The 72,089-nt window shown below is 43.8% G+C and overlaps 1 protein-coding gene across 2 annotated transcripts; it reads right to left on the bottom strand.

The window, feature by feature from the left end:
- Positions 1–15,648: 15,648 nt before the first annotated feature.
- On the bottom strand, positions 15,649–57,842 carry TNFSF11 (TNF superfamily member 11). Of its 2 annotated transcripts, none has more exons than XM_006076501.3 (5): positions 57,110–57,842; positions 49,800–49,967; positions 24,664–24,709; positions 24,486–24,584; positions 15,649–17,186 (listed from the first exon to the last, which is right to left on the bottom strand). In XM_006076501.3, the coding sequence occupies exons 1-5, from the start codon at positions 57,323–57,325 to the stop codon at positions 16,765–16,767; spliced, it is 951 nt and encodes a 316-aa protein (XP_006076563.2). In that variant the 5' UTR covers positions 57,326–57,842; the 3' UTR covers positions 15,649–16,764. The 2 variants fall into 2 exon arrangements, with proteins under 2 accessions (XP_006076563.2, XP_044782777.1); XM_044926842.1 differs by lacking the exon at positions 57,110–57,842 and adding an exon at positions 50,521–50,687.
- Between the last annotated feature and the right edge of the window lie 14,247 nt (positions 57,843–72,089).

Consider the following 72,089-nt stretch of genomic DNA (forward strand, 5'->3'; position numbering starts at 1 on the left):
GCCTGGATTTGAAATCAGGCTCTGCTGCTTACTGTGTGCCCTTAGCCAAGTTTCTGACTCTCTTGCCTCAGTTTCCAAATCTTTAAAGTGACGATAATAATAGCAATTATTTTGCAAGGATGTTAGGCTTGATGGTACCTGATAGTCACTTGGTAAATGTTATTTATCTTTATGTAATAGTATATAAATTATTGTTACCATGCAATCTCTCACTTTCTTGCAGCGTGGCATAGGGTGGGGTGTGGGATGAGATATGTGCTCATGTGCCCTTACTACTTACTGTTTGAACATCACTATTTTGGATGCTGAAATCTGACCCTGCAGCCAGAACCATCTGACTGTTCTCCCCACACACTTCCTTTCCCACCCTCCGGTCCCCATAATCTCTATTTAGCTTCCAAAGTGACACCACGTAGGAAATTCAACCACCTTGAGCCATGCTATCAGAAAGCCCCTCAAGCCTACAGTGTCAATGGTCAGCCATGAGTGAAGACATCTCTAAATGATTCCAGCTAAACGGTTGCTTTACACAGTGAAGTTTGGGGTGGGTTGCGCGTGTGTGTAGCAATAATAATCAGAGCGGTGACGCAAATACTGAAGGTACTGAACATATGAAACACAGATTAATCAGTTCAAAAATAGATGACAAGGGAGAGAAGCTCAGCAGAAAACTTTTTATGAAAAAAATCAAATTGAAATTCTAGAACTCAAAAGCACCATAACTGAAATTTACTCCTCAAAAGAGGTTAGCAGCAATAAGACACAGCACCAGCTGGGATGACACAGCTGGAAAACAGATCCGTAGAAAATACCCAGACTGGAGCACGGAGATCAACAATGATGGAAAATGCAGAAGGGAGTGTGGGATGCACATGGAAATAGTAAACGGGCTAATGTGCGTGTAGCTGGAGTCCGATGAATAGAGAGAGAGAGAATACTGTGAAAAGGCGATTTGGGAAGGAGAGCCGAGAGAAACAAAAAAAGAGCCTGACCCTCAGACTTCTGCATTCGGGCTCAGTGAGATGTGAAAATAGGGGCATTTTTCTGGACTTTGTGCTGTGACATCCAGGGTTCAGAAATGACACAGAACCAAAGAGAAGGGGAAGTTTATGACGTAAGAAAAGCGGATGGAATCTGAAGTATTCAGAAAAGAAGACTGAGCTAACTAAATTGAAACAGGCCACCAAAGCCCATGTCTAATTCTTTTTTTTTTTTTTTTAATGGCACTTGGCACATGCCTAGCACAGAAAAGATTCTCAGTGTAACATTTGCAAGTGAGAAGCATCTGTTCTACAGAGAGAAGGCTGTGGCATGGGCTGTTTAGGCTGGCTATTAAAGAGCTGCCTGGGGCAGGTAGACACCCTCCAGATGCTACCGTTCAGATCTTTGCATTACCCACAGTCTTCATTATACTCTTGGCTAGAGATAAGACTCGAGAGGGAGATGAGGAGTACTGGCATTTAGGACTAGACAAGGAAATGGCAACCCACTCCAGTATTCTTGCCTGGAGAATCCCGGGGACCGAGGAGCCTGGTGGGCTGCTGTCTATGAGGTCGCACAGAGTCGGACACTACTGAAGCGACTTAGCAGCAGCAGCAGTTGACCAGCTTCCTTCATTCCTGCTTCCTTCCACCTTCCTTCCCTCCCTCCTTCCTTCCTTCCCTCTCTCATTAAATAATCCTTGGACAGCCCCTAGCTGCTGGTCACCAGGCTGGGTACCATGGCCACAAAGGTGGATAAAAAACAGTCCTTGCTCTAGCAAGGAGAACAAACAGGAATACAGTTTAACTTCTGAGCACTAATGCAACGTGCCCCAGGGGCCCATAGGAGGGACCAACTGGCCGCTGGTCATGAGAATAAAGAAAGCTTCATGCAGAAGGTGATGTTGGAGCTGCACGTCTGAGGATGAGGGGCAGATACGAGACGGTGAAGGGGAAGTTCCCCCAGGGTAGCAGGCACAGTTATAAAAGCGTGAATGTGGGTTTTTTTTTTTTTTTTTTCGGCCACGCAGCATGGCTTATGGGATTTTAGTTCCCCAGCCAGGACGCAGAGTCCTAACCACTGAACCTTCAGGGAATTCCCCACGGGTGTGATGGGAGCATAGCCTGTACAGGCCAGGGGACACAGAGTTCAGGAGAAAGGCTTGCAGGAGAAGAGGTTGACGCCGGGAGCTGTTTTGCACTTCATCCGCTGTCACTGAGAAATGATGTATGGCTCCACTGAGGGACACGACTGTGACCGTGTTTTAGAAAATTATCCTGTCGCGTGAGGATGTAATGGGGGTTGGAAGCCGGCAGAGGTGGGGGCTGGGGAGGGAAGAACAGATGGGGATTTGGCCACATCAACTCGCCAACACGAACCCGACTGGTAGTCAGCTGAAGCGTGTTTCTCCTCCATCATCTCGACGACCGATTTTTGCAGTCCTTTGGGCCAGTCGCGCAGTTGATCCAAAGCAATTGCTAAGTCATCTCAGCATTGAAATGACTACTGGGTTCGCATTCTGAGCAGCCAAACAGGTTTGGAAGAACAAGCCTCTGGCAAGCCAGCAAGGGTGCCTATTCAAAGAACAGGAAGTTTTTGTACCAGAGCCTCAAATGTATTGGCTAGAGTGGAAAATTGAAGGAGAATTTCAGATTTCAGAAAAATGTGTGCAGGCTGCAAATCCAGCCCCAAAGCATTACTTTTAAGCCAAGTAAGCAGGGAGGGAAAGGTTCAGGTGAAGGTCACACAGCTGTGGGTGGATGAGTGCTCCACAGGGCTTTGCTGCAGAGAAATCTTCCAGTTTGCCTTTTGTGCACAACAGTGGCATAAAAAACCCTTATAAATATGGTTTTCCAGAAACGAGGCATAGAGCTCCCTCTGCTCTCATCTGGCTTCTGACTAGAAGCCCACTTGTAGGACCTGCAAAACTTACTCCCTTCACACTGGGGGCCCCTCATGGGCACTGGCCAAACCTGGGCCAGTCCTGCTTATTATTTTTTCCTCTGAACATTGTTGTATCTGGATTGGATGCCCAGAACGGCTGTGACTATCTTCTGATACCTAGAGGGTGACGCCAACACAGGAAGGAGAGCGGATCAGAGGGAACAGTAAGAAGCAAATCCGGAGCCTTGACGTACTGTGCCTGTAGCCTGATCATCTGTTGGATTTCTTACAATGCAAAAAAAAAGCAAATTTCCTAGTCCCCTCAATGTTTAAGTCACATTGAGGGGGTCTTTGAGTTGGGGGTCTTTTGTTACTTGCAGATATAAGCATCCTGAGTTATACCTCCCAAATAACAGCAACACAACACAAAATACTTTTTTTCTAACCAACTTTTGCTTTCTGAAATGCTTCTCTTTATAAGCTATTCTTTTTATTGGGGAATTTTCTTTCTACTGTAATACACCTATCTCCAGGAATCCTAAGACTTTTTATTTTTCTAAAAATTGTTTTAAATTTTGTTCAGTATTTTATTGAGTCCTTATGAAATGCTAGACACTATAAGCTTATGAGGATTTTAGATGGGGATGGTTTTTAAAAACATTTTTTTTTAAAAATGAAGAAGAATTATCTCGGCTGCCATCTCCATGGATCCCCTCATTTTTACCAGAAGGCTGATCGGCTCCCCCAGGCTGAGAGAAGGAAGTAGAGAAGGGCTTGGTGAGAGGGGAGAAGAAGATGGATTTGGTCCTGAGACTCTAATTCATTGCTACCTCAAGGACATTTTTATTTGCCTGCAGGATAAAGAAAGTAATCCATTGCCACTGTGGTGAAAATACACTCTCTTTCTGCCTTGCCTCCTTTCTCTTCCACTTTAAAAAGGGAAAGTTGGGAAGAGATGAGCTCAACCTCTGAGATATGAAACCAGAACTCAACAAGAGAAAAACCACTTCAAGTATCAAACTGAGGTAGAACTCCTTTGAAGATTTGAGTCAACATAGAGACCAACACAGGAACCAATCACACGAACCCCTAAAATCTCCCCTGGAAATGATTCCTAGTCGGGAGATGGTGCTAAAGAGGGTGAGAATGAGCTGGACTTCAGACAGCTGCTAGATGCCCATCAGGTCCAGTTGTGTAACTGGTCTAACTGCCTTCAAGAATTATGACACATTTCACACCATAGTCCAATTTATTCCCTCTGACAGGTTTGTGCATTCATTTGCCTTGAACTCTCAAACACACAAGGGAGGTGAAGTGGTGATCACTATTTTAACCCTGTGAATACGTAGTGGAGCTACAGAAAGGTTAAGTGGCTGATCCAAAGTTTGAGACAGTTACTGCAGAGGCAAGACTGTCTCTCTGATCTCGAAACATCGCATTTGTTCTCCTTTCCGTTCGGTCCTACCTACCCTGCCATGGGATTTGAAGTAAAGGCAGCACGCCTGGACGAGCTCCTAATGTGGACATAGCCCCGTTGGTTTCATTCCCCTTCCCACCACTCACCCAGCCCTGGGGAGCCCCAGCAAGAAGTTGGGGCCAAAATTCAGAGAGCTTTTAAGAACCACACGCACAAGTTGGGCTGTGGCTGCTCATGATTGACCGAGGACCCAAGTGATGTCATAAATCATTTACTCAACAATCCTGTGTCAAATTCTTTTCACCCTTCCCCCATTCTCTGCTCCACATGTTTGGGAATACAAGGGAGGCATAGAGAACGACTCTCCTGCAGTGAAGCAGCTCACAGCCCCTTTGCAGGCAAGACCAAAACTTAGGAGACAATCAAGAGGTCATAAGAGGACTTCCCTGGTGGTCCACTGGTTAAAAATCTGCCTGTCAATGCAGAGGACACAGGTTCAGTCCTTCATCTGGGAAGATTCCACGTGCCTGGATCAGCTACTGAGCCCACGTGTACTAGAGCCACGCTGCACAACTGCAGAGTAGCCTCCACTCTCTGCAACCAGAGAAAGCCTGCCCCAAACAACAGAGACCCTGGGCAGCCAGTACATTTGCATTTTAAAGGTGATGGGAGACAAGAGATACCTGACGCTTAGATTTGGTTAAAACACAGAAAGAGCAGTGCTAAATAATTCTTGGTTGAATGAATGAATTATTAGACTGAATACTCATGTTAGTTGACTTGGACAGAAAATATCAGTCAAGGTTAAAGGAGAGAAGAATCACTAGGATAGACTCACACACACACACACACAAGCACAACAAACAATGGAAATTCAATTCACAAGGAAAAGATGACTGGTGGGTTCATGGGGGTGGTGGGCTCACACAATGATCTGAAGGGTGGTGAAAATGTGGCCAGGGAAAAGGGGAGGGGACATTTCAGGTAGAAGGACTGACATCAGTGTCTGTGACTGCAGGAATGCTGAAGAGAGCCTGGTACATTGTTATACTCAAATCCCAATCACACACATATATCATTTATTATTTATGAGCCTCTAAAATGGGATCATAGAAGTCACTACATAGAATTGCAGTGAGGATTAAAATAGATTATATAAAAATAGCCCTAGCCCTAATGCAAAGAAATAGAGGAAAACAATAGAACTGGAAAGACTAGAGATCCCTTCAAGGAAATTAGAGATACCAAGGGAACATTTCATGCAAAGATGGGCTCAATAAAGGACAAAAATGGTAGGGACCTAATAGAAGCAGAAGATATTAAGAAGAGGTGGCAAGAATACACAGAAGAACTGTACAAAAAAGATCTTCATGACCCAGATAATCACGATGGTGTGATCACTCATCTAGAGCCAGATATTCTGGAATGTGAAGTCAAGTGGGCCTTAGAAAGCATCACTACGAACAAAGCTAGTGGAGGTGATAGAATTCCAGTTGAGCTATTTCAAATCCTGAAAGATGATGCTGTGAAAGTGCTGCACTCAATGTGCCACCAAATTTGGAAAACTCAGCAGTGGCCACAGAACTGGAAAAGGTCAGTTTTCATTCCAATCCCAAAGAAAGGCAATGCCAAAGAATGCTAAAATTACCGCACAATTGCGCTCATCTCACACGCTAGTAAAGTAATGCTTAAAATTCTCCAAGCCAGGGTTCAGCAATACGTGAACGGTGAACTTCCAGATGTTCAAGCTGGTTTTAGGAAAGGCAGAGGAACCAGAGATCAAATTGCCAACATCCGCTGGATCATGGAAAAAGCAAGAGAGTTCCAGAAAAACATCTATTTCCGCTTTATTGACTATGCCAAAGCCTTTGACTGTGTGGATCACAATAAACTGTGGAAAATTCTTCAAGAGATGGGAATACCAGACCACCTGACCTGCCTCTTGAGAAACCTATATGCAGGTCAGGAAGCAATAGTTAGAACTGGACATGGAACAACAGACTGGTTCCAAATAGGAAAAGGAGTATGTCAAGGCTGTATATTGTCACCCTGCTTATTTAACATATATGCAGAGTACATCATGAGAAACGCTGGGCTGGAGGAAGCACAAACTGGAATCAAGATTGCCAGGAGAAATATCAATAACCTCAGATATGCAGATGACACCACCCTTATGGCAGAAAGTGAAGAAGAACTAAAGAGCCTCTTGATGAAAGTGAAAGACAAGAGTGAACAAGTTGGCTTAAAGCTCAACATTCAGAAAACTAAGATCATGGCATGCGGTCCCATCACTTCATGGCAAAAAGATGGGGAAACAGTGGAAATAGTGGCTGACTTTATTTTGGGGGCTCCAAAATCACTGCAGATGGTGATTGCAGCCATGAAATTAAAAGACGCTTACTCCTTGGAAAGTTATGACCAACCTAGACAGCATATTAAGAAGCAGAGACATTACTTTGCCAACAAAGGTCAGTGTAGTCAAGGCTATGGTTTTTCCAGTGGTCATGTATGAATGTGAGAGTTGGGCTATAAAGAAAGCTGAGCACCAAAGAATTGATGCTTTTGAACTGTGGTGTTGGAGAAGACTCTTGAGAGTCCCTTGGACTGCAAGGAGATCCAACCAGTCCATCCTAAAGGAGATCAGTCCTGGGTGTTCATTGGAAGGACTCATGTTGAAGCTGAGACTCCAATATTTTGGCCACCTGATGCAAAGAGCTGACTCATTGGAAAAGACTCTGATGCTGGTTAGGATTGAGGGCAGGAGGAGAAGGGGACAACAGAGGATGAGATGGTTGGATGGCATCACCGACTCGATGGACATGAATTTGGGTGGATTCCAGGGGTTGGTGATGGACAGGGAGGCCTGGCACGACTGAGGGACTAAACTGAACTGAATGTTCAATATATAGGAGGCTTTCAAAAACCTAAAAAGAGAGTTGCTCAATCATGTCTCTTTGTGACCCCATGGACTATAGCCTGTTAGGCTCCTTTGTCCATGGAATTCTCCAGGCAAAATACTAGAAAGAGTAGTCATACCATTTTCCAGGAGAACTTTTCGACCCAGGGATTGAATCCCAGGTCTCCTGCACTGCAGGTGGATTCTTTACCATCTGAGCTACCAAGGAAGCCCGTTAAGCACAGATAAGAAAGATTTCCCACCTGTATGCCTGTTTTCCTCCCTTTAGCCAGCTTTTACTGATAGAATAAGCAGAAAATTTGCAATGGTTTTGGGTCAGAGGGTTTCGCTGGTGGCTCAGATGGTAAAGAATCTGCCTGCAATATAGGAGATCTGGGTTTGATCCAGGGGTTGGGAAGATCTCCTGGAGAAGGGAATGCAACCCACCCCAGTATTCTTGCCTGGAGAATTCCATGGACACAGGAGACAAAAGGCTGCAGTCCATGGGGTTGCAAAGAGTCAGACACAACTAAAGATGTTCGCTCAATCATTCACTGTGCTTGGGTCAGAAGCTTAACCCTCTTCTCAGGCCAGTAGATGTTCTATAGACGCTACAGCTCGCAGGGTTGGACTTCTATGGCCAATTTTTCAGATTTAAATAAAAATTCCTAGATTTTAAAACATTGAAGTTTCTGGTGTTTGTTTGTTTGGCCATGCCATGCCATGCAGCATGCGGGATCACATTTCTGTGGCCAGGAATCAAATTTGTGCCCCCCCTGCATTGGGAACACAGAGAAGGCAATGGCACCCCACTCCAGTACTCTTGCCTAGAAAATCCCATGGACAGAGGATCCTGGTGGGCTGAAGTTCATGGTGTCGCTAAGAGTTAGACACGACTGAGCGACTTCACTTTCACTTTTCACTTTCATGACTTGGAGAAGGAAATGGCAATCCACTCCAGTGTTCTTGCCTGGAGAATCCCAGGGATGGGGGAGCCTGGTGGCCTGCTGTCTATGGGGTCGCACAGAGTCAGACACGACTGAAGCGACTTAGCAGCAGCATTGGGAACACAGAGTCTTAACCCCTGGACTGGTGGGAAAGTTCCTGAAGTTTCTGTTATAACAAAAGCTTTTATCACCAATTCTAATTATATAACGAACAAAAGTGTTCAGCTGACTTGTTGAGCTCCTCTTAACAATCTAGTTTAAAAAAACAAAAACAAAACCCACACACTTTATTAAATAGCCATGCCACAAGGATGTCATCTTTCCGTCTTTCCCCAAGGAGCTTGCCTGCTAAGGGAACATTACAATTAACTTGTCCCTGTCTGTCAAGCATAGTCTCTTGTTGACGGCAGAAAACAAGATGAGCGAGTTGTCAAGTCATCTTTAAAAAATTAACTCAAGCCTCTTGGGTTTAACACATTTAGGAAAAGACTCTTCCTTAAACTGTCCTGCTCCCTCATCTTGTCTTCTAAAATCAGGACAATGGTAAAAAGACGAGTGTCAGGGGGGAATGAATGTTGGATGCTCAGCCTGGCTCCTGCAGGGCATGTTGGCCCCTAATTTCAAACACAGCCTGAGTGGAAGGCTGTAAACAGAGACAACACACTATGAAGTCCCTTCTTCTCATTCTAAACCAGTTCCCCAAGTTTCTAGGGCATTCTATTTCAAAATCATACCCCAGGGACCTAGAGATGATCATATGAAGTGAACTAAATCAGGCAGAAACAGGTAAGTATCATATCATATCACTTATATGTAAAATCTTAAAAAGTGATACAAATGAACTTATTTACAAAAAGAAATACACTCACCGACATAGCAAACAAACTTACAGTTTCCAAAGGAGATAGCAGGGTGAGGGCGGTATAAATTAAGAGTTTGGGATTAACATATATACACTGTTATATATAAAATAGGTCAACAATAAGGGCCTACTGTATAGAACAATATACCTACTGTATCTACTCAATATCTTGTAATGACCTATAACAGAAAAGAAGCTGAAAAGGAATGAAGGTACTTTGCTGTATACTTGAAACTAATGCAACATTGCAAATTAACTATTCTTCAATTAAAAAAACAAAAAAGCACACAGGGCAGCATCATAGGGCTCTAGACTCATTTAGTGCCAAAAGCTTCAGTGCTGTTTCTCTATTGAAAAGGTCAGCTTTAATGCTCTTTATTATTGACTTCAGTCGTAGTGTAAGAACAGCCAGGGAAGTTTTGAAAAGAAGAAAACATCCATAACCCCATCTTCATAACACAGCAACAGTCTCATATTTGTCTGTCCCCTCAGGGATCTGCCTCCACGCAAGTCACGGATCTGGGAAATTTGGATCACTCCTATAGTTACAGTTTCCCCAGTCCCAGCCTCTTCCCAGTCCCGCCCTGGACGCCATTGCCCTTGAAAGGAGGATACCAGAGCGTCTGGTCCAGTTAATGGTTGGGATTTGGGATTTGAAATATTTAGTAGGTTGAATATGTGCATGCTCTGTGCTCATCAGACTCTTTGTCACCCCCTGGACTGTAGCCCGCCAAGCTCCTCTGTCCATGGGATTTCCCAGACGAGAATACTGGAGTGGGCTGCCATTTCCTCCTCCAGGGGGTCTTCCTGACCCAGGGATCAAGCTCACGTCTCCTGCTTCTCCTGCATTGGCAGGCAGATTCTTTACCACTGCGCCCCCTGCAAAGCCCTGGGATTTGGATAAACCCCTCTAGATGTCCCTTGCCTATTTCATGATGTACTTCCTCATTTGGACATTTTTGGTAAGACACATTTATTTAGTATTTGTGCTTCCTCTAGAGTTGTGTGTGAACTTTTCTTTTACTTATTAGGGTCAGGATGCTTTCCTTCTAAATCTGAATACTCTTTCTTCAACCTGATCAGATGTCCTCAGGACAGGTTTCCCCACCCAGAGAAGGTTCAAGGACCCTGCCTCAAAGTACCAGCACTTCCACCCTGAGGTTCCGGCTGTGGCCCGCATTTCCCTCCTCTCCTCCTTCTGCAGGCTGCTCTGTTCTGTATCTCACAGTGTTCGGGCAAACGCTGTCCTTCCACTGGTTCCCACCGGAAATGCAATAAAACGGAACTCATGAGGATGCTGGAAACTTACCAAAGATTCACAGGTAACTTACCAAAGGGTGACCATAGGGTATGGTTCTGAGCTCTCACCCCTTCTGCCCTTCCTGCCATCAGCCACGTGACCACCCTGCTGCCCTGGAGATTAACACCATCTCTCCGCTGCTGTCTCCCATGATGCAGAGCATAGTGCTCTGCTCAAGACAGGCTGTGCCTGGGCAGCTAGAGAGAAAGAAGACTGTGTCCTGACCTGCAACTCAAGATATAGTAAGTGGGATGAGAGGATAAAAGTGGTGGCTACTACTTGAGCTCCTCCATTGCTCCTAGAGTAGGAAATGGCAGTCCACTCCAGTATTCTTATCTGGAAAATTCCATGGCTAGAGGAGCCTGGTGGTTGACAGTGGGGTCACAAAGAGTCAGACACGACTAAGCGACTGAGCACACAGCATACATTGCTAATCCTGACAACTCTTCAACACAGGGAGATTCCTGCTTTACAAGGAAGGAAACTGAAATTCAACTTGTGGCTAGCCTTTCCAGAGCTAGCTACTAGGCAACAGAGCTCAGATTCCAAACTTGAGTCTGGCTGATGCCCACATCTGCGATTCTTCTTCCAAAATATCTTCATGTCTTGTGAGGTGCTTTCATTCCAACCTGGGATTGTTGAGATCGGCCTTTTGAGGAAATGAAGCTTCTTCAGAATCCATAGGAAAAGGAAGAAAATGGATTTTGCCCAACAGAATGACATTTCATGATTTTAAGACTCTGAGAAGGGAGACTGAAATATCTATTATTTTATATCAGGAGGACTTATTGTCTCTGAAATCGGTCATGATCCCCAATATCTTAGCTCTGGGTGCTACCAGTGGAGTAAGTAACTTCTAGCTTGTTCCTTTGCCAGCAGCAAGGGAGACCTCTTTGAAGTTTCAAAAGAGAAGATTCTACAGGATTTGTCTATAGATATGGAAAGCCAGCAGCACATGGATAATGATGTGAATGGTCCACATCTGATCATATCAAAGTGCTTGTCACTGCAAATAGCCAGAGCGCTGGTCAAGGTGCAGTAAGAACAGGAAAAAAAATCGGTCAGCAAAGGTGAAGGAAGGTGAGGGTAGATGATTAGGAAATAGAATTTTTAAATTATAAGACTTGGAGAGCAGCAGTATCATAAAAGCATTATTCATCAAAAGGATAGATTTCTGTTTTATAGTTAACACCTAACACTCACTGTGTACAAATTTTTTATTATACAAAGTGACACACGGTTAAATCATAATAATGTGAATCAATAACTAATTAGCATTTATAAATGCAACTACTAGGGAACATATTTCAATTTCATTGCAAGGAAGCTAGAGGATCTATCAACAAAGCCAAATAGGAAATCAGAACATTCTTGGAGAGCCCCCAGTGACTCCACAGGCAAATATGGAACTGCAGGTTGAGTCAAAGTTGAGTCCCTAAAATGTGTATGTATAACCCCAGGCCACTATCTCCAGCCGGGCTTCTCAGGTGGCTCAGTGGTAAAGAATCTGCCTGCCAATGCAGGATACTCAGGTTCGATCCCTGGGTCAGGAAAGATCCCCTGGAGGAGGAAATGGCAACCCTCTCCAGTATTCTTGCCTGGGAAATCCCACGGACAGAGGAGCCTGGTGGGCTACAGCCCATAGGGTGCAAAGAGTCAGACATGACTGAGCACCCAAGCACCATCTCTAGTCACATCAATAATTAAACACACAGAGAAGATGGAGCATGAGGTGCTTAGGTTCCCCCCGAGTCACTGGGGAAATGGATCTTCCCTGCAAAGTTCTCTAGCATGGCCTGATGGAGATGAATGAGACAAAAGGAAGCAGGAGGAAAGAAAATTGGCTAGACAAGAATGGCTGCACATACAGTGTTTTGGGGAAGACACAAGAATGCATGGACCTGGGATAGCTGTGAAAACTGACTCAAGAAGACAGCTGACTTCAAATTTGGCATGCTTCCCTTGCTTCACATTTGGCAGGTGTTGGGAAGAAAATTGAAATGGAGTAGTTAAAATGAGCAAATGGTTCCATAGCATCCAGTATGTGTTGCTTTCCTGACATACTGTGTCACTCCTCAACATTCACTGCGCTGTGCTGAGTGCCCACATGATCCATCGCAAACAAGCGCAGCAGCCTTCAGTTCCCCAAGGGCCTTGGGAGAATTAAATGGCCCTCTGAGGCCATTTAATTTAAGAGTTAATGTTAAAACTCAACATTCAGAAAACGAAGATCATGGCATCTGGTCCCACCACTTCATGGGAAATAGATGGGGAAACAGTGGAAACAGTGTCAGACTTTATTTTTCTGGGCTCCAAAATCACTGCAGATGGTGACTGTAGCCATGAAATTAAAAGACGCTTACTCCTTGGAAGGAAAGTTATGACCAACCTAGAGAGCATATTCAAAAGCAGAGACATTACTTTGCCAACAAAAGTCCATCTAGTCAAGGCTATGGTTTTTCCAGTGGTCATGTATGGATGTGAGAGTTGGACTGTGAAGAAAGCTGAACGCTGAAGAATTGATGCTTTTGAACTGTGGTGTTGGAGAAGACTCTTGAGAGTCCCTTGGACTGCAAGGAGATCCAACCAGTCCATTCTGAAGGAGATCAGCCCTGGGATTTCTTTGGAAGGAATGATGCTAAAGCTGTAACTCCAGTACTTTGGCCCCCTCATGCGAAGAGTTGACTCATTGGAAAAGACTCTGATGCTGGGAGGGATTGGGGGCAGGAGGAGAAGGGGATGCAAGAGAATGAGATGGCTGGATGGCATCACTGACTCGATGGACATAAGTCTGAGTGAACTCCGGGAGGCCTGGCATGCTGCGTGCGATTCATGGGGTCGCAAAGAGTCAGACACGACTGAGCAACTGAACTGAACTGAGGCCAGAGCCAGGGATCAGGGGGAAAGAAGAAAGGAAAGGATTAACACGCTTAGAGTGGAAGAGGAAAAGGGGGTGCAATGAGAAGAAAAGGCAGGAGGAGTAAAAAGCAGCATGTGAGCGGGAAAACTAGGGCTTCCCTGGTGGCTCAGATGGTAAAGAATCTGCCTGCAATGTGGGAGACCCAGGTTCCATCCCTGGGTTGGGAAGATCCCCTGGAGAAGGGAATGGCAACCCACTCCAATATTCTTGCCTGGAGTATTCCATGAACAGAGGAGCCTGGTGGGCTACAGTCATTGGGGTCAGAAAGAGTCAGATTTCACTTCACATTCAGATCCTGGAAAGCCTTGAGCATCACTAGAGAAGAGAACAAGCCTTTTCCGGACCTCCTAGCATATCCACTTGCTTCCAGCGTATCAGTTGCCGCCTTCAAGGCATAAGCCAACATTTCATTGTCACAGATTTATTCTAGTGAAGCTCTAAAAATCTCTGACCTATCGCGTTGTCAACATACATGAAATTCACATTACGGTTTGGCTCAATTTCCAAGGTCTTCTCCAGAGGATCTCTCGATCTCTCTCGGCATTGCACATCATCTGCCACGTTAGTTCTCCAGTCTGGCGGGTGCCACCATCTGTCTTCTTACTAGATTCACCTTTGAGAGACTGCAAGTTACTTGCCTCTAAGTTAAAAGTGGGGATGGATATTCTATATCCACTTTTGGAGTCATGCAGTCCCCCTCCCATCCAGTTTGATTTCCTTTCTAGAACTTCTGTGATCCCTAAGATTGGGTCCAATGGGTTCCTTGCTATTCCTACAGCATTCTGTAGATGTCCAAGCCCTGAACTCACCACACTCTTACTAGGATGGCTCTCCAGTGAAATGAAGATTTCTTCAGGGCAAGAAGAATATCCAAGATCATGCATGCATGCTAAGTCACTTCAGTCATGTCCAACTGTGCAACCCTGTAGCCCACCAGGCTTCTCTGTCCATGTGATTCTCCAGGGAAGCATACTGGAGTGGATTGCCATGCCCTTCTCCAGGGGATCTTCCCAATCCAGGGATAGAACCTGTGTCTCCTACATCTCCTGCATTGGCAGGCAGGTTCTTTACCACTAGCTCCCCCTGGGAAGCCCATGGTACCCAGTGCTTGATAAAATTCCTAGCACATAGTTGGTGCTGCCAACGATTGAATGAATGTTATTTGTCTTTGGAAAAGAGAGAATCATATTCTATAAGCCAGAGAGCTAATAAAGCTCTCTACATGACAAGATTGTGTGTCAGTGGAGAAAACAGAAATTCTCCAACTGCCCCTCAAAGTTAATATTTTATTAAATGAAGAATAATTAGGACCAGCAATTGGGATATGTAACACTGAAGTGGCATTTTGTACCAATCTTGTTGTTGTTCTGTTGTGTCCAACTCTTTGCAACCCCATGGACTGTAGCACGCCAGGCTTCCCTGTCCTTCACCATCTCCTAGAGCTTGCTCAAACTCATGTCCATTGAGTTGGTGATGCCATGCAACCATCTCATTCTCTGTCGTCCCCTTCTCCTCCTGTCTTCAATCTTTCCCAGCATCAGGGTGTTTTCTAGTGAGTCAACTCTTTGCATCAGGTGGCCAAGCTCCAGCAGGTGGTGGAGCTTCAGCTTCAGCATCAGTCCTTCCAATGAATATTCAGGAATTGATTTCCTTTAGGACTGACCGATCTCTTTGCAGGCCAAGGGACTGTACCAATCTACCTCAGGCTTACTGACAGTTGGAAAACAATAGGTGTATTTTGGTCAATGGTTAAGTCCCACTATCAATGTCCCACCATCAAAAAAAAAAAACAAACTACAATTTTTTTCTTTGTAACCTCTGCTATTAATATTTCTTTTCTCCTTTTATCCTGTTACAACCATCAAGACACATTTATCTACAAATGGCAAGTGCCTTGAATTATAGCTTCCCTTGTCTTCCCAAGCGTTCATTTTCTTCTGTCTAATGGAGAGTAATCAACATGGGATTGATGGCTCCCTCACATAAATTTCCACGAGGACAAGCATCTGTTCTGTTAGTTAACACCCTGTCCTATTCACAGTGTTAACAAGCACCGTGAGTGCTTCTTCTACACATCACTGTTAGTGTATCAGGGGTTCCTCCAGGTCAAATGACTGTGCCATGGGGCCTTATGAACTTGTGCAAAGCACTATTTTTTTCTCACAATGTCAGCACAACAATTTTTTTTTTTCTTTTCTGAGTGGTAAAGTCTCTATGTTCTGGCTACCGTCTTGCATACAAATCCCTTGTAAATTATTTTTCAAATTCTGAGGTTCATTAATTTAACTGAATCTGTTCCTAATTTTAATTAAATCTGCATTTCCCCCTACTGGGAGAAATAACTTTTGGAAAGATAGAAGCCACATTACCATATTGGAGAGAAAGGATCACAGAGCAAGACAGACATAAAAGAGAAGCACAAACTCACAAGGCAGGTTTTCCTATAAATTTATTTTCATACCAAAAAAATAACATTCAAAGGCAATGTTTTTATTGTATAGTATAAAATAACTTCCACTAAATTAAAAATGGAATTTCTTTGCCGTAAGCCACTGATAACTTTTTCATTAAAAAAATTTACAATTTGCAGCACTTGTAGGAAAAAAACACCTGTTTAATAATTATATAAATACTCTTGACAGCCCAGTAGCCCATTATGTGTCTTTTTTGGCAATGTCAGCTTTCTAAAGTCAATTAGCTTCTAAATTTGAAAGGCACCTGGTGGCCAACATTCTGCTTATTATTCAAGGCATCCACTTTAATTTTTTTTGCACAGACTTGACAAGTCTGAAAAATCTATTAAGTTAAAAAGAATGGAGAAATATAATACAGTTGATATTAGCAAAACAACATTTCTTCCCCTTAGCCGCAAGTTTTCCCCCAGGGGATTTACAAAGTGCACCAGTTAAATATGTCTGTACATTTAAAACATTAAATATGTCAACAGCAAGACAGTTTTAAATATTTTGAATCAAATACTATAGCACAAATATAATTTACAATACTTTGCACAGGAAACATTACATCTGAAATATAACTTTAGATATTATATAAAAATACATATATTCTTCTCTCCTCATTAGAAAAAGTATTTATTTGCAGGTTCCAGCAAGATGTAACAATTCAAAAGAATTTAACCCTTCAGATGGTCATCAGTTTGCAATTAAAAGACACCCTCTCCACGTCAACTGCATGGTGGTATATAACCAACAGATTATAGAGCCAGAGAATTAACCCCTCCCATTGCCCAAAGGCAGTTTTTCTCAAAGACAGCCATAACTCCTCCAATCTGCTTTAATTCTAGGAACTCATTACAAAATTTATGAACCATTATGTAAAAAAACCCTTAGATTTTTATAGACCTTGAGTCCAGCATCTCCCATTGGCTGTAAATATATTTGTTCCCTACAGAGTCAAAGGCATGGGTAGGGTCTTCTTGTACCCTTTGGGTCATAGCTCTGAGTAGTTTCACATACCTATATACATCTTTCTTGACTTGTTTTGGGAGTTTTCTATACATCCTAGGAAACACGGGAAAACTCTCCCCGACATGGGGCTCAATCTATATCTCGAACTTTAAAAGCCCCAAAGTACGTTGCATCTTGATCTGGATCCAGTAGTGAAGGGTTAGAGACCTCAATGCTTATTTTCTCGCCAGACCGTAGCTTAAAAAATCCTCCCACGTTTATGGAGTAAAAATGGAATTCAGAATTCCCCAACCAGTACTTGGTGCTGCCTCCTTTCATCAGAGTGTGAGAACTGGGGATTTTGATGCTGGTTTTGGTGACATATACCATCAGCTGAAGATAATTCGCACTGAGGTTTCCCGAAGTCTCATGATGTCGAAAGCAGATGTTGGCGTACAGGTAGTAGAAGCCGTCTTGGTTAACTATCAGTTTCCCATTGCTGAAGGTCATGTTGGAGATCTTGGCCCAACCTCGGTCATGGTACCAGCAGGACAGAGTCACTTTGTGGGAACCTGAGGAAAGGAGAGGCAAGTGATTTGAAACTTACTCCTGCAACGAGAAACGCATCTTCACAATTCTGTGAGGTTGCAGAAAGACGTACTGAGACAGTCATTGTTCCAATGGGAGAACGACCTCTCAAGATTTATTTTCTAAAAGGAAAGTACATTAATATGTCCCTGTACTGTCTGCTGGGCACCTGAGAGGGGACAAAGACACAATCTCATTTTTTCAAGGAGCCTACAGCACACAAAGGATAAGCATGATATATGTTCAGACAGGAAGCAAGGCACGGGCCCTGATAAGAAAGGTGTGGATGCTGCAAAGGGAATTCAAAGGAAAGAGATTACTTGCTTCCAGAAGGATCAAGAAAGATTTTGTGCTCAGTTGCTTCAGTCGAGTCCAACTCTTTGCAACCCAGGACTGTAGCCCTCCAGGCTCCTCTGTCCATAGGACTTTCCTGGCAAGAATACTGGAGTGGGTTGCCCTTTCCTTCTTTGGGGGATCTTCCCAACCCACAGATCAAACCTGAGCCTTCTACATTGCAGACAGATTCTTTACCATTGAGCCACCAGCTACTGAGCCTAATAACCTAAAGAAGTGATAGGATTCAGCCTACAGAGCATAAAGGTCGAAGGAAGAGAATCAGCCAAAGGCAGCTGAATCAAGAAAGCAAAAAACAAGTATAGGAAGAGAATATCCAGATTTCACATAGCCCCACCTTCTCTTTTAATCCACAGAGAGAGGTATATAGAAGGAGCTGAAAATCTGGGTCACAGCAACTTTGACTAAAAAGTCAAACTCTTAAACTATATTCTCATCACCATTGATTCTCTCCTCCTCCAACAGCCCAAATGCCTCCCAAGTTCACATGAATGAAAAGCTTCCCCTAGAGAAGTTCACAGAGAAAACATCCTTGGCATTGCCCTCCCCAGGTTCACAACTTCATGCAGTCTTTTGTGAAGACCAAAGAATGGTTAAAATGTCTTCTGAGAAACCAGAATTCTCCTTTAGCCCCTTCTCACACTTGAAATGTGACAACCGATCTTCATGCCCCTGTTTTTGGAGTAGAGGAAGTTTCTAGAAGTCTCCTAAATGTGTCCAATGCTTTGAATATTTCAGGTCTTTTAGTGTATTTTACTAGGTCTTTAGAAATTGTTGTTGTTGCTGTTTAGTTGCTAAGTCGTGTTCAACTGTTTTATGAACCCACGGACTGTAGCCCACCCAGTTCCTGTCCACGAGATTTCCCAGGCAAGAATACTAGAGTAGGTTGACATTTTCTTCTCCACGGATCTTCCCAACTCAGGGATCAAACCCATGTCTTCTGCATTGGCAGATTGATTTTTTTCCCACAGAGCCACCAGGGAAGCCCTTCTTTAAAAATTGTGACATGATAAATCCATGATAAACCCCATTAATCAAATATTTATATTTATGTGGATACCCATTATCCAATTGGAAAAGGTCTCATCTAGTGGAGAAAAAAGCTGTTATACTGTGGAAAATCCAAAGTTTTCCACCAGAGGATTTCGTAAATACTTATGCTAAATCAAGGTTGTCATCTGCTAGAATTCCAACAAGGCAAAATAGAGCCGAGGAGTCTTAGAATGGGGTTAGGAGTAGTTTCTGCAGCCAGGGAGAAGTTCTTTGCTGCCTGTCAGCCAAGAGAAATCAGTCCATGGAACTTACACTTAAAGTAAATTCCATGGATCCATCAGAGCTGACAACGCTTTGGTTAGAGTGGGTCCTTGGGTGAACCCTGTAGAATCAGAAACCCACACTAGCTACCTTTCAAGACTGGCCTGAATCCTCAGGAAATCGAGGTATTCACATCATCTTTTTCTAGAACACCTCCAGAGGGCCACTGGGCAGCTGGAATATGGTCTGGGGACCTCAACACCAGGCTCTTCCTCCACCAGGAAGAAAAAAAAGTGCAGGAGGATCCAAGCTGCAGTAGGGCCACTCATCCTTAGGCCTCAAAGGCAAAGAAGTCAATGCTTCCCATCCCTCTGTTCAGAAATAGGACAGATTTCCTGAACTGCACATCTTTTCCACAGGAGGGCGATAGAGTGAGTCTGAGAAGCCATCCCAAGCACCGTGGCCTCCAGAACCAGCAGGACACTCACACTTTTTCATCCAAGGTCCTACTTCAGATCATCCCGGATGAAAGCACCCCAAATATAAGTATCATTCCATGGTCCCAACTGAGTCAGAAATGAGACTCTCAGACTCTACTCATCACATCCTCATAAACACTGCTGCTGCTGCTGCTGCATCACTTTAGTCGTGTTCGACTCTGTGCGACCCCATAGATAGCAGCCCACCAGGCTCCCCCGTCCCTGGGATTCTCCAGGCAAGAACACTGGAGTGGGTTGCCATTTCCTTCTCCAATGCATGAAAGTGAAAAGTGAAAGTGAAGTCGCTCAGTCGTGTCCAACTCTGGCGACCCCACGGTCTGCAACCTACAGGCTCCTCCGTCCATGGGATTTTCTAGGCAAAAGTACTGGCGTGGGGTGCCATTGCCTTCTCCGATTCATAAACACTAGCAAAGTTATTTCTCCGGGCTTGTAAACAGCTACCTAGTCCATTGACAAGCTAATAAACTTAAGGTGTTTCCTATCCCAGATCAACAGATGGTTACCTCCTTCTTCCCCTACTTGTGTATTCAATCTTTCATCCAATCAATTATTGGCCTTATACTTCATCTTCCTTCCATGGTGGTCCTTAACAGAGAGCAAAGGAATGTCTAAGGTGAGGTCTATCCTCTCAATGGGATGGATCAGCTAGCCTTAGACCAAGTGCTGGGAGATCGGTCTGGGAAGGCAGGGAAGAATGGAGAAACCTTGACCGCCTGCCACTCTCATTGTTACCTCAAGTGGAAGGAGTATCCTAATTTCCTGCTCTACAGACTTACTCTTATCCATTCCCTGATCGATTCAGTCAGTCAGTAAATATTTGACTGGTGCTTCCTATGGACATTCATTCTACCCATAATTAAGAATTATATCAAGCAGAGTACCCACAAGGCACTTATGACTTAGAAGGGAAGAAAATAAGAAATGGGCACGCAAAATGAGAAATGTAACATTTTCATCTCTGCATGTCACATAACACACGGTTGAACTTCAGTTAAAGCAACTTTAAGTGGAAGCTGCAGAAATTAATGGTGATCAGGTGAGTTCAGCCCAGTGACAGAGAACAGGGAGCACTTGGATCAAATGTGGATGGGCTAAGAAAAGGCAGAGTATTGTGAGCGAGAGAAACTGTTCAAGCAAAGAATGAAATGCACACAGTATGCAGAGGAGAGAGGAGAAAAGCCATCAGTGTGAACTGGAGGGCTCATGAGTAGATGCCAGGGGGAGAAAAGACAAGAAGAGCACCCCCTTCAGGTTGGAGGACCTCACACGCAAGCCCGAGCTTCTCTCACTAGAGGACCTTCAGCCCTTCCAGCCTCCCCAGCCCCTAGTCACTGCTATTAGCTATTAGAGAAGCCCCTCCAGATATTTAGCCTGAGCTCCCCTTAAGAAAGCCATGAATCCTGACCTCACGAAATACTCCCCAATGAAAAATCAAGAAGCTTTGAAATGTATCAGTATAGGCAGATTCTGATTCCTTTCATATATGTAAATAAGTACAAATAAGTAGGAAATGGCTCCTCTATCCACAGAATTCTCCAGGCCTCCTGCATTACAGGCAGATTCTTTACCATCTGAGCCAGCAGGGAAGCCCATGGCTCAGATAGTAAAGAATCCACCTGCAGTGCAGGAAACCAGGACTTGATCTCTGGGTTGGGAAGATCTGCTGGAAGAGGAAATGGCAACCCACTACAGAATTCTTGCTGGAGAATCCCCATGGACAGAGGACCCTGGCGGGCTATAGTCCGTGGGGTTGCAAAGAGTAGGACATGACTGAACAACTAAGTATGAAAAAGAAACCCCAAATGAACATGCAAACATAAAGCCATCTTTCTCCAAAGTATCCAATCCTGGTCCAAATAGGAGATAAATGAACTCAAGGAGTCACTGAACTCAAATAAGTCAAGGAGCCAGAAGATCAAATTCTATTTTCTTAAACAGAAGCATACACTAGTTCATTTCACTCCATCTCAAGCTCAATAACCATCAGAAAATGTCCAGGAGTTTTGCCTTGTTTTTGGCAATGATTTGATGCTAGGTGCCTGGAGGGAGAGCTTTATAACTAAAACATGCTTGTCATTGCCAAATAGACTTTGGCACACAGTCTAATGCAATGTTTATCATATGCCTTTAAAATGAGCCAAAAAGATAAATGCAGAATGCATTCACAGCACACACAGATGATAGATCAGTATTAATTTGATTGCCTCTGCTAACATGCAAAATAGTTTTCCACTCAGAAAATTAGAACAGTTCCATAAGGCACATACACAGAGAGAGAGAGAGAGAGACAGAGTAAATTTGTTTATGAAGCAAGCATCTGGGACAGGAGAGATAGTTGAGGAAAATCTTATGAAAATCACAGAGTTGGCTGCTCACTTTCTATGTCTGCAGTCAGGCAAAATTCCTTTGTGGTCCATACTATTAAATATAACAGTGGTTTCAAAACTGTTTATTAAAACTTGGATTTTTAAAAAATTTAGCACTTCCCATATGGTCTTGATTCCTGGTTTTCATCCAGGCAGCCCAGGTTCAATTCCTGGTACGGGAGTGGTAACCTTTTGGGCTTCCCAGGTGGCTCAGTGGGTAAAGAATCTGCCTGCAATGCAGGAGACTCAGGTTTAATCCCTGGGTTGGGAAGATGCCCTGGAGAAGGGAATGGCAACCCACTCCAGCATTCTTGCCTGGAGAATCCCATGGACAGAGGAGCCTGGCAGGCTAAAATCCATTGGGTCACAAAGAGTCGGACACAATTGAAGTAACTGAGCACAGCACAAGAAAAATTTGCCTTGAATAATTTTTTTGGAAAAAAAGAATATGTATAATTATTTAATTAAACTTTAAATAACAAATTGCATTCACTGAGTGCTTACTCTATGCTCATTTCCACAGAAGCATGTTAGTATGTGAGCTGGTTAAATCTTCACAGCTGCTGCAGGAAGTAGATACTATTACCATCCCCATGAAGAAGCTAACACACAAAGGATTTCGATAATACATACACGGTCACCCAATCAGGAAGGAGTGCAGTGGGGCCTCAAACCCAAGCAGTCAGACCTGAGACACCTGCTATACAACTGCATTCATCTACTTCTTACAGGAAGGGAGGAACATAAGGGCACTGAATGTATTTCCCTCGGACAAAGCCAACTGGCCACAAAGTACTTAAGTGATAATCTACAGAGTAAAAAGCACAGACTTGGGAACCAGCTAGCGTGGAATTCAGTTTCTAAGCCTGCCATGTTGTAGCCTGGATCAGGTAGCTTAACACTCCATGCATCTTGGTTTCCCTATTTGCAAAATCTGAACAATAATTGCTATTTTGCAGGGTTGTAGAATTAGAGATTCACTTTCATGAATTGAAGAAGGAAATGGCAACCCACTCCAGTGTTCCTGCCTGGAGAATCCCAGGGACGGGGGTCGCACAGAGTCGGACACAAGTGAAGTGACTTAGAAGCAGCAGCAGCAGAAGTAAAGATAATGAACACAAAGCAAAATGCTTGACACGTAGTGTGTATTCAATAAATACTATAACGAGAGTAATGTTCCATGTTAACTCTACTGTTGACTTAAAAAAATTTCACAATTGTGAGAGTTGCAAGTTAAGTTTTATGCGAGTTAAGCTTTATTTGGGGCAAAATGAGGACTGCAGCCTGGGAGACAGCGCCTCAGCCAGCTCTGAAAAACTGCTCCAAAGAGGTAGGGGGAAGGTCAATATTTATGATTTTGGAGAAGGGGGAGTTCAGTGCAATCAAGCACGTATCTTTGCAAAAGTTTTCTGTTAGTCACGAGGAGCTGAGGTCACCATGAAGGGATTTAGTGCTTTCGTAGATATGAAAAGATACACGTATCTAGCTCATAAAATCAGATCTTGAAAATATCTATCTATCTAAAGACCGGTTCTGCCAGTTTTCCCAGAGCACAAAGTGCCTCATTCCTGATCTCCACCCTGAACTCCCTTAAGGGGGTGTTGAAGGCCGATAGCTATAGCAGCAGGTGATCTAACCCTTGTAGAGGCAGATGGCGAGTGCCTCTATGGAGTCAACACTGCCGTAAGGTTCTTTATGGCACCCCGCTCCAGTACTCTTGCCTGGAAAATCCCATGGATGGAGGAGTCTGGTAGGCTGCAGTCCATGGGGTCACTAAGAGTTGGACATGACCGAGCGACTTCACTTTCTCTTTTCACTTTCATGCATTGGAGAAGGAAATGGCAACCCACTCCAGTGTTCTTGCCTGGAGAATCCCAGGATGGGGGAGCCTGGTGGGCTGCCGTCTATGGGGTCGCACAGAGTCGGACACGACTGAAGCGACTTAGCAGCAGCAGCAGCAGCCTGATGTGAAGTAACCATTGGGGATTGTATGATGGACTACATTGAGTACATGTAGATGCAGAGCTCTGAGTCTCCTCTTTCCAAAAGAAAATCAGGTCTCCAGTCCACTGAGCTAAATATCTAGCCTGAAAAAAAGTGATAACCCCCTGAAAAAGGAGTGTCATTTTCTAGAGGGCCCCTGCCTCTGAAATTTCACTCTGCTAAGCTTCTACCTGGCACTCCACAGGAGACGGCTGAGTATGACTGTGTGTGTGCTCAGTCACTTCAGTCGTGTTCGACTCTCTGCGACCCTGTGGACTGCAGCCTCCCAGGCTCCTCTGTCATGGGATTCTCCAGGCAAGAACACTGGGGTGGGTTGCCATGCTCTGCTCTAGGGGATCGTCCCGGCCCAGGGATCAAACTCACATCTCCTACTTCTCCTGCATTACAGGTGGATTCTTCACCCACTGAACCACCTGGGAAGCCCAGAGTATATGACTACCTGGAGGAATTCATGCACCTCACAGGCCAGCCATGGGGATTTGTCAACTTTGGCCTGGATAAACAGGGATGAGTATACCAAGAGACCATTCTTCTCAGCTATGCCACCTCACCTGGCAGTTGTTTAACATAAAGTCACTCTGATGGTCTGAAAATGAATATAGTGATGATGTCCATTCCTGCATGATTGAGAATCACTGTTTCCATGGTGTGGATGACGAACTAAAGAGCAGATGACTTTTCTTCTGGTCTAGAAGTTACGGGCTCTCAAAATTTTGGTAACAGGCTAAGAATAGGTCTGAGCATTCAGTTGGGCTGACAAATGACGCTTGAAATATTGTTCAGGCTGGATGCAAATGGAACTTACCTGATGGGATGTCAGTGGCGTTAATCGTGAGATGGGCAAAGGGCTGAATCTCAGGCTTGTTCCTTCTGGCCAGATCTAACCATGAACCTTCCACCATGGCTGGAGATAAGAGAAGCCACGTTAGCTCAAGGAGGAGTCACCCTAGGGGTTTTCAATATTTGTACAGGTCCACGCTTACCTTTTTCTGCTCTAATGTGCTGTGATTTAACAATATGTTGCATTTCCTGCAATAAAAAGAAAAAAAATCTTATTTACACACTCACTCTTTTGATAAGGCAGTTAAGAATTCAGGACTGTTAGACATACAATAAATTAATCCTCTTTCCCTCAAAATATGCCAAAAATACATAGGCAGTAAAATTTCTTGATGTTCTAAGTAGCCATCAGGGGAAGTTCATCTCCAAAGAATTATCTGATGTGCTTAAAAAGTAGATTACACACATACTATTCAACAAAATACTTTGGACAGTAAGAGGAAATAAAAGACAGTGTAAATTATAAAACATGGAATCACCAAACATAATTAAACATTTGTAGCAGGTACACAAACGAAGATGAAGTTAACCAGGAAAATAACAATTACCACAGAATGTATGACCCTCTTAAATCTTTAGGGAGGCTCTTTTTATGTCTATTTCATTAGTGAATTCCTGTTATAACGTTGAAGCTCAGCCCATAAGAAAGAGAAAGATGCCTGGCTCCCAGTGGTTAATTTTTTATTTTAAAAAGTCACAGTGTATTTAAAGTACTACATGGATGTCCAAGAGCTTTTAGATTACCAGTAATTAACTTAAAATATTGCCACAAATAGAGGTGTAGAAGCTCAAGGCAGAAACAAAAAGAGCTCAAGTACATAAAAAGCATTGTCGTTGTTCAGTCGCTAAGTCGTGTCTGACTCTTGGCAATGTCATGGACTGTAGCCCGTGGGCTCCTCTGTCCACGGGATTTCTCAGACAAGAATACAGAGTGGGTCGCCATTCCCTTCTCCAGGGGATCTTCCCGACCCAGGGAACAAACTTACGTCTCCTGCACTGGCAGGCAGATTCTATACCTCTGGCTACTGGGGAAACCCCACACAAAGAGTATAGGTAATTGCATATCTCTATTTGAGCCCTGACAGTGAAGGGTCCAATAGGTAACTACAGGCCCACCTAAATCAAGACCTTAGCTCCTATTAAATAGTAAAGTGATGTGGATGAAACTTCAGGCTTTGACTTCAGGTCAAGTCCCTTCCCAGTCCCCTGCATGTACTAACATACATATTAACAGCAGCCCGATCACAGGGGGCCTCTATCATAGGTGGTTGTGAAGATTCAACGAGCTCATACATGTAGGCACTTAGCAAAGGGTCTGGTGAAGCCATACATGTAAATACTACTAGAGGGACTTGCCTGGTGGTTGGGTGGTTAAGAGTCTGCCTTGCAATGCAAGGGACATGGGTTTGATCCCTAGTCGGGGAAATAAGATCCCACATGCGGAGAGGCAACTAAGCCCTCAGCCCTAAGTTGTGCCACATCTATGCTGCCTGTTGCCACAAGGAAAGATCCCGCATGACACGATGACTAAGACCCGATGCAGACAAACAAATAAATAGATATTTTTAAAATAAATAATTAGTAATATTAACACTAGAAACACTCTGGAGAGAATCCGAATTTCTGTGTTATTGGGGTGATAATCCATGCTAACTACCCCACCCTCCACAATGTTTAAAAGATGGGCCAGATAGCTCAAGTTCTTTGAGTATCTGGAGACAAGGGCTTTGAGACAGATGATGGGTGGGTAGATAGAGGCAGAAACACAGTTTCAACTGCTAACAGTTAGAAGTGATAAAATTACACTGATTCTCCTGTCTGCCTCCAGGATCCCCAAGAAAGAAGAGAATCTAAGCTACTTTTTTTTTTTTCTTTTTTTTTTTTAAACTGGAGGATAATTGCTTTACAATAGTGTGTTGGCCTCTGCCACACATTAAGATGAATCAGCCACAGGCATACACAGGTCCCTCCCTCCTGAACACCCCTCCTACCTCCCTCCCTACCGCGCCCCTCTAGGTCATCGCAGAGCGTGTATCTGGTGGAACTCCCTGTGTCACCCAGCACGTCCCCACTTGCGATCTATTTTACATATGGTCATGTATCTGTTTCCGTGCTATTCTCTCAATCCGTCCCACTCCCTTCTTCCCCTGAGAGAAAGACAAATATCATGCATGCATGTGGAATCTAGAAAGACGGTACTGATAAACCTATTTGCAGGGCAGCAATGGAAATGCAGACATGGGGAATCTTATTTTTAAAGGCCCTTGGAGGACACAGCAGCACTGTCTTCAATTACCTGTTCTAACGGCCTAAAGAAGTTACACGCAGTGTGACTAACTTTCTTTTTTTTTGCACATTGGGATCTTTTAAAAAAAATTTTATTGGCGTATAGCTGCTTGACGCTGCTGTGTTAATTTCTCCTGTATTGCAAAATGAACACATATCCATACATCCCTTCCTTGTGGACGTCCTTCCCCTTCAGGTCACCGCAGAGCATTCAGTAGAGTCCCCTGTGCTGTACAGTGGGTTCTCACTGGTTATTTTATTCACAGTATTGATAGTGTATACACATCAGTCCCAGTCTCCCACTTCCTCCCATCCTCCCCTTCCCCCTTTGGAATCTATAGATCTGTTCTCTGACTTTTAGTGGAAACTTTTCAGCCTCATCCAGGACTACCTGCTGCCCTTATTGCTCAGGGCACTGCCCTGCACGGTTCTGGGGCAAATGGTGGCTGGTCCTTTGGGGTTGTACAGTGGTCCTCACCAGGCCCTTTCCCTCTCCCCACTCCATCCAAGATTTATTTCTCTCCCCTGCTGACTGCCCATCCCTTGACTCTCTTCTCATGATCTCTGGGTTCCCAATGGGATCCTGATTTCTGGAATTTCCTAGCCTTCCCTGCAATCTCAACAAAGATTTATATATGTACAACCTACCTATTTTACAGTGTGTGTGTATTTATGCATTTATATATATACAATGATACATTGTATACATCTCTTACAAATGTGTATATTGCATACATATTGTATCTTTATTCGTTATATATATTTATGCATATAAAGTGAAGATACATATTGGGTGGGCCAAAAAGTTTCTTCAGATTTTTCTGTACCATCTTATGGATGGACCTTTTGGCCAACCCAATATATGAAATGTTTACTATACAGTGTATATAGCTTTATATCTTTATGATTACATATATCTTTATATATTGTGCATCTCCTTGTCTGTTGATATAGGTGTCTATAACTTATCTTCATCTGATTAGTACCTCTGAGAAGACAGAAACAGGAGTCGGAACCTGGATGACAGGAGTTCAGAGACTTCAAGCTGCCTCTCATTCTCCCTCTAGCACTGATGGACCTCATCATCAGAAGGAAGAGGGGGAACGGGGTTCAAGACAGCGGACTAGAAGGACGTGCACTCATCTCCTGCCGGAGCCCCAGACTCACGTTGAGAACGAGGTGGGGGAGGGAAGAAGGGAGCAGCGCCCAGTGTGACACAGGCCTGCGAACGCCTGCTGGGCGCTTTCCTATTGAGAAGAGCACATTTGTTCTTGAGAAAGACAAGGAGAGAACCCTTGTGTTAGCTCCGGGCTTCTCAGCCTTGACCGTGAAGCCTGACTTCCCAGGGGTGGAGTCTGAGAATGCGCATTTCTCGCAGGATGAGCTGGCGTGGCTGACCTGGGGCCTCCATGTGAGAAGAGGAACCCCACTCCCATCCCCAACGATTTCAGAGATGCACACCTCTGAGAGTTTCTCAAAGCTTGAGACCAGGCCAGAGAAGCAGCAGACAAAAGTCACTGATTAAGTGGGCTGGGAAAGTTTGTTCTCTCCCACGTGGGAATGAACTTCTGTCCATTAAGTCGGCAGCTGCTAGGCCAGTACTACCATAGAATCTCTTTATTACAAGAAAACGCAATGACCAGAGCCATTCAGAAGCGCTTGCAATGTCTGCTTTAAAAAAAAAAAAAGTGTCATGACCTAGGATGAATTAAAACTCAAGCAAAAGACCCATGAGGTAATGCTGTTTTCATGTTATACAATTTTGGGTATCTAAGAATTGCAGTTTCTTCTCAAAAGCCATATAGGTTTCTCAAAAACCATCCACGTGAAAAGCAAAGTACAAAAAATGTAGACTCAATGTCTGCTCTTATATTCTTACTCCACCTCCAATCTTTTGAATTCTAAGATCATTCTTATTTATGTGTACACATATTAACCATGAACATAACAGAGACTACAGTTTGGGGGTGCCCTGGCCCAACTCCAGCCAGTCTAACTCAGTTAGTCTGATACTGACTTGCTGGTTTTTTGTTTTTTTTTTTTACAATAATCTCCCCAGGTGATTCTAATATGTAGCAGGCATAGAGAAACATTACTATTTGAGCATTTCCATGAATGGTGGTTTAATGAGAGCTCTATTTAGTCATTGATTATATTCTCACAATTTATCTGGGAAATCCCACAGACAGAGGAGCCTGGTAGGCTATAGTCCATGGAGTCACAAAGAGTCGGACATGACTGAGCACACAACATGCTCCTCTTTAGAAGACTATACTCTAGGTGGCTGGCAGGAAAGTACCAGTGGCCTGTGATGGAGTTCTGGACATGCTGCCCCCAAATATAGTGATTTAGCAAATGGAATATGTTAACCATATGATTTTGAGAAATGGCGGACACAGGAAGAACTTCTTGGCCTCCCTCTTCTCCCTGAAGCAGGTCATAGACCCTCAGGTGAGAGGTACCTTCCCCATCTGGAAGAAAGGAGCCTCTTCATCTCTTAAGATGGGACGACACCAGAGGAAACTGAAGGAGAATGGACACGTGTATGTATGGTTGAGTCACTTTGTTGTCGATCTGAAACCATCACAACATTGTCAATCGGCTATGCGTGCGTGCCTGCTAAGTTGCTTCGGTCAGGTCTGACTTTCTGCAACCCCTTTCTGTAGCCCACCAGGCTCCTTTGTCCAGGGGATTCTACAGGAAAGAACACTGGAGTGGGCTGCCATGCCCTCCTCACTAATCAACAACTATATGCCAATATAAAATAAAAAGTTCAAAAAAAAAGGTTATGCAATTTTCATATAAAGGAACAAAGACTATGTGGGTAACAAATATTGAAAAAATCATATTACAGAGCTGTGTCTGAGGTTGATTAATAAAAACATTATCCTATTTTTTTTCCTATTTGGGGGAAAAAGTGATTGCTACAAGATCTAGCTTAAATATGAAAAAAAAAAAAAAAATGAAGGAACAGGCCTTGCTGAGTTTCCCCCAGTGTACCACCCTTCACTGAGACCCTGTCCTGTCCCGTTTTTTTCCTACACCTTTCCACTCTTCATCAAACTGAGTATAAAACCCACTCAGCTTAACTATTCCCGTGGGTCTTCATTTCCTTATGAAGGCTCCTGTGTCACATAAAACTTACATTAAATAAACTGGGATGGCTTCTCTTATTAACTTGTCTTTTGTCAGTCTAATTTATAGGACCCCCACTGGTGAACCTAAGTGGGGAGAGGAGGAAAAAGTCTTTTTTTTCCCCCTCTCGCCCACCTGGACCAGGGGATCTGACAAAAAGGAACCTCAACATCAGGAAATACGGTCTCAGAATTCCTGGGATGGAAGGAGGGAGTCTTCAGAGAACAGCAGGCTCAGAACCTGCCCGAGGAGTTCAGAGCTTGCCTGTCGGGTGGAGGAGCCTCCAGACTCAGCCAGGCGGGCCCAGGCGTGGGGGCCTCACATCTCCAAAAGTGACTCCATCAAGGTCCCGCCACAGAGCAGGGCCACCCTGGTCCCTTTTCTCAAAGCTCAGATACTTGACTATGTACATACCATGCAGTTCTCTCTTGAATGGCCTCCTAATATTCTTAATTTTCAAGATTATAGGAGACTCTTCTGAAGGAGTACAATTCTATTTATCTCCCAAGCTTTGCATTTACATTTATTTTCATCCACAGCTGTCCTCTCCTTTTGTCACATTAATTAGAGTGTTTTAAAATTCGCAGAGTTCTTTAGTCCTAAATCTTATCATTCCAACACTGCTTCTGGTTTCTTTGAATTCAGAAAGATCTGATCTGTCTAATTTGGGGAAGACACTACAAAGAACATCCAAACTCCTTTCCTCTGAACAAATTATTCACATAAAAGAGATCTTTTAAAGAATGTTATATGGGCTTTATCTTATTTTAAACCCAGCTGTAATTTTTTTTTTTTTTTTTAGTGAACTCCCTGGACACACATTGAGAAATGGAATATTTCCTGCTGGATCAGTAAACAAGGATGTTCAGTCCCGAGCGATCGCAGCCACTGCCGCTGGTGAGCGCATGAGCCCCGAGGGAGCTCAGAAAGCAAAGAACACCAGGCGGCAGCCGCGCCCCGTGGTGAGAAACTCAGGGCGGGAAGAGCAGCCACGCCCTGTGGCGAGACACTCAGGGCGGGAAAACGGGAGCGCGGCCCCAGATGACAGGGTGAAAAGCGAAAGCGGGAGCCTCGCACTCTTTGAGACCCCGTGGACGGTGGCCCACCAGGCTCCTCTGTCCATGGAATTCTCCAGGCAAGAATCCTGCAGTGGGTACCATTCTCTTCCCCAGGGGATCTTCCGGACCTAGGGGTTGAACCTGAGTCTCCTGCACTGCAGGCGGATTCTTTAGCAGCTGAGCCACCAGGGAAGCCCCATAGCTGAGGGGCATATCAAGGGAATGATTTGAGTGAGCCCAGGCTCTTGCATCTTCTCATACACAGGAAAGTGCTAAATGCCTTAACTTCAGTTATCCGTCTCCTGTAATTAGCATTAATTATTTGACCTTCTGACTCCCTGCCCTTTGTCTCAAAACTTCTGTATAACCTGGCTCCTCCCTTCGCCTCCTCAGGGCAGTTCTCTCGCGGTCCTGTGAGATGCTGTCTCCAGGCTTGAGGTCCTAAAAATTCCCACTGAATAAAACATAACTCTCCACTTCTAGGTTGGGAATAGTTTTTAAGTTGACACACACACAGTACAATCATATGTTGTCTCCCTCCTGTCATCCAGAATGCCCACAGCTATGCATAAAGAAGTATAGAGAGTTTTGACACGCCTCCCAGCGAACAGCCTCCAGCAGAAGCCTGAAACAGTCTCCAAAAGCTGGGCAGACCGCCCTCTCTATCTTCTGTTGGCTGAGAACTCCTAAAGAGAACCCAGCGTCCTGTTCCCCAGGAACATCGGCGATCTGCCTTCTCAGAAGAGAGCATGTTTAGCGTCTGTCACATTCAAGGACAAAGAGACCCCCTGGCTTCCAAAACCTACTCAGGACTGGTAGGATCGTTACCTGTAAGTTCCTAGGGAAATCCCATGCATGAATGAACTTATTTATGGTCACACTAGAACAAGCAGGCTTTTCAGCTAATTTATGCATTTTTAAATAAGCATAATTTGCGTCTGAATTGTGAGCGCTTCATTTAACCCTTCAAAACAGGACAAAAAAGAAAAACCGAACAGCCAAAAAAAAAAATCACTGCCAATTCAAGGATAAAAGAAATCCTCTGACATGCTGCCACCTGGTGGACACTGTGTAACATTGACAAGCCAGACTTCCAGGTTTGAAACTGCCTTCTGCCCCAACTCCACAAAGTTCTAAAAACAACAGATGATGAGGAAATTACAAAACATTTTGAAAATCTTCTCCTTGTGGTATTTTCCTATTTAGACTGCACTGACTTCTTCCTCTTTGCCGTCACAGTACATCTGAACACACAAGAAAACAACCGGTATGATTTTTCCTTTTTCTTTAATTCCCACTTTCTATTTCACTCATAGAAAAATGTTGGGATTTCACAATTGCTCCTTCAAGAAAGACAGTACACAAAAGATCAATAGGATTGTGTAACTGTGGTCTCTAGGATGGCTTCCCTTCAACTTCCACCTTAACTCAACATCTAAGTACGATTCCCGGGAGTGTGATGGGGAGACTGTTGTGCCAGGCGCCCCTGAACATCTTACAATATTTTCGGATCATTTTGCCAAAGAGAAGTAGGGGAGAGACATCCCAGAACTGGCTCAATCTTGATATATCAGACCCACTTAGGAGAGATCGTACTCCATAAGAATAAATATAAACACCTGTCAGCATTTTCAGCTCCTTTTGAGCAGTCATGGGAATTTTGCTCCAGGTTATTTAAACATTGACAGCAAACGCTCAACCCAGCCTCTGCAAACTCAGCTGGATAACCGCCCCCAACAAGACTTTGAGAGTCTTCCAATTCAAGAGTGAACGTTATTAATTTGGTCTTATAAAATCATATGGATAAACAGATACAAATCTTCACTGAGGATACTCCCAACTGTAAAGATAACCCTGAGAAAAGTCAAGTCGCTGGAGTCTGGTCTCATCAGACTAAAGAGCCCACCTGCGTATTGTGATGTGACTTGCGCCATCCATGCGGTACCTGTCAGTCAGAGCGCAGGAGGAGCAATTTGTCTAGCCAGATGCTTCCGGAAGCCACTGGCACCAGCTCCTAGCTGGGGTCTCAGGTGGCTGCCTCCCTCTGCAATCCCAAAGGCAGCTGCAGGGACATCTGGCTGGTTGAACAAGGATTTAACACCCCGTTTGCCAGATATAATACAGGGTTCATACACTTGTTAACATATGTAATGCATTCATTTTAACATCTTAATGATACCCTTCCTGTAATTCTTCTCCAACCTAGTTACGAGAATAGTGTATTCATCAGCCGAGTTAGCACATGAATGCCACACGAGGGTTGTTTCTGAAAATGAATAGCCAGTTTCCTATTCCTGCAGAGAAATCCTGCAGACTTGCACCTTGCAAAGAGCTCAGAAATCCATCCTCATCCCTCCAGCCAGAGGACCACTGCCTTCCTTCAAGCCATCATCATTTCTCATTGCTGCTGCTGCTGCTAAGACGCTTCAGTCGTGTCTGACTCTGTGCGACCCCATAGACGGCAGCCCACCAGGCTCCCCCATCCCTGGGATTCTCCAGGCAAGAACCCTGGAGTGGGTTGCCATTTCCTTCTCCAGTGCATGAAAGTGAAAAGGGAAAGTGAAGTCGCTCAGTCGTGTCCGACTCTTCGAGACCCCATGGACTGCAGCCCACCAGGCTCCTCCGTCCATGGGATTTTCCAGGCAAAAGTACTGAATTGGGGTGCCATTGCCTTCTCCGAAGTTACTATAATAGCCTCCTACCCCCTCTTCTGGGCTCCTGCTTTCCTCAAACCAGCCCAATGCTGCTAGAGCGAGTGTCAGAAAGTCCGAAAGGGAGCAAGGCCGTTATCTTCTATTTTCTTAAAAAAATTTTTTTTTAAATTTTATTGAAATACAGTTTACTTACAATGTTGTGTTAGTTTCAGGTGTGCAGCAAAATGATTCGGATACTATATATCTATACATAGATATATATGTGTGTGTTTAGTCGCTAAGTCCTATCCTGCGCTTTGTGACCCCAGGTTTCCCTGTCCTCCACTATCTCCCGGAGCTTGCTCAAACTCATGTCCATTGAGTCAGTGATGCCCCATCTCATCCTCTGCTGCCCCCTTCTCCTCTTGCCTTCAACCTTTCCCAGCATCAGGGTCTTTTCCAATGAGTTGGCTGTTTGCATCAGATGTGGATAAACATTTTCAGATTCTTTTCTGTTATAGGTTATTACAAGATACTGAGTAACGTTCCCTATGCTTACACAGTAGGTCCTTGCTGGTCATCTGTTTTATATATAGTAGTGTGTATATGTTAATCTCAAACTCCTAATTTATCCCTCCCCCGTCTTTCCCGGTTGGTAACTGTGGGACCCAAGGACAAAAGAGCAGATAAAACTAAGGAGGGTCCTGGAATGCAGGAACGGATAAACTGGACCCTTAGCATCCTTCCCTCCCCCGTGTTGTAACTATTAATGGATTTCAGGTCCTCCTGAGTGGTATAACCTGTCTCCCCTCCTACCCATTTGCCTTACTCTTCCCCCAACTCAGTATACACACCTCATCCAATAGCAAATGACCCGCAGGACCCCTACCCCACTCCTCGTATCCCGGGTATAAAAGTGGACTAAGGAGCCTTGCTCAACGTCGGTTCTCCCTTGAGCCGGCCCGCTGTTCTAACAGCGTCTCCTATTCTAATAAACTTTATTTCCCTCTCATTCTGCCTCATGCTTGGAAATTCTTTTCCAACCCGTGCCCGGACCACGACAGTAACCATAAGTTAGTTTCCTATGTCTGTGAGTCTATTTCTGTTTTGCAAATAAATTCATTTGTATCTTTTCTTTAGATTCCACATATAAGCAATATCATACGGTATTTGTCTTCCTCTGTCTGACATTTCATTTAGTATGATAATCTCTGGGTCTATCTATCCATGTTGCTGCAAATGGCATTATTTCATTCTTTTTATGGCCAAGTAATATTATGGACAAATTATATATATTGCCCAATTATATACAAATATATATATGGACAATTAATATAAATATTAATATTTATGGCCAAAGTAATATTCCGCTGTGTATATGTACCACATCTTCATCCGTTCCTCTATTGATGAAGTCCCTTCTCTTCTGAAAACCCTCGGGGGCTGCGGGCAGACTTGAGGAACAAGTCTAATTCCTAACCTGGGCCACGCATGACTGGGCTGGTTACCACCCCAGGCTCTCCTGCCACTCCTCCCCTGCATCCCCAAAGACCATCACCCTTGAGAACACTCTGGGTGTTCAAGCCACATGGCACCACTTCAGAGTCATCTCCTGCAGGTCTCCTGCGCTTCCATCCATGCAGACTTGGCACACAGCTCCTTCCCTGGAGAGAGATCTTACTGTCTTATCGAGAGCTCATCTTTAGTTGCAAAGATTTTATTTCCACGGCATTCTTGGCTCACAAAGCACAGAAAGAATAACCACCAGATGCTATGGAACAACAAAAGAGACAGGACTGGCACGTGGGCTCCAGTTCCCTGATGAGGGATTGAACCCACGCCCCCTGCAGTGACAGTGGACCCCTGCCAGGGAAGCCCAAGAGACAAGGTCAGGGTTGATTTAGAATCGCTGTCTCAGCCCCTCTTTGTCCCTCCGCTAATGCTCGCTTTGGAATTTCTAATCCACAGGATGTCGGGGGACACTTTGTATGCACCTGGATGGAGCTGAAGACCTCCTGGCTTGTTGTGAAGAGTCAATGGTTAAGACTCTGAAAATACCTCAAGGCAAAGAACTTTAAGGGCAGGCGCTGTTAAGGGGTTCCCTGATGCCGGAAAAGATCGAAGGCAAAAGAAGAGGGCGGCAGAGGATGCGATGGTTGGATGGCATCCCTGACTCAACGGACGTGAATTTGAGCAAACTCTGGGAGATGGTGAAGGACCGTGAGGCCTGGCATGCTGCCCTCCATGGGGGTGCAAAGAGCCAGACACGACTTGGGTAACTGCACACCACCACCTAAACGTCTGTTATTCAGGCAGAGTGGAGCCCTTGCTTCCAGGCCCAGAGGCCCTGGGGGTACCGGGTACCAGGACCGAGAGGGCAGGAGCACTGGGAAGGGGGCGGGGCAGCTCCACCCATCCCCCTGGGGTGTGGGAGTGGGGAGGGATCCAGGGCCCAGCCAGTGTCTGGGTGGGGGCGGGGGGAGATACGACAGATGCCCCACTAACCCTGAAGGTAAGGGCCATCTCAGATCTGAATTTGTAATCTGACCCTTTGTTCCCTAAAATTTTTTATTTTTAACCAAACACTATTGCTTTAAAAAATTCTCTTTCCTAGACAATTGGGGTAAGGAGGGTGGGAGGGAGGCTCAACAGGGAAGGGATGTTACGTACACATATAACTGATTCACTTTGCAGTACAACAGAAACTAACATGACATCATAAAGCAATTGCTGTTGTTCAGTTGCCCAGTCGTGTCCAACTCTGAGACCCCATGGACTGCAGCACGCCAGGCCTCCCTGTCCTGCACCATCTCCTGAAGCTTGCCCAAGTTTATGTCCATTGCATCAGCAATGCCATCCAGCCATCTCGTCCTCTGACACCCTCTTCTTCTGCCCTCAATCTTTCCTAGCATCAGGGGCTTTTCCAATGAGTTGTCTGTTGACATAAGATGACCAAAATACTGGAGTTTCAGCCTCAGCATCAGTCCTTCCAACTATAAAGCAACTATCCTCAAATTAAAAAAAAAGAAAATCCCTCAAAGCCAAACAGGGGTTCTACCTCTCTGCCCTCATGCACCCCATTCTGAATCTCCTCATCTCTGTCTCCTCACTGAATCACCCACCCCCATGACCATTCCTGGAAATTCTCAGGGAAGAGCTTTACCAAGATGTGGACCAGTCTCCTCTTACCCCACTAAGTACAGTTGGCAAGCGGGGGCTCATTTCTCCCAGAAGAGGATGCTGATTGGAAAAGACATGTCTTTGCACACAGATAATGGACTCTACCCACCGAAGGGCTGAAGAATACAGTGCCCTTGTTTTCCTAAAGCAGAGTGATGCCTTCCTGGCCAGGCAATGGCTATACTGGGAATAGAAAATTAGTTTTTATTGTTTAACCTTCATGGTTTAAATGAGGAAGTTTCTGCTACAGTTAAAGGTCCCCTCGAGTTTTCATAAAGTAGCCTTATGACAGCAATATTAGTCTTCATAAAGAGCTCAATTTTAAAATGTCTTGCGCTAGGGTACTTGTTACAAAGTTTCACCTAAGGGCTTAGCCGACTAACTGCAGTGGAGCATCTTGGGCTAACTGTGCTATTTACTGCATCTCTGCTCTCTTTTGCCACTTTTATTTTTTTGATTAATTAATTCATTATTTACTTCTGGCCATCCTGGGCCTTTGTTGCTGTGCACAGACTTTTCTCCAGCTGTGGCGAGCAGGGGCTACTCTTCATTGCGGTGGGAGGGCTTCTCAATGCAGCGGCTTCTCTTGTTGCAGAGCATGGGCTCTATTGCACACAGGCTCCAGGAGCCGTGCCTCCTGGGTTCTAGACACAGGTTCAATAGTTGTGGTGCGTGGCTTAGTTGCCCCATGGCATGCGGAATCTTCCAAGACCAAGGATCGAACCTGTGTCCCTTGTATTGGCAGGTGGATTCTCAAGCACCAGACTGCCAGAGAAGTCCTCTTTTGCCACTTTTCAACATAATCATGCCACCACACATTGGCAGAGTTTCTGACATCCACAAAGCCTCATCCCCACCCCCCTGCCCCCCCGAAGAAGGTTATTTGCATAGTCTCTCCCCGCAGTATCTCTGACTGCTGGGAATGGAGCTTAAAGCGGGACAGAGGTACCAGGCCAGCCACTGTGGACCAGTGAGGCCAGGGAGGGAGGGGAGAGGTTGGCCGTGAGGGTTCTCCAGCCTCACAGTCCCTGTCATGTTCATGCCTTAAAAAGCCACGATTGGGAACGCCCTCCAGCCATTAAGGAAAATCTTCCGGGCACTGATAATGTGGCCAGCTTCTTGCAATATTAAACCATCATCTGCTTGATGACATCAAGAGCAGGGCTGAGCACAGATCACTCATAAATTCATTAAGCTGGTTCTTTAAACATTTCCTGAGCACCAACTGCATACCTGCCACTGGGTAGAGAAACAAAACATCAGAGAGTCTCTGCCCTTAGAAAGCTTGCATTTGGGTGTACCAGGCCAGCACCAGGCCCCTGGCGTTGATGCTATGCTGGGGTGAATACAAGAAGCCCCAGGTGTGCACCACAGGGGTTCCTACCCCAAAGGTGGGCAGGCAGGCATCACTGGGGGCTTTCTTGGCGGCTCAGGTGGTAAAGAATCTGCCTGTAAATGCAGGAGACCCAGGTTCGATTCCTGGATGGAGAAGATCCCCCGGAGAAGGAAATGGCAACCCGTTCCAGTATTCTTGTCTGGAGAATCCCACGGACAGAGGAGCCTGGTGGGTTACAGTCCATGGGGTCACAAAGAGTCGGCCACAACTGAGCGATGAACACTTTCACCTTTGTGTGTGTAAAGAAATGGCTGAGCTAAATTTTGAAAGACAAATAAAAACTGTACACAAAGAGAAGCCTGGAATGGCACACACAGAACACGCACAGAGACCTATACTTCATCCATCCACCCAGCCGTCCATTCTGCAGAGCTCGCCGATGGCTGCAAGGGCAGGAGGCCAAGACGCTGTGAATCCAGGACAAACAGCCTCTCTGCCCTCGCTGTGGTTACAGTCACACAAGGAGGTAGGAAGTGGCGGGTGGGGACAGGCACAGCCAGGTTAGGGAACTTCTAACCCTTTACTGAGGTGGGGCTGCTGAGCACAGCCGAGGAGGGTGAGGAGATGGAGCCACAGGATAATGAGGCTGGAGAGGCGGAGCTTGGAAGGAGGGCCCCAGAACACAAAAGACTTGGTGTTCCATCTTCAGCAGCTCAGACTTCATCCTGAGGACTACAAGGGTCCACTGAAGGATTTTCGTGAGCAGGAAAGCAAGTGACATGTTTCAACTGGCATCTGAGAAATCGCTGAGTTGTAGAGAGGGTGGGCTAGAGGCAGTGTGATAGGGCAGGGCGGCCGCCTGGCAGTGGTCCAGGTGAACAGTGATGATGGGGATGGTGATGCGTGTACCAAGGGACCAACGGTCGTGACACGGCACAGAGAGGAGTGCTTGAAAGTCTAGGAAGGAGGTAGAACCCACAAGGTGAGGGTGAGGTAAGGAAGTTAGACGAAGCCTGTAAGACCATCTTCTGGCTTCTGGTTTGGGGTGATGGAGACGACAGTTCTGTCTTTCACCACGAAAGGGTCGATCAGATGAGAAGCAGATATACGCGTGGAGGAGAAAAGATTCTGAGTTCATCAAGTTTCTGATGAATATGAGCGTTACGGTTTACAATTATCATGATTATTTTTACTGCTGCTTCCGCTACAATACCACCACCATCACCACCACCACCACCCAGCGCTCTCAAAGAGCAAAGCCTGAGAACTGAGGGAGCACCCTAGTGATAAGGAAGCTATGTGAGGATGGACCTCTCAGACCTTGAATCTTGAAAAGTTTAAGCAAATATTTGCTGCCTGGTCATCTCAGATATGGGCTTCCCAGGTACTGCAGTGGTCAAGAATCTACCTGCCGATGCAGGAGCCGCAGGAGACCTGGGCTTGATCCCTGGGTTGGGAAGATCACCAGAGGAGGTTATGAGAACCCTGAAAAATCCCGTGGACAGAGGAGCCTGGTGGGCTACAGTCCACGGGGTTGCAAAGAGTCAGACAGGACTGAGCGACTGAGCACAGCACAGCACACATCTCAGAGTGTTCTGTGCAACTTCCAAGACCCGTCTTCTCCGTACCACACAGGCTGAATCCTGCTTTTCAAATATAGTCATGTCCTTCACCAGTGGCTTCCCTGTCCCCCAATGGCTCTCACCTCTTCCTAAGATGCTTGGTGGTGGTTTAATCACTAAGTCGCACCCAACTCTTGAGACCCCATGGACTGCAGCCCGCCAGGCTCCTCTCCATGGGATTCTCCAGGCAAGAATACTGGAGTGGGTTGCCATGTCCTTCTCCATAAGATGCTTAGAACACCTCTTTGGTCAGTATTTACCCTGAAACCTTCCCGAAGACAGACCAGCCCTTCTAAGAAAGATTTCCCAAATCATAGAGTCTACTCCTGAACTACCAAATCAGAATCTTTGTAACAGATCTGGGAGCCTTTCGTTTCTGTTTTAAACAAGTTCCCCAAGTGATTTTTAAGATCAAGTCAGGTTTGGGAAATGCTGCTCAAGGGCACATCATTCTCTTCCAGTTCCGCAGGCTGGCCCTCTCCTAGGATGAGCCACTCCTGGTGGAGCAATCCAAGCATCCTTCACCAGGTGCCCTCCAACTGAGGACCCTCAGTCTTACTGACTTCTGGAATTGCAGCCCAAGAGCCTATGTCACATAATGAGATGCTCCTCTTTTAGGCATGCCCTTGGTCTTCTGTTTTCTTTTTTAATGTCAAGCCAGAATATCTTTTCTTCTACCCTGGAGTACTTCTGGCATGAAGATAAGCCCAACTCCTACAATACCACTCACTGGTTATTTCCCTTTTGGAAACCCTCCTACCTTCTGCCCTGGGTCTCCCCTGTGACTGAGCCCATCACAGCTAATGGGTCGTTGTTGGACAAAAACCAGTAGATGGCTTGGTTTTGTAGGAAAATTCTGTGGGTCGTGCTTTGGCTTTCCCATAAAGGCAGCTTTTATAAATGCTAGATATGATTGGGGTTGATTGAATTGCAGTTCCCAAAACTGTTATGGCAGGGATGAAATCCCATTGGAAAACCACTACATGACTAACATCTTCACTTGGGAACGTCAGTGCCCCCAAACCCCAAGCTGCCTTGTGGGTTTACAAGAAACTTTCTTGGGACACATACTCTTATACACAAAGGCAAAGAGATAATGAACGGGGTTTAATTTTTCCCCTTGTTTTTGTCATGTGAATTTAACTAAAAAGCAAATGAAAAATAATCTCTATATAACAACTGCAATGTTTATAATTTCATAAGTAGTTAAGATCTACTCAGTTTTATGTGCTTTTTTATGGACTTTAGTTTTAAAAGTGGAAATATGTTTCCTGTAATAATTGACATTGGAATTCTAAGGAATCAGCTTTACAGATGGAAAAAACAACCACTCAGTCTGATGAACTTTCTGGTTTTAAATTTATGTTCTTGAACCCACAAAACCTACCAAAAACTGGGAAAGTGAGAATCAAAATTTATTCAAAGATCTCAGATACATGGATTGAACAAACCTTTGGAAGTTCCTCAGAAAGATGCATGCTGTTAAATCTACTTTCAAATTTCTGTCTCTTTTGGAATCTAAATAATCCTAAAGTACTTTAAGTTTTAGAAAATGACATCTTGACTGTTCCAATTTTTTGTATACTTGTATATACATAGAGTTAACTCTTGCTCACACAGTGAGCCCACTTTCCTGCCTAAACAGGATTTAGTGAGTGTCGGAGACCAGTCATTGTCCTCCTAGAATCCATCCTTTCCTCTTTGCAACTAGTGACAGGCAACCCTCTTTGCTCCAGCTTTGGTACCAACAGCTGCTAAACCAGAAATGACAATGTGCAGCCCGCCTTGCATCCAAGGGTCTGCTTATGAGCAAGTTCCAGACAACAAGACACTGCTAGGAATGATGATGTCTCCGCTTCCAAGTACTGCCTTGACCCTTTCTTTCTCCCTTTCCACTTTCTGGGAGTGACAACGTATGGAGACGACAACTTGGATCCAGAGATGAAAGTACCTGATGAGGATGGAGGTGCCTTCCTGCCAGCCCTGAACTTCCACCTTTAGATTTTTGCACATAAGAGAAAAAACTGTCTTATTTCTTCCACTGAGTGATAGGTCTCTTTGCTACAGCAACACAGACTGTACTAAAGAACAGTGAACGCATGACCAAGGAGCAAAGGGCTGCAAATCTCTGGCTACATCATTCTCAGTATCAGGAGGTAGTTTCACATATACTGTGAACCCTGAAGGAGATAGCTAATGTGCTGATTCCTGGGGAAGAAAATAAGAATTCAAGGTAAGAATCAATTGTTCAATGATTATGACTCTGGTCTGACTCCCCATTTTTGGTAAATCTTTTGAGGCTCAGTGACCTACTGACTCCATGAAATGGTTACTTAGGAACGTGCTAACAACATAGTTTATTGGTAGTCATCGTCATTGGCTTTTATATTCTGGGGTGAAATAGAGTTTTGTAAGAGCATATAAGAAGCCAGAGCCATGTTTCCAGCTCCCATTATGGCCCTGCCTCTATATAGGTTACAAGCCATGAAGGGGCCAAAAACATAATTAAAGCAAGAAGTTCAGCTAAAGATAACCTTCAACAAAATATGATTGCATAGAGGCAACAGGAGAAGAGGGTGGCAGAAGATGAGACGTTAGATAGCATCATCAACTCAATGGACATGTATCTGAGCACAGTCCGGGAGATAGTGGAGGACAGGGAAGCCTGGTGTGCTGCAGTTCATGGGGCCGCAAAGAGCTGGACGATTTAGTACCTGAACAACAGCAACAATGGACGCACTGTTGCTTCAGGCTATAATAGTAACAATTACCAACTATACCATTGGTAAGACAACCAATAAATGAAAATCAGGCTTACAACTTTATGAATGGCTTTATGAACTGATCAATGACCTGCGTTTAAATAAAAAATTAGTTTACGGAATTTAAGAAGTCATCAGTCCTTTTTTTCCTTCCATCTCGAGTCTAAGTCAGATGTGATATATTGAAATGTGAGCAAAAAGGCTACAGCTCTTGTCCTGATGGAGCTGCAGTTTTGTTCCAAGACCTCTAAACATTTCTGATTATGCAGTTTCTTGAGAGAAGGAAAAAATGCAATGCTCCCAAACTTACATATTTTTTACTTAAGTATTAAAACATTGTTGAATATTAGATACATTATAAAATATTCTAAAGTTAACATTAAAAAATACATATACATGTAAGAGCTTCCCAGGTGGCGCTAGGGGTAAAGAAGCCGGCTACCAGGTAGATCTAAGAGATGCCGGTTCGATTCCTGGGTCGGGAAGATGCCCTGGAGAAGGGCATGGCAACCCACTGCAGTATTCTTGCCTAGAGAATCCCATGGGCAGAGGAGCCTGGCGGGCTATAGTCCACAGGGTCACAAAGAGTGGGACACCACCAAAGCCACTTAGCATGCACGCACGCATACATGTAAGTCACCATCCTTCCTTCCCACATCCTAGAGGGTCACCTTGAATGCACTGAGCCCTTCACACTGGAGAACAAGGTGATTGATTTGTCTATGGATTCTCTGCCCCGTATCACCCTTTCAGATACATTTCAAAATAAGTCTCCGGAAGTTTTTCACAAACAGGTACCCAACGTGAAATTAGCAAGCAAGCATAGAAACATCAGAGCTTCCCAGGCGGCACTAGTGGTAAAGAACCAGCCGGAAAACGTAGGAGACGTAACAGACATGGGTTCAATCCCTGGGTCAGGAAGACCCCCTGGAGGAGGGCATGGCAACCCAGCCCAGTATTCTTGCCTGGAGAATCCCACGGACAGAGGAGCCTGGGCGGCTACGGTCCATTGGGTCGAAAAGAGTCAGACACAACTGAGCGACTAACACTTAAACTTAACAGTAACATCAAGTAGAGTTACCTCCCAGGTCTCAGGATATATAAATAGTGTATAAACTGAGCCTGACCAGGAGGTCTGAGGGCCACGCACCCCTGCTCAGGCCTGAGCGCCCACATCGCTCTTCAGCCTAGCAGAGGCCAGAGAGGCCACCAAAGCCGGAACAAGAACTGCTTTATAAATTGGACACCGCATTTGTGCTAGTGTTTGCTTTATTGTCATAGACTGTTATGACAGACTTCGTAAATTGTGGTTGGCAGAGCTGGATCACTAAGAGGCTTTCAGAGTTCTGTGCTAAAGGGGAAAAAAAGCCAAGAAAACCCAGCCGCAAACAAAAAAAGGGAGAAAAACAGCATTACTAGTCTGACCAAAGACGGGCTGGGTAAACAGCAGTTTTTGCACACATAGAATGTGATACTGTGCTTATGTCTGGCATTTGTTACCACTGGATGGGGCGAGCTCTCAGTAATGACTGCAGCCTCCAATGTCATTTTGTTTCACGGGTTCACCCAATACCTGCATTAGAACTAAAACTGAGAGTCACACCTACCTGCGCATGCCTGCTGTCCTATTTTTAACATCAGCAAGAGCAATGAGAAGCCTGATTATTCTGGCAAGATGCGTAGGCTGTCACATTAACCAATAATCCTTATCATAGGATAACACATTTGGCAAATCACTGTTTGGCCAAGGTAATGTGGCTCAGCTGGTAAGGAATCTGCCTGCAATGCGGGGGACCTGGGTTCCATCCCTGGGTTGGGAAGATCCCCTGGAGAAGGGAAAGGCTACCCACTCCAGTATTCTGGCCTGGAGAATTCCACAGACTGTATACTCCAGGGGGTCACAAAGAGTCAGGCACGACTGAGCAACTTCCACTTCACTTCAAGGGAAAGGTAAATCCTTGGTTATTGGAGAAGTTATAGCAAAGGGCCTAGCACAGTACCACCCTTCATGAACACTGCTTGACTCTAATGATAAGATATGAACAGCACGCAGCTTTGGCCTAAAGAGTCTCTTGTTGGGGAAAAAATGGCATCTTCTACTTTCAAACACACAATGGTATATATTATGACAGCTTCTTATTCTTTAAAAAGGATTACCTGTGTGTAACATTGTTACCCATGAATAACACGTAAAATACTATAGCACAACAAAAATAAATGTGAAATTAATAAAAAGTTCTACTCATCCTGCGGGCTTCCCCGGTGGCTCAAATGGTAAAGAATCCGCCTGCAGTGCAGGAGACCTGGGTTCGAGCACTGAGTTGGGAAGATCCCCTGGAGAAGGGAATGGCAACCCACTCCAGTATTCTTGCCTAGAGAATCCCATGAACAGAGAAGCCTGGTGGGTTACAGTCCACGGGGTCGCAAAGAGTTGAACACGACTGAAGTGACTTAGCACGCATGCAAGACATGAGGTAACACTATCACTTTTTAAAAATAGCAAACAAACTGTCCTAATTCCATTTTTTAATAACCCAAACTATACCCACTTATACAAAATAATTTATATTATATTAAATTATATATATATATATACACACAATCATATTCACACACACAATGACATCTACGTTAAGGTGTTTGTTCTCTTTTATGGATTATGACTTTGCACAGTTCCATCTTTACATTATCCAATCCTATTTTAAAAGTCTCTGTAGAGTTCTCTAGTTTTATTTTCATAAGCTTTGTATCGGTTCAGTTCAGTCGCTCAGTCGTGTCCGACTCTTAAGCTTTGTATATTCCTTGTTAAATGAATTTTTCAGGCTTTTTAAAAATTATGAATGAAATCTTTCATTCATGTTTTCTAATTATTGTTTGAAATGGGGACAGCTAGTGATTATTACCTATTACTTTTGTAAACTGATTTATTTTTCTTGTAGCCTCTCAGTTCCTTTGAATTTTCCCAAGTATACAATCACATCCCATTCAAATTCTCCCTTCTATATATTTTATTTCATTCCTATATGTAATTGTGTTTGCTAGCACATTCTGAACAATGTTAAATAACATGGGGACAGTGGATATCTTTGTTGTGTTCCTGATAGTGAGAGAAATGCTCCTATTTTTCATCATTAGCTAACTTTTAGTTTGAGCTATTTAGGATAACATCAAGAATCCAACTAGTTCTACTTTCTAATGGATTTTAAACATCAGAAATACGTGCAAAATTGTGTCACTCATTTCTCAGTTATCTAGCAAATGATAACGTTTTTCTTCTTTGACCTGTTAAAATGAATCATCCTTGCATTCCCATAAGTAAACATTAATGGTATATGTTCTTAATATTACTTATTTTCTAAATTATCTTGGCTGATTTTGCATACTCATTTTTCCAGAAGAAACCCAAAGCATAATTTTTAAGAACCAGGGTACCAATGAAATTAAAAGTTTGTCTTCTTTCCATTGTAAGGAGATTCAATATATGTTGATCTAAATAGAAAATTAGGAAGCAATCATTTACATAACCAGAATTACCTTAATTAGGGGTTCAGTTTTGAACTAATACATGACCTCTAGTACATGTAATTGTTGTTTATAGATAGATTACTCAATATCTCAGAGGCGGGATTAAAAGTGAACAAAAATGAAACATAGAGCAAAATAATAAAAGTGAATTAGAATTTGTCTTTCTCTGACTTATTTCAGTATATATATTCTCTAGGCCCATCCATGTTGCTACAAATGGCAGTATTTCATTTCTCTCCTAATATTATATCACTTATACATGGAATCTAGAAAATAATACAAATAAATCTGTAAACAAACAGAAATAAACTCACAGACAGGAAATAGACTTATAGTTACCAAAGGGATCAAAGAAAGGAGGGGCAAGTTAGGAGTCCTGGATGAACAGATACAAACTACTATCCATACAATAGCACAGGAAATTATATTGAACATCTTGTAATAATCTATAATGGACTACAATGTGGGAAAAATAACTGAATCACATCACTGTATATCCCAAACTAACATCATATTCTAAATCAACTGCACAGCAAATTGAGTGTTAGATTTCACAGTGTACAGCGCAGTAAGTCCCCTTTTCCCACCGTGGATCAGAATTTTTGAAGATAATTTTAAATTAAGGGTCTTGCAAATGTTATGTCTTTCCTCCCCTAATATACTGTCCTTCACAACACAGCTTATAAATGTCTCAAGAACAGGCTCTCTATATTCTGAATGACTGCATTATTTAAATCAAGTCTAAGTCTTAAATAGACCTGGAAGTTTCCTAAGGATAATATGTACTTAACACATTTACTGTTGCTAGTAATAAAAACATCCCAGTGCTTTTCTGCAACCTGTTTCAGTGTTTGCATTGTTTTAATGCAATTTTAGAAAAATGATCAAACATGCTCTATCTAAACTTTAAAAATGTCTTTGATTAAATCATCAACAATAACAATGAATTAGTACTAATGGTGGTAAAGTAATATATAAACATTTAATGAGTGCATACTCTATTTCCAGGACTGTGCTTAGGTCCTTTACATCTTTTATTCAAATCAACCACAATCCTATTACAGAGGGATTGTGAACTCTAGTTTTTAAAGATGAGGAAGGCAGACTGAAGAAATATCAAGTACTCTCCCAAGATCACATTTATTCAAACATAAGTCTGACTTCACATGCTATAATTTCACATGTCTGACTTCACATGCTACAATTTCTCCCACAAAATATACATGATTAAAATGATAAGAGAGCGTGCTAAGTCGCTTCAGTTGTGTTTGACACTTTGCAACCTTACGGACTGTAGCCCGCCAGGCTCCTCTGTCCATGGGATTCTCCAGGCAAGAATGCTGGAGTGGGTTGTCATGCCCTCATCCGAGGGAATCTTTCTGACCCAGGGATCGAACCCACATCTCTCACATTTCCTGCACTGGCAGGCGGGTTCTTTACCACTAGCACTACTTGGAAAGACCTGAAAGTGAGAGTGAAATGTTGGTTGCTCAGTTGTGTCCGACTCTTGTGAACCCATGGACTGTAGCCCTCCAGGCTCCTCTGTCCATTAAATTCTCCATGCAAGAATACTGGAGTAGGTAGCCATTTCCTTCTCCAGGGGATCTTCCCATCCCATGGATTGAACCATGTCTCCTGCATTGGCAGGCGGATTCTTTACCGCTATGCCACCTAACCTACTGCTACTACTGCTAAGTCGCTTCAGTCGTGTCTGACTCTGCGCAACACCATAGACAGCAGCCCACCAGGCTCCCCCATCCCTGGGATTCTCCTGGCAAAAACACTGGAGTGGGCTGCCATTTCCTTCTCCAGTGCATGAAAGTGAAAAGTGAAAGTGAAGTCGCTCATTTGTGTCCGACTCTTAGCGACCTCATGAACTGCAGCCCACCAGGCTCCTCCATTCATGGGATTTTCCAGACAAGAGTACTGGAATGGGTTGCCTTTGCCTTCTCCCGCCACCTAACCTAAGATGAGGTAAATACAGCATAGCAATCATTCAATTTCCAATTGCTTCCAAAAGTGAAAAATCAGAAGTTATTCATTTTTCTCTTGTTTTTAGTAGTTTAATTTTTTGCAAAAGCAGAAAAAGAAAATGCTATAGAACATTTAAAAATGAATTAGACTAATGGAATTATTGTTGCTATATAGCTCAAAAATTACAATAGAAGATCAAAAGATCAAATTTAAACCTACATTTTAAAATAGGCATCAAAAAAAAATAGGCATCTACTGCATAAAGCTAAGCACCTACACACTGAATATAATGAAAACGCAATCTTTTTAAACAACATTCTTATAGATATTAGAGTGATATATACTTCTTTGATTCTATGATATATATATTTTTATATTTCAGAATCTCTGAAATGGATGCAACTAGAATCTATAATGATTATGTTTAATTCTTTAGTCAATTTTTTTTCTCTCTTTGTGATGCATGAAATAATAAAGTAGGTTGAAAATTCGTGGTTTCTTAAATTTGTTGAAATATAGCAAATACCAGCCTGAAGGGTTATACAAAACAGTTTTATCTCTCCCTACCTCTATATCCAATACATATCCTCTTTTTTAGAAATGCGATTACTACTTGTGAATTTTTTAAAAAGAAACTAAAATTTCAACTTAGGTTTGAGGCATTTGAGACATTTAGAATTTACTGTGAGATGATCAGAGATAGCTCAGGGAGCTGCAAACTAGAGGTTGGGATGTCCGAGCAGACGCAAGAACCCATCAGATGTGTTATGCGAGGCATCAACGTGGACGCACGCCCTGGAGTCAGGGGGCTCTACCCAGTTCTTGCTGGAGTCAGTAAGTAAAATAATGCCAAGGCTGCAGAATTCCCAAGGGACTATATCCAGGAAAACAAAACAGGTAGTTATTCCAGCGTTTCTCCACTGAGGCTGTCAGTGTAGAGAAGTCATTTGTCTTCTGTATCCCCATCCCCTCCCTTCTCACTCAGCCCTCCTGGAAAATTAGAAAAGGTCTGGAGAATTTCCTCTCCCCCAACATCAACTCCTGCTCTACTTCACTTCCCCTCACAAGTCAGATGACAACAGAGGACCAGCTAATACTTATTCTCCACAGAACCCTGGATCCACACACAGATGGGGAATAGGGGGTCTTCGCATTTCAAAACCCAACATAAAGGAAGTAGCCAGTAGAGAATCCTTGAGCAGAGAGAATGGTTTCTAAGGCAGGGATTTCAAACTAGCACACTGGCTCGCTGACTACCACAAACCATCCCTGTCCTCCTTTCAGGAGGGAATTTAAATGCCTCCTCCAAAATAAGAGAGAGAGAGAGGAAGGGGAGAGAAAGAAAGAAAGGAAAGAACATTTGCGTGAACACCGATGGTCACTATAATTAACCACGCCGTCATGTCCGACTCTTTGCAACCCCATGGACTGTAGCCCTCCAGGCACCTCTGTCCGTGGGATCCTCCAGGCAAGAATACTGGAATGGGTTGCCATTCCCTTCTCCAGAGGATCTGCCTGACCCAGCGATGGAACCCAGGTCTCCTGCATTACAGGCAGATTCTTTACCATCTGAGCCACCAGGGAAGCCCAATTAACCACTACCAACTTCAAAAGGATTCTGCTAATCCCTCAAAAAAAATTCTCTTTAGCTCTCTTACAAATTATTAAAATAAAAAAGAACAAAGTCAACAGCACTTAGCCAATTTTAATTTTCAGCATTAGTAGAGTCAGTGAGGGCTCTTGACTTATCATCTCAATGTGGACTCACCTTCTGCACAGCTGCTTGAAAAGCCTGTTTAATTCTCTTACACGAATCAGGTATTAATTTTGAGTCTTGACTCTCCAGAGTTGTGTCTTGCAAATCCGTGTTTTCATGGAGCTTGAAAATTCTATTAATGCAGTGAGTGTCATCTTCTGATATTCTGTTAGGATCCATCTGAGAGGGGGAAAAAAGTGTGAGAACGTAAGAGTGTTTATCATTGATCACTCTGCTATTGAGTCAAGCGTGACTAAGACAACAGAATTCATTCTTGGAAGAAAGAATGCAGGTCCCCAACAACTAACAGTTAATACAATTACCCTCCAATTGGTGCAAACATTGACTTCTAATTTGCTTTTATGAGTATCTGACTATCATCCACAACACACGTGTACACATGTAATTCATGGGGAAATTATCAAAATTGTCTGATGTTATTCAAGTCCTCACTGAGGGGAAGGGCATCAACAAAATTACCAGTGTTCAGTACAGGAAGAGCAAGCCTTTTAAGTCCTAAGGAGCACGCTATGTGGGATTATGAAGCCCACTTGGATATTCAAAGCATGAAACCTACATAAATCAGATGAAATTAACATCATGTTCAGCTGCCATGTTTGCCTAGCCTTTTCCCTTAATCAATGTGTGTTTTAATCAGCCGAAAAAATCCATTTCCTAGCCCCAAAGAAAACCTGCAGCCAGAAGCAATTTCCCTTTTTGTTGAACCTCTCACCAGTTTTTTAGATGGGAGAGCTACATCTGTCAGAAGGTGACTGAAAACGTGTTTGGTGATGCTTGGGATCAGCTGGGGTGAAGGGGGCTCATGAGCAACCTATACATATTCATGCTGAGGGAATGCTAAAATTCTTGAAGTGCGTGGGATGGTCCCACCCAAAATATCCCCACAGAGTTATCAGCTGGTCGCCTAGTTACAACAGGTACCAACACAAGCATTTCTTTATATATTACTTTTTAAATTGTCTGCCAGCTCCTCCTGGGGCTCTGACGAGCCTTTATAGTGGTTTCAACTGCCAAGTAAAGAGGAGAGGTAATTAGCTACCTAATTGTTTTAATAATAGTGACTTAATTTATCATTCTCTTCTTTCAAAAACTTCAAGGTACTTCATGTGCATTTGCTTTTTAGGTACAGGCTAGATTTTTTAAAAAAAAGGAGGGGGGGTGGAATTATGTAAGTCTGCCATCAGTTAATACCAGCTCTCTGAATCCCTGGTTTAATTATCTTTCTAAAAGTCAGTGGAAGATGTGCAGATTTATTAACCAGCTGTCAGAAGTAAACTAAGTACCCTACCCATATCCAAAACTCTCAAAACAAAATGATAGCCTTTCCACAAATGTGCACCCACCAATGCAAATTTTATCATTCCACTCTTGTAAATTAAAGGACTGGTAACGTCTATAAGCACGGGAGAGGTGTCACTCAGGACTCAAAACTACTTGCAACCCATATTTGTCTTTTATGTCTCTAAGATAATGAGTACAAATCATAATATCTGAGATTTCATATAAGGCAAGCTTTCCATTCCATAGTTCTGCTTAAAAGCCCACTTACACCAGTAAGTTTCCCACAAAACCAGAGAGGCTTGGGCAACTGATATGAAGGTCACTGGGTTTAGACCTCACGAAAGAAGTTTCCTGCGAAGGTCTCAGTTGGCTCACCACCAGAAAGCCACTGAGCTAGAGGGACAGTGTGGTATTGGGGGGAAACGCCTGGGGACCCTAACATTGGTTAAGCTCCAACCCCGCTGACAAGCTGAGCGCCATCAACAGAAACAGTAGCCCCCATGACTCTTGCTGTGGGAAGTATAGTCCTGTATCTTCAGGGTTACAAGCTCAGCCAGATTTTGTTAGAAATGTAGGTGCCCAGGCCCCACCCTGGGCAGTGTCTGAGAATCTGCATTCTAACTCTGATTCGAGGTGATTCTCATGCACGTTAAGGTTTGAGAAGTGATGCTTTCAAATACCAAAGGTACAAATATCAATTGTCTACTATTAAAATGTCTCCAAATTTCCTTGGATACCCACTTTTAAAGGTTTTTCACAAGTAATACCAGCTAGCACAAAAATACTGATATGGTCAATGATGGCTAAAGGTTTAATGAAGAGAAATATGATGCAAAGATTTTAGTCTCTTCTCTCTTAAAAAATAGCCCTGCCCAGGTCCCACCCTGGGCCAATTTATTCAATATCCCTAAGAGTTGAGGTCAACTGAATCTCTCTCCCCGAGTGTATCTAATGCGTAAGTGAGAACCACTGTTTCAGATGGTCATGTTAGGGCTTGTTTGTTGTTTAGTTGCTAAGTCATATCTGACTCTTTGCAACCCCATGGACTGTAGCCCACCATCTACTGTCCATGGGATTCTCCAGGCAAGAATGCTGGAGTGGGTTGCCATTTTCTTCTCCAGGGGATCTTCCCAACCCAGGGATCAAACCTGCGTCTCCTTGATTGGCAGGTGGATTCTTTACCAGAATCATCTGGGAAGCACATTTAGAGCTAAACATATATAAATGTTACCAATTATTTTCCCAAATGAAAGTGTGACATCATTTAGTTTGATATTATACTCACTTATTTTGTTTACTTAAGGGTCATACATTAGAAATTTATTTTTAAATTTTATTTTATTGAATTAATTTGCAATGCTGTATTATTTTCTAATGTAGAGCAAAGTGATTGAGTTTTATATATATATATATATGTGTGTATGTATATATATAGCAGTTTGCATCTGCTAATCCCAAACTCCCAATCTGTCCCTCCTACACCTTCTATCTTGGCAACCAGAAGTCTGTTCTCTATGTCTGAGTCTATTTCTGTTTCATAGATAAATTCCTTTGTGTCCTATTTTAGATTCCACATATAGGTGATATCATATGGTATCTTGATCTACTTTATCTGATTTACTTCAGTTAGAATGATCCATCCATGTTGCTCTAAATGCCACTGTTTCACTCTCTTTATGGCTGAGTAATATTCCATTATCTATATGTGCCATATTGTCTTAATCTAGTCATTTGTCAGTGGACATCTGTCCTCATGTCTTGGCTGATGTGAACATGCCTCTGTGAACAGTGGTGCAAGTGTCTTAGGAACTTTTTTTCATCTACAACCAAATGTCTTTGTTAGTCTGCTGCCCTTGCAACTCTCCGTGCATGGGGGAGACCAGGAGAAAGGGCGGAGCAGAGGTGCAGGGCCAGCCACGTACGTGCATGCTAAGTTGCTTCAGTCGGGTCTGACTCTCTGCACCCCCTGGACTATGGTCCACCAGGCTCCCCTGTCCATAGCATTCTCCATGCAAGTATACTGGAGTGAGTTGCCATGCCCTTCTCCAGGGAGCCTTGCCCACCCAGGGATTGAACTGAGGTCTCTTGCACGGCTGGCAGATTCTTCACTGTCTGAGCCACCAGGGAATCCCCAAATCACAGTAAACTGACTTACAAATGAATTCACTGTACTAGAAATGACTGAAAATATTAAGTGAATCTTGAATATCTGATTTAAACTGGACTTCAAAAATATATGTATCAGATGGTGTGGTTCACATGCAAGTAACTCAGTCTGAAAGCTTCCTTGAAACTTCATTGCTTGTAGGGTTAAATGAGGCAGGATGCTTGCCATCTGTGCTGCTGCGTTTCCTGGTTTTTCAAGCCGCCAGCCCACACACCTCCACATCAGACTTTTGGTAGTGACGGCTCTCCTTCTTGGGCAAAGAACAGCTCAGGGAGGTTGGTGTGCATGCTGAGGGTTTGGGGAAAGAGTTAAAAGGGAAGAGAGATTGCGTTTTCTGAAAAACTTATCTTATAGCTAAGTTCTAAACTTTGAATATGGTTATATGGATGTGGTGTGTGTATGTGTGTGTGTTTAAATACACATCAATATTTAAAAGCAACTTTTTGGAAGGGATTTTTTTCTTTGTAAACCAAAGTATGAATACTATGTGGTAAATATATAGCACAAACCACACGCTATTTTTTCTTTGGCAAGGTTGGTGGGGGAAAAGCCAATCTACACTGGATCTAGTACTTTCTTTTTTTTTTCTTTCTTAATCTAGGCACAAGCAGTCTGCAAACATTCGGGAGGCAGATTCACTTTTAACTATTCAAACATGAGTTGAGAAAGGGAAACGTGTTTTAAGTCACTATAATTTTTTTTTTTTTACATTATTTGGGGATATTTTTCTAAATGCATTTAAAACTAAATTGAACTGTTTTTTCTTTGAACTTTTTTAATGGGGTATAGCCAACTAACAATGTTGTGATTCTTGAGGATTTTCAGGACTTCCCTCTCTCACTTTTAAACAAAAACAATAAAACTGGCTTCATTTTCTTTTCTTTTTTACTATAAACTGCAAACATGCTACCTGATATTAGATGATTTCATTCTAACTCAAATGCACTCAGGAATCCCAAGTAAGTGACCCACAAACTGAGTGGAAATCAAAAATCTATCTCTTATTTGGTACCAAGTTCTCATCCAAAGGAACTGATGTAAGTGAAAACATTCAACCAGTGTCAGGTCAAACTGGGTCTATTCTCTCAGCTAGAACTTTCAAAGAAGGCTTCCAGCAAATGTAAAAGTGTAAAGAATTGTAGACTCAACCTACAGGTACTGACCATGGAGTTTCAACAGTTACCAGTGGATCTATAAGCAAGCATGTTATTATTTTGAAACAAATTCCAAACATTCTATTTCATTTGTACCTTCTTCTGAATGTATCTCTAAATGTCTAGGACTCCTTTAGATATCATCCTCAGCAAAACCTAACCACATCTAGTGGGATATTCCTATGAAAACATTGTTCCAAATATTACTTCTTTACTGAAGAAAGCCACTTTTTAAAAATGCAGCCCAAAGCTGGGTTCAGCATAATGGCTAATACATTTTGTATAAATTTTGGAGAATCCCAATCTTCATGACATCTAGGAAAACTGTACCCAGAAATTCGATGACATTAAATTCTCCAAATGAAATTTTTCTAGCCAGGCTTACTAACTTACATGTGGACTTTGAAAAAAATTGTTGAAAGTTTTCACTGTTATCCATGTGACGTCAAGACTGCTAAACGATCATGAGAAGGCTAGACTTCTCAGCCCGCCAGACCATTAATACTGGGACTCCGTACAAAGAGGTCAAACAATTTCTTCAACAGCCCAGCAAGTCATTCTTTTTGAAATGGTCACATTTCCATGGTTCCTGTCAATCTAAGCTGTTCCTGGTCCCTACAATCCATTCATCCCCTAGCTCTTTCAGTGCTGAATACTCACTTCACAATTCCTGCTATGAAAATGCCATAACGCTAAGGTGTTAGAAGAGATAAAAGATGGAGAAGTACTGGGGCTTCCCCGGTGGTCTAGTGGTTAAGACACCGCCCTTCCAATGCAGGGGAGTTGGGTTTGATCCCTGGTGGGGAACTAAGAACTCACGTGCCCCAGGACCAAGAAGTAAAAATTAATTAATTAATTAAATTTAAAAAGAGGGAACGACTGCATCTTCTTTCTCTTTCCTCAATGCTTCCCTCTTATTTGACTAGGAATTTAAAGTCTTTTGCTATAGTCCCCGTCATTACCTGGCATCATGCATGCAACACAGCAGATGGGCACTGTATGTTGACTAAATGGTTCTTAACTCGTATTCTGCACCACTGAATAGTGCCATGTGCAGCGCAGGCACTCAGTATGTACGTATTAAACGGGGGAGGGGGCAGGACCATATACCGGATGAGAAAATGGATAAATCAGTCATTTTTGGCTGCAGCGCAGTCCAATGAAAGAAAAATGTTTCATCACTTTCATATAGATTTGTGTAATCTAAGAGACCCTGATGCTGGGAAAGGTTGAGGGCACGAGGAGAAGGGGGGGCGACAAAGGATGGGTTGGATGACATCACCGACTCGATGGACATGAGTTTGAACAAGCCCCGGGAGGGAGACAGTGAAGGACAGGGAAGCCTGCTGCAGTCCATGGGGTCGCAAAGATGGGACAGGACTGAGCGACTGAACGACAACATTGCAAGTAAACTACTTGGAAGCTGTGGTTTTAGAAAAGCTTTCTCAACAGAAAAATATGTTTATTAATATACAAATACAAATTTTCTAAAATACTGTGCATAGTATGTCTACTTCTGTCTCAGTTCATAAACTAGTTCTACAAAATGCAAATTACTGGATACTGAATACTTAGCAAAAAGTCTATGATGACAAGTTCAGGACTCTGGCACATGTCAAAAACCTGTACAATCCAGGCAATGCCATGTCTCATGCATCCAATTTGGTTTAGTAATCACCTTTGAATCTGAAAACCAATGAAGTCCAAACCCAACTCTCTTTTCCCATAAAAAAAAAAATGCACAGTCAGCCCCCCACTTCCTTTGAGAAAGAGTTCACAGCACCAGACAAGAATATTTGAATGAATCCAAGCAACTGCACAGCAATTTCCAAGAAAACACAAGAGCAGAAACCACCAGAAAGCATAATGTTACAAATTTACCCCTTCCTTTCTACTATCTCTCCCCAGTCCCTAGCCGGTTTCTCCATCTTTGAAAAGCTTGGTTATTTGCTACATTGTCGCCAAGCTGTGCCAGGGCAGAGAACTTCACCACCTCCACACACGTCTCGCTTCCTTCCTCCGCCCACCTTCGTGGGAAGGCACGTGGGCCCTTCTCTCTTCTTTCACCCAGAGCGAGAGGAGCCCGGCTCCTAAGACTAGGCGTCCCTAGCCGCGCTGTCTTTTGGTCCATCTGTATGCCGATGCTCCAGAGGCTGCGGGCAGCGCACGCATTGCGACCTTCAGCTCCGCGCGCACCCCGGAACGGTGCAAAGCAACCAGCCCCAGGACCCCGCAATCTCTGGGGGGTGGGTGGGGAGGGAAACGGTCGGTGACGCCTGACTGGAGACGCTCCATTTTGTTCCTAAGTGAACATCAATAAGTTCATTTTTTGCTCCAAGAAGGATACAGAAGGGGAGAAAAGCGCGTAATCGTTTCCAAAAGAGGTGAGCGACCAATGCGGTCTCGCCGGGGGAAATTCAAACGCACCACGCCGGGCGAGCCCAGCCTCAGCGAAACAGCCTGGCCGGGCTGCGCGCGCGGGGACCGAGGCCAGCGCTCCGGGCCCCGAGCCCGGCTGCCCCGCGCCCGGCTGCGCCGCAGTCACACGTTCTCTTTTATTTAAGAGTCCCTTTCCCCTCCGGAATATGCAAGATCCGGGGAAGCCCGGCCGGGGGGGACCAAACTCCACCGCCTGCCAAGTGCTGGCGGGTCGAGGTGGGCGCGCCCCACCCGCGCGCCCCTGTGGGGCGAGCACTCACCTGCGCTCGGAAGTAGAGGAACAGGGCGACGCTGCACACGACCTGGCCCAGCCCCAGCCCCAGGAGGGCCACGAACGTGGACCGGGAGGCGGCGGCGGCCGCGGGGGTTGCGGGCGGCGGCGGGGCGTGCAGCGGGCCCTCGTGCGGGGCGCCCGCGCCGCCCATCTCCTCGGAGCCGCGCAGGTACTTGGTGTAGTCTCTGCTGGCGCGGCGCATGGCGCTCGGCCCCCTCGCTCGGGCGCTCGCCTCCCTCCGGGGCTGGGCTGCCGCGCGCTCAAGTCCGAAGGCGGCGCGGAGCCGGCGCGCGGCCAGGCGGGCCTCGACGCGGGGCGCTCAGAACCCGGCGCTGCTTCGGGGGCGCGCGGACCGGCGGGGAGGGCTCCCGGCCGCCCCAACTCTTATAAACCGCCTCGGGAGGGCTGGCCCCGCGAGCCAACCCGCCCCGGGCGAAGCTGCCTCTTCCACTCCCACCCCGGGCTCCCCTTCCTTCCTTTCGCCCTCCCTCCCTGCCTCTCTCACTCAAAGGCCTCCTCCCTCCCCGTCGGGGCCTTCGGGGGTGGAGGCTGTGGGTTGGTCCAGCGGTTCCCAGACACCACTTGCCCGCCGTCTGAAGCTCGAGGAGATGGGCTTTCTGCAAGTCCAAGAGCTGGGTAGGGGGAGAGGCGAGGCAATGCCTTGGTCAAGGATGAAGGTGACGTTACAGACATTCCTGAGTCAGTCTGCATCCCTGAGCCTCAGTTTCCCCTACAGGATTTAAAAAGTCGGACTTGGTGATGTATGAAGGCCCTTCCTGCCTGTCTCACCTCCTCTTCCCTCCCACGACCCCCCCCCCCCCACCCCGGCATTTTTTTTTCCTGCAGGAAGCATCCTCAGGAGCACTCTCAGAGGGTGCAGCCTCTAGCATACAGGTTCCAAATATAGATTCTGATTATGTATTTTGGCAAGCTTAGGAAACCAGAACCCTCTCCCCCAAACCCTGGTTTCTGCACCCTCAAAGTGGCTTTAAATGAGGCAGATTTTGAATGTGGCAGCAGGAAGCTTCTAGAAACCAAGTCAGACTTTAAAAAAAAGAAGAAGAAGAAGAAAGAAATGGTACAGAGAGAGGATCCAGTAAGGTCACATATAGGACCATAGATGTTAAGAGAGTTGGGTCATATGCCATTCCTACCGCTTGGCAGTTATTTTCCTTCAATGTCCTAAAAATAAGAGTATACACTTGGAGGTGGGCCACCCAGGAGGGCCCATCCTGCTGCCAATCAGGGAAGGAGAATGTTACCCAAAGCTGAGCTGGCCTTAAATGTTGGGTTTCCTTGCTAAGGAAAACTTTCTAGGGCTTTTCAAAAGTATCTCTTCAGAATTGTACCCCTTGGCGAGAAAATGAAAATATGAACATTGCTCACAGATTTTGATACTTTTTCAGTAGGAGAGAATGGAGGTGCTGGCCAAGGTAAACACAGTTAAAAAGTTCGGATGTTTTCACTTTGTGTCCGTATGTTTTCAGTTTGTGTCCCCTTTTTGCATAGTTCTCGAAAGGACACTTCCAAGAGGGGAGATTTTTCACAATGGCACATCTCTGAGTCACCCAAGTTTGTGTTCTCGGTTGAACACTTAGAACTCATCATGCTTTGAAGAAGAGCAACCAGGATGGGTTAAAAAAAGGACCCAAACAAATGAAATGATTTGTTCCGATTCAGATCAAACCCAGGGCTCTGTGACAACCTAGAGGGGTGGGATGGGGTGGGAGGTGGGAGGGAGGTTCAAGAGGGAGGGGAAGTATGTATATCCATGGCTGATTCATGATAATGTATAGCAGAAGCCACAACATTGTAAGTAATTGTCCTCCAATTAAAAATACTGCTACTGCTGCTGCTAAGTCATTTCAGTCGTGTCCGACTCTGTGTGACCCCATAGACAGCAGCCCACCAGGCTCCCCCATCCCTGGGATTCTCCAGGCAAGAACACTGGAGTGGGTTGCCATTTCCTTCTCCAATGCATGAAAGTGAAAAGTGAAAGTGAAGTCGCTCAGTCGTGTCAGACCCTCAGCGACCCCATGGACTGCAGCCTACCAGGCTCCTCCGTCCATGGGATTTTCCAGGCAGGAGTACTGGAGTGGGGTGCCATTGCCTTCTCCGCCAATTAAAAATAAGTAAACTTTAAAAATTGCGTTTAGCATGTATACGTGTATGCATCTCAAGTTTGATGGGGGAAACGGGAGAACAGCTTTCAAATTCCAGTAGAGAAACAGCAAACATGTGTCTACTTCGCAAGGTCCTGGGTTTCTTCCTACTTTTTGTTTATTCATTTTGGGAAATCAGGGTTGTTTTCCCTCTCTTCCTCTTCATTATTTTTCTTCTTTGGGGAAACAATTCTATATTTCATCCTTTTTACAGATCTTTATTGAGTTCAAAGATTTTTAAAATGTGTGATAACTACTAAACCCACAGTGATTTTCATATATAGCCCTATCCATTTTTTTCCAGTGTTTTTTAAAATATTTCTTTCTTTCTTTTTGGCTGCCTCAGGTCTGTCAGTTGGGGCATGTGAGATTTTTCACTGCCGTGCTGGCTCAGTAGTTACCGTGTGCAGGCTGAGATGCCCTGGGCGTGTGGGATCTTAGGTTCCAGGCCGGGGACGGAACCTGTGTCCACTGCAGTGGAAGGCAGATTCTTAACCACTGAAGCACCAGGGAAGTCCCATTTTTCAATGCTTTATACAAGTCTTTTATTCCTTGGCACCTTGCTCATCAGATTACAAGGAGTTCCCTCAACTCTCTGAATCGCGTTTGGCCCAAACTTCCCTGGTGGCTCAGCGGTAAGGAATTTGCCTACCAATGCAGGAGACTCAGGTTCAATCCCTGGGTTGGCAAGGTCCCCTGGAGGAGGAAATGGCAACCCACTCTGGTAATCTTGCCTGGGAAATCCCACGGAGAGAGGAGTCTGGCAGGCTACAGTCTATGGGGTCACAAAAGAGCTGGACATGATTGAGTGACTAATCAGCAACCACAACAAATGCTTGACCCAGTAGCTTCATGCATAGGCCCATAAATTACACTCCTATGGAATTCTTCATGTGACACTCTTACCTGCATGGCAGTTATTTTCCTTTCTTATCCCAAAGATGCCATCCCACGGTGTTCCCACATCCACAGGCTGGACTGGAGACCCCACTGTCAGTCCCCATGTTGCTTCTTCAATGGTAACGAAACTTTCTGACCTATTAATTTATTTGTTAATTTGGCAACATTCCACTCCCTAGTTATTTGACATTTGTCTAATAAATGGGGTGGTCCCATGGTTGGCTTCCTTTGGAAAATTCTGCATTAAACAAAATTACAGTAGTTGCTTTTTGTTTAACACAGGTCTTATCGGTGACATTAATGTACACATGTATTTTGTAAATCTCCAATAAAGGGATTTGGAATTCTCTGTTTTCCAAAGAGTTCTCATCTTTCTTCCAGGGGGAGGGAGGCTTCACATACCAAGGGTTTAAGAAACGAAGTTGGGTAAAAAAAAAAAAACAACAACAACAGATGAGCAGTATCTATAGGACACGAATGGACAGTGAAACAAAAATGGCCTGAGTGTCAGTAAAATAGTCAGTAGAGGGGGAACTGAGAGGGACTAAAAGAGCAGGAGGGACCTGAACAAGACCACAGAGGATACTAAAGATTGTGCCAAACTGGAGAAAAGCATTCAGATCCATTTATTTTTATTAATTCTATATTGGAGTATAGTTGATTGACAAGGCTGTGTTAGTTTCAGGTGTACAGCAAATTGATTCAGTTATACAGCCACATGTCTCTGTTCTTTTTCAAATTCGTTTCCCACTTAGGGTATTGCAGAGTATCAAGCAGAGTTCTTTGCGCTATACAGTACAAATCCTTCTTAAAGCATCATGCTGGCTGTCCAAGTTATCGCCACAAACCTGCAGTTTTCTGTTCTTGCCAGGGCCTCTTGGAGTGCCCTAAACCCCACTGGCCCATCAGTGAACTCTCAAGCTGGTTACCGCGTCTTAGATCATCTCTGGTTCCTGCTTCCTTCCTGCTTCATGTTTTCCCCTCCGGCCTCACATTTTATGCCCCAGCAAAACGGGACAGCTTTCACCCTTGCATGTTCTTGCCTTTATGTGCGCACAGGCACTCAGTCAACCTGACTCTTTGCTAGCCCCATGAACTGTAGCCTGCCAGGCTCCTCTGTCCTTGGGATTCTCCAGGGAAGAACACTGGAGTGAGTTGCCATTTCCTCCTCTAGGGGATCTTCCCGACCCAGGGATCGAACCTGCATCTCCTGCATTGGCAGGCGAGTTCTGTACCCCTGAGCCACGTGGAAAGCCCCTAATGCCTTTATATCTCGCGCTCATTCGATGTCATCTGCCAGGACTGATCTGCCCTGACGTTTTCACCCGATCATTGCCTTATTTTCAAGCACTCAGCTAAGGTCCTTTGTCCCTATGAAGCTTTTCCTGCTAGCCCCCCACCCCCAGGCTGAGCGCTACTTCTGATTCTTTATGACGCAGTGTGAATATGTTTATCATAGTTGTGAAACTTCTTTATGTGATCTTTCGTTTTCTTCCCTGCCTCTGTCTCACCCACTAGACTGCAGGCTGCCTGAGGGAAGTCATGACCTTTGTATTCCTTCTGCCTTCCCACAGTGCTTCATGATGGTTTGTGGCATGAATGAATAAGTATAAGAACATAATCTGTTTCTGACATTTCAATAACAGAGGGCTGAACTAGGGAGAACACTAAGTGTTAAATAGGAAACCGCCTCAAATAACATCACTCTCTATACCGATAACCTAATTTAACTGGGGATTCACACAGCAAATATAAGGGCCTGTCATACCTGGACAATAAGGAGGCATACATATAGAAATCTTAATGCCGATTTTGTAAAATTTTAATATCAAGCTTGTAGAACTTCAGAAAATTTGAACTTGGGTGACTTTCAGTTTTATGTAATTATCTATACTGTAGCAGCTTTCAAACTTTTTGGCCTCAGAATTTGTTGACTTTCTTGCAATGGAAACTTCCCGAAGCATTTTTTTTTAATGTAGCCTGTAGCTGTCAATATTTACCATATTAAAAATTCAGAGAAGTGTCTACTCATTTGTGGTAACAATATATAACATCATTTATGAAATATGTATCACTTTCAAAATAAAAATAAAGGTGAATAGGATTGTTTATGCTTGAAAATCTCTTTAATAGAAGACATCTGTATTTTCTTAAGTGCTTCTACACTGATGTGGGACATTTTTTTCTCAACATGTATGAAGAAAATACAGCCTCACACAAACATATAGTTCGAAAAAAGAGGAATATTTTAGTTGCTTTTCCTGATACAATTATACAGGGTGTTTTCCTTTTCTGCTGCTGCTGTTGCTGCTAAGTCGCTTCAGTCGTGTCCAACTCTGTGTGATCCCATAGACAGCAGCCCACCAGGCTCCCCTGTCCCTGGAATTCTCCAGGCAAGAATACTGGAGTGGGTTGCCATTTCCTTCTCCAATGCATGAAAGTGAAAAGTGAAAGTGAAGTCGCTCAGTTGTGTCCGACTCTTAGCGACCCCATGGACTGCAGCCCACCAGGCTCCTCCATCCATGGGATTTTCCAGGCAAGAGTACCGGACTGGGGTGCCATACTACCACCAAACTCAACAACTGGTCACTTCTTAGCCATTATCTGTACTGTGGAATCTAAAACCTTCAGTGAAATTTTCCTCCTCTGTTTCAAGGCTATCTTTATCTCTATTTTTATTTAAATAAATCTTTTACCCAGGAATGATTTTGTAACATCAGGCATTGGTCATTTGGAAAATACTCATTTACTAAGTTCCACAGATTTTCTAAGTATTGACCTATTTCATTATACAGTATCAAAAACCTGCATTCACTAATATCACCACTGATTTTATCAGAAAAGTCTTTAGTATTGGGAAGCTGTTAAGTTCAGAGAGGCAAATAGGAGTTTTTTGAAATTCTAATTGGTCCTTGAAAGCTTGCATTGTCTTGGCAAAAAATACTGCCAATTGCTTTTCTTAGATTGACAGGCTCACTTTGTTCCTTTTTCAGACAGTATCTGCCAGATACTCAAGTCTGAAAAGCATAATGTTTGCCATTAATTCATCTGGCAACTCGAACCAATCACTTGAGTGCTTTTTCTCATGACAGTCATACTTAGTTATGTAGCAGAAGTGCTTAACGGCATACATCCCATTTTGTTCCATGTAATACAAAAAGGATGTGTATTCAAGTATTAAGGCAGTAAAAATAATAGTTTTTACTCCATCAAGGATATTCTTAAGTGAAGCTGTCAAAAAAAAACCAACTCTGAAGTGTGTAGCAGTGAAGAGCGCATGACTGCTAACTCACTTTCACATCAACTGTACTGATTTATGCTATGGCTCCATCATCTTACCCATCAGTGCAAATGGCTACAGAGTAGAAAAGCAAATTATGATCTTAGTAATACTATAAAGATAGCTTAGATCTTGAGGAGCCCTTGAAAAGTTCTCGGAGACCTCCGAGGTCTGAGGACCACATTTAGAGAACCACTAAAGGCAATGCCACCCCACTCCAGTGTTCTTGCCTGGAAAATCCCATGGACAGAGGAGCCTGGTGGGCTGCCATCTATGGGGTCGCACGGAGTCGGACACAACTGAAGTGACTGAGCAGTAGCAGTAGCAGTAATCTGTTAGATGGAGGCACATCTTGGCACTTTGTACACAGTACAGCTTAGTTCTGTTAGATACGGCAAACAGTTAATCAAAAGGTCTTGGAGACATTTTTAAATATGTAAGAGAGAAAATAGAACTTGATGACTGAACATGGAAGGTGGCTTACAGGAGTATTGGCTGGGGTAGCAGGGTGGATGTGCCCTAAACCCAGAATATAAAGAATATAAAAAGTTTTAGTCATGAAGTCAGACATTGTGAATCTCTTCTCTTTTTTTTTTGTTGTATTGTGTGGACCAGGGATTGAACCTGGGCCAAGGCAGTAAAAGTCCAGAATCCTAACTGCTGGGCCACCAGGGAACTCCCAAGTCATTGTGAATCTTAAAGAAAGAGAACACAAGAGAAAAATTAGGTGTTAGGTAGATTGGGGCAGAAAGATATGGTGAGTTTTATTTTGGACGCACTCTTTCTCCCCTGAGCATCCCTGCCTCTTCTGATCTAAGGTCCAAGCTGTTTCAATGGTTCTCTGAGGACCCATTGAAATCCCCTATCTGGGTCTGACCTCCCTAAAAATCTAACCTATCATTTCCATTACCCTTTATAAGCAATCTGTTCTCATCACATTCCCTTGTGATAACAAATGAACTAATAAACTGTAACAAGTTAACATTGATTTGTGTCAAAAGGCAGTTGAATTAAGCTTTTATGTTTGCATTCAGTTGTGAAATTTACTGCTATATCCCTAAAGGAGTGCATTTCTTTTTTTTTTAATTTTATTTATTATTTATTTATTTTTGGCTGCACTGGGTCTATCGTTGCTGTGTGTGGGCTTTCTCTATTTGCGAAGAGCGGCCCTACTCTCTGCTTGCGGCGCACAGGCTTCTCACTGCAGCGGCTTCTCTTGCTGCAGAGCACGGGCTCTCGAGTGTGCAGCGTTCAGTAGTTGTGGCTGACTGGCTTAGTTTTCCTTCGGCAGGTGGAATCTTCCCGGACCAGGGAACAAACCCGTGTCCCCTGCATCGGCAGGTGGATTCGCATCCGCTGCGCCACCAGTAAAGTCCATGAGACTCTAGGGAATCTTGAATGGTAAAGTGGAGGTGAAAAAAAATCTTGATCATGTACGAAGGAAGTATACCTCCCTGCAGCGGTGTGTCTCCTTGATGCACAAGGCTGGAACTATCTAAAGTAATTTTACCTCCAGCTTTTTAGGAAGCAACAGTGTTTGATAGGGCTTTTTAAAACAAGTTTTTATTGAAGTATAGTCTATTTATAATGTGTTAATTTCTTCTCTATAACAAAGTGACTGAGATCTATCTGTCTATCTATCTATATGTGCCGGGAGCCGGCATATTGCATATTGAGTGAGGATCTGGAATAGCTCAACTGGAATTCTATCACTGCCAGGGGCCAGCGTGAGGCACTCCGCCCGTGGCAGAGGTCATGAGGAAGGAGGCTCGGCATACGCAAAGGCGGGATCAAGCCTCAGGAGTCCCCCTGGAAATTCTTGAGCATCTGCCCCCAAAACCCGAGTCTGCCTACTTTCTGCTTTGTGCTCTCACCTACACCTCTGACTTTACGGGGGCTGTCCCCCACTACCTCTCTCTGAAAAAAGAGTTAGCTTACAGCTCCAGTTAATAATTCCTGGGTGTGACAGTGTTTCAACCTACAAACTCCTTTGGAAATCCTCTAGCCTGCCTGAATAGGTTTTTCTGGCCACATGTGATTGTTCAGAGCCTCCCAGCTGTGAGAGGCAGGAGATGTTCTAAACTGTCTAAACACAGATTCCTTTGAGTAGTTAAAAGATTGATTAGAAATTGTATTGGCGAAGGGTTTTTCACTTGTTGGGCCAATGTTTGCTGCTAAGTCTCCATATCCCTTACCTGCTGTGTCCCTGGCAGTGTATTGATTAATATAATTGGTGTAAGTAGTAGCTTTAATGTTTGTAACCTGGGACCCTTGAGTTAATTCTTGTTGTAGCCCACCACACCTTTGCCCTATAGGAATGCAACTTTAATACTTTTGGAGGGTGGCACTTGACTAATCACCTTTAGATAAAAATAAGTTTTCTGAAGAAAGGGTCTTAAAATGTTAACAGGCCGCTGGGCCAGAATATGATGCAAATCACCTAAACTTTTGCATATGATAAGTTTGCAGGAAGAAAGCCTGGCTTACTGCATGACTCTACCCCTTCCCCCATTATCCTCTATGCATAACTTAAGGTATAAAAACTACTTTGAAAAATAAAGTGCAGGCCTTGTTCACCGAAACTTGGTCTCCCCATGTCGTTCTTTCTCTCACCTTCTGGCTGAATTATTCAGCCTCTTTTCTCCACTGAATTTCCTCACTGAGCTATCCTTATTCTATTACTCTTTATATCCTTAATTAATGTTTAATTAAGCAGTTGTTTCCTGATCCTCGCCGACGCCGTCCCCGCTTCGAATTCCCTGGATCCAGCGGGGCTGGACCCCGGCATATATGTTCTTTTTCATATTCTTTTCCGTTAAGATTTCTCACATGATATTGAATACATTTCCCTGTGCTGTGCAATGGGAATTTGTTGTTTGTGTTTGATAGGTTTTTAACTAATTAACTTCATCTCAGACTCATCATCTCAGACTTATTTTTACGGAGAAGGCACTGGCACCCCACTCTGGTACTCCTGCCTGGAAAATCCCACGGACGGAGGAACCTGGTGGGCTGTAGTCCATGGGGGTCGCTAAGAGTCAGACACGACTGAGCGACTCACTTTCACTTTTCACTTCCATGCATTGGAGAAGGAAATGGCAACCCACTCCAGTGTTCTTGCCTGGAGAATCCCAGGGACGGAGGAGCCTGGTGGGCTGTAGTCCATGGGGTCACTAAGAGTCAGACACGACTGAGCGACTTACTTTCACTTTTCACTTCCATGCATTGGAGAAGGAAATGGCAGCCCACTCCAGTGTTCTTGCCTGGAGAATCCCAGGGATGGGCGAGCCTGGTGGGCTTCCGTCTATGGGGTCGCACAGAGTCGGACACGACTGAAGTGACTTAGCAGCAGCAGCAGCAGCAGACTTATTCTTAAGATGAAATTATCTGAAGTATTAGACTTCTTAACTAAAGTTTTGGGAAATACAGGAATTAATCAAAGGGATTGTAGCTGTTTCTGAAAACATCATCAAATGAGATTAATGATAGTGAAGAACCTTACTGTATTTATCTCCTAAATGTTTTCTGAATCTTTCCCCTCTTCAGTTTTGCTCAGAAAGTAATTATTATTTCTCCTTTCCTCCCCTTTGGAAATCCTATTTTCACTATATTGGGTCTCTCAGGTGTATCTCTCATGATTGCTTGTAATGATCTCATGATCATTTAACTTGTAATATTCTTTTGTTTTATTTTTACTTTTCATCATGAATGTGCACTTTCATTTGATCTTCTAGGTCTTTGCTTTCATATTCTTCAGGTCATCTGTTTGATTTTTAAATTCAGAATTAAATTTTATTTTAAGAAGTCTTTTTTCCCTCTTTGATCTTTTGCAATGCTTTCTTGTGTCTCTTTAAGAATTCTCCTTATAACCATTTTTACATCCATCTCTACTCTGCAAGACAGTTCTTTTGTTTACTTGGGCTGGCTCCTCTATCAAGTTTCTGAGGGCCTTTCAGTGACGTTTTGACCTGTGTGTATCACTTACTGGAGGCGTCTTAGGCAATGGTGGACACACAGGAAGTGGGGATGAAAGGACAGCTGTATAGCGCAGGGAGCTCAGCTTGGTGCTCTGTGCTGACCTGGAGGGGTGAAGTGGGCCAGGTCGGAAGGGAGGTTCAAGGTGGAGGGGATATCTGTATACATAAGGCTGATTCCCTTTGTTGTACAGCAGAAACCAACACAACATTGTCCAGCAATTATACTCCAATTTTTTTTTTTAAGGGTGTTTTTTCACCGGGAGGCTGACTTAGGAAAGTCTGATGGGATTCAAATAATTCCCAGTGTGTTTCAGGATGCACGGGTATCACCTGGCTAGAGTCTCTCAGTAAGCTATGGGATTATTTTTTAAGATTTTATGGAATCTATTAATTCTTAGATCTACACATTGCCATAAGTCATTTCATCCAGAAATTAGCCGATGCTTTTCAGCTTCTCTGCTGAGTCCTCAGGATGTGAAATTTCAGGTAAACCTCCTGCATATTATCTGTTTTATTGAGAGTCAGAGGGTGACAAAGACATTTGCTGATGCTGCCATCTTCCCCAAATTATTGTTCCCCACTATCTGTCTCTGAATCGGCCTTTCGTCATTTCTTGCCTCTCATACTAAAGTGGCTTCCCTGCTGTCCTTTTGCCAACCTTCTGCTACTTAAGCCTGTTTCCAGAAGAATCTAATCATCATGAGCAGCTGCCTGTGTCATTCTCCCATCTGAAACTGGTCAGTGGCCTATGATCACTTCAGATAAAATCCGAGCTCTTTACAAACGCCTTCTTAATTTTTTTCCCGCTTGTACCTTTAGCCTCATCGCCCATCACTCACTGCCTTGTATGGGAACTAAAACTTAAAGTTCTAGTTTTAGAACATAAAGGATAAGTTATAATTTCCCTATACACTGTGCTATTTATTTCAAACCCCTGCATTTTTTGTTCATGCTGATTATTATTCATGCAACAAGCACTTACTGAACACCAGCGATGAGTCTGGCACTGTGGTGGGTGTAGGAGGTATGATGTTGTCCCCATAGAGCTTACATTCTAAGACAGATGTCACAGTTACATTGAAAGAATAGAAATCTAATAAATTCAAAAAGAAAAAAAAATGTACATTATCCCCCCTTCACTGCCTCCGTTGTTCCCCCTCCTCTGGCTAAATATTTATAATTCTCCCCCTCAGTTTCTACAACTAATAAGTATATCCCATTGTCTTCTGACCACAGTCTGTCTCTGGCTGAAAGCCCTTTTTCAGATGTAGTCCTTTTATTTATTTAATTTTTTAATGCTATTTTTTTCCTTTCTTTTAAAAGATATTTATTTATTTTTAATTGATTGATGATGGGTTTATAATATCAGTTTGATTTCTGTCATACATCAACATGAATTAAACAAAGGCGTACATACGTCCTCTCCCTCTTGAGTCTCCCTCCCGCCTCCCATTCATTCCCACCCCTCTAGGTTCCAGTCTGAGTTCCCTGAGTCATACAGCAAATTCCCATTGGCTGTCTGTTTACATATGGTGGTGTAGATGCATCCATGCTGCTCTTTCCATTTATCTCACCCTTTCTCTCCTCTCCCCTACCCTTGTCCATAAGTATGTTCTCTATATCTGCATGGATAGAGTCCACTTAATGCCATCTTCAGATGGTCTCCTCTCTGATCGCCCACCTGGGAATACGGGTGATGGCAAGAGCAGTAGAGAGAAGCGATGGGTTCCCGAGCCATTTAGGAAATGGAATGCATTGGATTTGGTGACTGGCTGGCTGTGGACAGTGAGGAATAGGGACCAAGTCAAAGACGTCCACAGGTTTCTGCCTCCTGCAAGTGAGTGATGCCATGCATGTTGCTGTTTTTCTCATTCTTCTTTTTCTTTCCTCCTGCCCTCCCCATCATCCCTCCTGCCCTCCGCCTCCTCTTCTCTTTTCAATATTATTCCTGTGAGTACTATGCAGCATCATTTATCAGCCGGGGAGATTGTCTGTCATGATCAGTCAGGACTAGAAGTAGGAGGACAGGCACGAAGGAAAAGAGCTGTGCTAAAGCCTATGCCCTGTATTTAGAGGCGGTAATTAGGAATCTTAGAAGAATCGTTGTTTCAGGTTCTTATCTTCAAACATAAATTCTGTGCATGTGAAAAGAAACAGAAGCGTTGAACAAGAAAATCTCCCTTGTAGTACAGGATGGCCAACCGCAGTTAGAAATGATTGGTGAGAGCAGTGGAAGAGTTGGAAGAATGACTGAACAAGTAAGGATTGCACAGCAGAGTGGCTGCAGAGCTGCACAGCTAGTGAGCCTCGGGGGTGTGATGACCGGGGTCAGTACTCCAGGGCTGAGGGCAAGACCCTCATAGAAAGTTGGCTGTGTCAGTATGCCCTGCTTAATTAAGCTTAGACATTTTATGGAAATATTTCCATCAAGCTTAAATTTTCCATTCTGATGATGTGGGAGTGTAAAAAAGAAAACTTATTAACTTTTTATCTGGAAAATTCCTTCATTTTTCAACGGTGAAATATTTTTGAGAAAGAAAATTATTGAGAAATGTGTAAGATCAGTATTAGTAGTAAGTCATCTGTTTGGTCATTCATGTTAGTAGGTCCAAACCTAATTTTAAGTTGTTGTAAGCATACCATAGGACACAGAGCAGACAATTGCACAACCTCAGTTTTTTTAAAAATAAACTTTTTATTTTGTATAGGAGAATAGCCAATTAACAATGTTGTCATAGTGTCAGGTGAATAGGGAAAGGATCAGCCATACATACACATGTATCCTTTCTCCCCCAAACTCCCCTCCCATCCAGGCTGCCACATGACATTGAACAGATTTCCATGTGCTGTACAGTAGGTCTTTGTTGACACATAATCTCATTTTATTATTGACATTTGTATTTGCATTTGACATTTATTCTTCCTATACACTATTGTAATGAAATTGTGTGAGGCATCTATAAAAGGTATTAATAAGAATATGGACTTCTTTAATATTTTCAAAGAAAAAAAAGTAACATTGCTAAGGGCCTTGTACTGAATTATACCAGCCATTTTGGACTAGGGGGAATTCACAGAAGAAAATCCAATGCCTTGTAAAGCAATTGTCTATTCTCAGAATTTTCAAGCCCCAAATAGACAGAGGATTGTTGCAGAGTGGATTAATCATCAGCTAGGTAGATGATCTAGGTCATCTTTAAAGTTGTTTCCAGACCTGAGATATAAATGTAAAATCTTACCTGGCCTTTCCAGATGTCATAGGCTGCAGTTGGCAAAATGTTTTGAAGTGATAAATATTCCATATGAATCTGTATTTCTTTGTTCATTGTCTACACCAGTGCCGCCCAACCGTGATGAAATGTTCTTGATTTGTGTCATCCAATATGGTAGCCATTAGGCAAGCATAGCTAGAGAGCATTTGAAGTGTGGCTAGTTCAACTGAGGAAATTAGTTTCCTCAGCCCTCATCAGCCACTGAGATAGGTGGCTACCATATTGGAAAGTACAGATCTATATTCACTTTTCTTTAACACTGATTTAGAAATGCTTCTTAGTATTTTGCATTTAAAACATCATTTCACAGAAGCTCGGGATCACTGTGACCCAATAACTCTAGAGCTAGCCCACGTGAGTAGAGTTCTTAATGGAGTTGAGAAGAAAATTCAGCTTGACTCCAGTTCTATATCCTAGCACAGTGCCTGACACAGGGTATCTGTCAAAAAACATCACGCAAATTTTCTTTGAATCCCTTGAGTCTCTGAATTCAAACATCTCATTCACTCCATCCCATACGTTTCTTTTAAAGAAAAGCAGCAGTTTCTTATTTCATTTTTACTGCACCAAAAGTCCAAGGATAATAAAAGTTCAAGAACTTCATGAACCAACTCAGCCCATGAACTCAGAGATTAGTCAACAGCTTAAACAAACAAGTCTGGCCAGCTGGTCCTTGCTCTCTTTTACCGCAGTCTGGGACAGGGACAAAAGCATTTTAGGAAAGGATTTGTGTTCCTTTCACCTCGTCACCCAACCCCCTGGCTCACAACCTATCGCTTTTGCTCACAAAGCATTTGACTGATGATAAACAAGATGGCAGCTGGTCTTGGCGACCACTCCTGGCAACCCACCACGGCCCTCAGGAACGTCTCTCTCCAGGGGACCCTTGAACTTCTGTCACCCAGGGCTCCAGCCCAGTGAGATGCGGTGTGCCTTCCCACTCCTCCCTACCAAGACCTGCAGCCGCAGGCGGACGACCATCACTACACGGGCTCTCGCTTTCTTGTTGCTTAATGCCTAAGTGGGGTGGTTCTGCCACACTGAGAAGAGTTTAGACAAATAAACAGGATCAGGGCACACTATAATTAATGGGCTCCACCACACAGCCAAACTGCCCAGCTTCATAGTTTCAGACTATTTTGGATTCACCATAGAACTTTGCTTTTTCTGCAACTGCTCCTTTTAGAAGGAGAGCAGGTCCCCAGTCTAGGCTGGGGTTGAGTGGGTGGTTCACGCAGTGCCCTGTTGTAAGACTGAAGTTTTGCATGCAATGTGTTTGCTGGTTGGTTTTCTCCACCCCTTTCCCACTAGGATAAAGAGTGGAGAACCCCAGACCTATAGACTCTAAAGACTGAGAAATACTCCTCTTCCAGAG

The sequence above is a fragment of the Bubalus bubalis genome, chromosome 13 (genome assembly GCF_019923935.1).
Source record: "Bubalus bubalis isolate 160015118507 breed Murrah chromosome 13, NDDB_SH_1, whole genome shotgun sequence".
In the NCBI taxonomy this organism is placed as follows: Eukaryota; Metazoa; Chordata; class Mammalia; order Artiodactyla; family Bovidae; genus Bubalus; species Bubalus bubalis.

Bases quoted from the DNA above. Each gene is read 5' to 3' on its own strand.
- TNFSF11 (XM_006076501.3), bottom strand. From the start codon at position 57,325: ATGCGCCGCGCCAGCAGAGACTACACCAAGTACCTGCGCGGCTCCGAG. The intron at 49,968-57,109 runs GTGAGTGCTCGC...TCCCCCTCTCAG, and splicing joins TCCTCTACTTCCGAGCGCAG to ATGGATCCTAACAGAATATC. The intron at 17,187-24,485 runs GTAAGTTCCATT...TCCTTTCCTCAG, and splicing joins CGCCACTGACATCCCATCAG to GTTCCCACAAAGTGACTCTG.